This window comes from Scyliorhinus torazame, chromosome 20 (assembly GCF_047496885.1).
Source record: "Scyliorhinus torazame isolate Kashiwa2021f chromosome 20, sScyTor2.1, whole genome shotgun sequence".
Lineage (NCBI taxonomy): Eukaryota > Metazoa > Chordata > Chondrichthyes > Carcharhiniformes > Scyliorhinidae > Scyliorhinus > Scyliorhinus torazame.
In genome coordinates this window covers 117,326,339-117,398,158 of record NC_092726.1, presented here as the reverse complement: position 1 = coordinate 117,398,158, position 71,820 = coordinate 117,326,339, and positions in this window count along the sequence as shown.

Here is a 71,820-nt window from a genome sequence, read left to right as displayed (position 1 = left end):
TTTCATGGTTTCTGAGGATTGACTCCACTAGACGAAGTTCAACTTCACTTGAAAGGCACTGAATAAACATACATCGCCTGTGTTCATAAGACTCAAGGACGACGAGTACTTTGAGCGATTTTGATTCTCCACGATTTAACCATCTTGTTGTTTTAATTATACGCATAATCTACTTGATTCAAAAATACAAATTATTCACACTCCGTTAATTCAAATACGACAGAGGCACTGGTGCTAGAACAACACATTGGACGTCAAAGAGGTTAATTTTGAATATTATACGCGGAAAACTAGCATTCTACAGCAATACCCTGTGTGCAGAATAAAATGTCAAGACCGCCAGGAGATCAAGGCAATTTATACCTACATAAGGAAGTCAGCAACAAAAATACAGCATCGTTCACATTGATTGTGGAGTGTGGACGAAGGCGCAGGGACACGGAGGCTTTTTGATGGACAGTCAAGGATAGTCCAGTTACTTGATGGAAGGTGGGTCCCTTTCAATCTGTGCGATGGGCCTCGTTAAATGAAAGATAAAACGCCCAACTCGAGGGTCCTGATGCAGGTACAGGGAAGGCTCCGTGTCCAATCAGTAGATGTGCGTTTGGTTTGGCAAATGTGAGAGCTGTGAAGCCAGTGGCTGTGTGATTCCTGGCCCAATCGGTGTGACTCAGGGAGATGATGAAGTTTGCAACTGCCAATGTCAGGCAGTAAGAATCGGTGAACAAGAAAATGCTGATTATCACATATGTTATACACAGCATGGATACATCACAAAATAGTCGGTGACCGCGCAGCTCGCATGGTCGCAGCCCCTTTGCTATCTTACCTGCCCATGCATATCTCTCCTCCCGCATTTCCATAACGACAGAAGCAGCCCTCTGAATTGTTACTATTGTAATATTGGGGCACACCGTGGTACGGTGGTTAGCTTCACAACACCTGTGACCCGGGTTCGATTCCCAGCTTGGGTGACTGTCTGTGTGGAATCTGCACGTTCTACCTGTGTCTGTGTGTGTTTCCACCAGGTGACCCGGTTTCCTTTCGCAAGTCCCGAAAGACGTGCTGTTAGGAAAATCGGACATTGTGAATTCTCCCTCTGTCCACCCGAACAGGCGCCGGAATATGGCGACTGGAGGCTTTGCACAGTAACGTCATTGCAGTGTTAATAATAAAGATTAGTATTAACACATATCTCTTTCACTGTTGTTAATGGACCGGCCTGCAGGCTTTTACCATCATGACACCCGAAATTGACTCTGTAACAACAGTTATAAAATCAGCCTTGCTTAGTTACCAAGTTGATAGCTCTCACAGTCTCTTGCCGTGGCGGCAACTGATTCTCCATATTATATCTGGTCTGCTGCCAAAGTGATTTGGACGTCCATATTATATTTAATAGAATCAGAGAATGTACAGTGCAGAAGGAGGACACTTGGCCCATCGAGCCTGCACCGGCTCTTGGAAAGAGCACCCTAGTCAAGCCCACACTTCCACCCATTCCCCGTAACCCGTAACCGAGCAGCCCTACTTAACTTAAGGGTAATTTTTGCATGGCCGATTCACCTAACCTGCACATCTTTGGACTGTGGGAGGGAACCGGTGCACCTGGAGGAAACCACGCACTAACGGAGAGAACGTTCAAACTCCGCACAGACAGTATCCCAAGCCGTGCATCGTACCTGAGACCCTGGATCTGTGAAACAACTGTGCTAACCACTGTGCTACCGTGCTGCCATTTGAGATACCCATAAATTTCCCAATGCGACATGTGACAATTAGCGCGGTCTTGATCATGATGCTGCACTTTATATCACAAGACGGAATAGAAAAGAGGGGGGAAAAAAGCAACGTGCTGGAGTCTCTCAGTGAATCAGTTCTGCTCACCATTTAACGCATTGTAGAATATGAGTAACGGGATATTGAAGCACATTGTTCAACTGCTCTCTGAACTTAGTCTGGGTTACAGCATAAATACAAGTGTTCGTGCAGCAACTCAAGAGCTGCAGCATGAAGCCCAATTCCATCACATATACATTGAAATATATAGCACAATACCCCAATGCCCACATCCTGTTCCATACAGCATAAACCATTAACGTTACCCATAGTAAGGCGAAATTGGCCGAAATAAAGAACAGTAACATTATTGATTTCTTTCGATTCTCTATTTCTGGGTCACTGGCAGCCTCCCCACGGTTGTGAGCGCGAAGTCTTCTGCGAGCCCTGCTGCTCAGCAAAATCTGTCTGACCGTGAAAACATTGAACAGCAGAATCAAGAGAAATGGCAAACATGGATTGAGAATATAATGGAGGAACTCAATTGCTGACCATACCGGTGAGAACATAACCGTCATTGGCACGAAACAAAACCGAGGCGAGTTCTTCAGGCTATACTTACCTGTTAACATAAAATACCAGAAGATGTTCTTTAAGCAGCTCAGCGCAGTCACTGTTCCCAGAACCGCAGAAGCCATTTTCCCTGTACAATATTTGCTTTTCAGTTTTTGGCAAGAAATTGCCACAAATCGGTCAAAGGTGAAGGTGACTGTAAACCAGACAGAACAGTCAGTAACTCCGTAAAGCAGGACGGCATGGATATTACAGACGGGAGTGAACACGAGGAAAGTAAACTGGTCCTTGTAAACGATCGGAATATGTCTCAATATGGCATCTAGGGTAACGACCAGTAGATCAGCCGCTGTCATAGCCAGAAGGTAACGAGTGACACATTTGGCGAGACCACATTTTCCATAATAGAGTATCGCAATCGTTAGTATATTAACTGTGGGAAGGGAAACACGCAACTCAGATTATACGTTAGGCCAGTAAAAGCTGTCAGTTTGATTGAGGTATTATCTTAAACTTCAACAGGTGTGAATTAGTCCAGTGACCAATTCAAATGAAACTTCATGAAATGCGAATGGCGATTGTTACAACAATGGGCAAGATATACAAAAGGAGACAAAAGGAGATACCTGGGAGCGGTATTTATGTTCACAACTGAATATCCAATATCATTCTCCCTTTTTCTTTCCATATGTAAATGGAAACGAGAGAGAATATTCTATAGGGTTTTTCTTTCATTCATGTGATGTTTGTGCCGCTGGCAGGGAAGAACTGGGTGGAGATCCAACGATATTTAAGAGGCAAGCACATTGCAGTGAATAAGTAGGCCAGACTCGGATGTGAAAATGTGATCAATTGATTGGGTTGGGTTGTTTTCAGATCATTACAAGTCTTTCAATTCCTAGACTTTTTTAAATAATTAACTTTTACAATTTGGTGGGATTTGAAGCCTGATTAACATGCATTCATGTCTCAGGAACATCTTTCAAAAATTCCAGAGCATGACCGTGGGTTTCTGGATTACTTCTCATTACCCTGCCTCCTCCCGACGACAGGTACTAATTCTGGGAATCCTTACGAATATCCACAGACAGACTAATTGCATAAAGTAACTCATATAGTTACTTTAGAGCGATTTGCAGAGCTCACAGCAGAAAAGAGTAACTCAAAATAACAGCTGTGATGGTTGCGAATGGAGAGGGACGAATACGTGACAAATGGACAAACCAATTAGGTAAAGAAGTCTGTCAGTCGTCTCGGCAAGTCTCCTCCGTAATTTAGTTAGACCTGATTTTCATCTCACTTTCCTGTTTGCCCCATGTTGCCCCTGGCAGTCTTGTGCCGCGGTTTCAGTCTAACACATTCGGAGAAATATCGTATCAGCATCAGTCCTGTCAATTTAGGTCAATTTTGTAAAATGATTCAATAAAATCAGCTCTCAGTCATCCAAACGTCAATGAATGGAAATATTTTTTCACGAGCTTTCTGATAAAAGTAACCCCTTCATATTAGGGAACGATCGAGTGAGCCTTCCCTGAGCTGATTCTAAAATTAACATATATTGCTTACTTAATTTGCCTTACATTATGCACATTACTCCGAATAATGTAGTACCAATACTATTCAAATATACTTTTGTAATCAATGGCCTGTACAATAAACAGCAACATTCTCTTTGTATTACTGTTCATGTCTTGTTCCAGCATGTTCAGACTTTACTGTGATTCACTTCTAAGGGCACCATGTCACTGAGTAACTCAGATATTTGCAATTTCTCTCCCGTTAATTCGTTCACAGAATCACAGAATAATAAAGTTCAGAAGAGGCCTATTGAATCTGCACCGAAGCATGACAAAACCCTCCGTCCCGACCTAATCCCATTCCACCACGCTATTCCCTCTGTCTTGATTGCTTTATGTGTGATTGTATGTTCCTATTCTGCCAAAAGCATGCCAAAGCCCTCCCTGATGACTTATTTTAAACTCCTTCCAACAGTACCAGAAAATCCCGAAAGGATGTTAGTCCCGCTCTGGTTCAGATGTAGACAATGCCACTTGTACAGGTCCCACGCTCCCCAGAAACTGTCTCAGTGGTCCAGGAAACTAAAACCCTCTCTCCTGCACCAACTCTTAAGCCCCGCTTTCATCCACCTATTATTCTATTTCTGTAATCCTACCATCTGGTACTGGGAGTAATCCAGAGATTACGACCCGAGAGATGCTGCTTTTTAGTCTGCAGTTTAACTCTCTGAATTCTTCATGCAAGACCTCATCCCTCCTTCTGCCTATGTCAATGGTACCAACGTGTTCTATTAAATGAATCCTTTTGTTCTATATAGGCTGATGTTTCACAGCGCATCCGAACTGCCTTTTTCCCTTCCAAACTCTAGTTTCAACTGAAGCTTAACTCGCTGCGCATGTGGCGAAGTGGTTAGCACTGAGACTGCAGCGCTGAGGACATGGGTTCGCATCCCGGCCCTGTCTCACTGTCCGTGTGGAGTTTGCACATTCTCCCGATGTCTGCGTGGGTTTCACCCCCACAACCCAAAGATGTACAGTTTAGGTGGGTTGTTCACCCTAAGTTGCCCCGTAATTGTGAAAGAAAATAGTTGGGTACTCTAAATTTATAATTTAAAAAAATCCCGTCATATCTTGTGGCATCAACAAAATTTTATTTGACATAACCGGTTATTTCGACCAAGTCAACATGCTGAATTTGATTCATAGTCACACAAAGCAACTTACCTGGGACGCCAATAATAGCGAGGAGAGGATAGTAAATGTGTTGAATAATATATAGTGCATACTCCATATAATATTTCCATGGTGAATAACTATTAAAACTAGCAGAATTAATTTGACCCACCCAATACGATATATCCCTGTCAATTCTTGAAACATTCCAATCCATTGTTGTCAGATTCTGATCCATTGATTTCATTTATCTCAGATCCCGATTTCTCCACCCGCTTTCCGTGATGCTGTTGAACAATACAAGTCCAGGAGGTGATGCCTACGCTGAATAGAAGAGATAGCACATTGACGTGAATGCCGTATTAATGCAAGACTGAAAATCTCCAATGACACATTTAAGATCCGTGGAGGCTGACATTAATTACAGCTACTTAACAAACAGACTCTGTTAACCCGTTCCAACCAAATACATCGAATGGAAAAGACACATGGAACATTTCGCCGTTCAGGTTTGAATGGATGAGGATCGCTGGGTGAGTGAGTCGTGTATATTGAGGAGCTACTGGCCAAAAGCGTTCAATTACATTTTGGAGATTGGTATGGTTCCTCGGGAAAGTGGAATTTTAACGATTGCCACCTTTATCTAACATGAGACTGCCCTGGAAACAACATAATACCTTTGGAATATTACCGATTGATTGTTACGACCCTAGTAACGTGTGCAGTCAATTTCACCCACTCGGCCCACAAGCACAAAACAAGTGAATTAACCACTAACTCTTGTAACAATTCTCGAATCGTTAACCCTTGCCTGGCCAATAATTAAAGTCACCAGGTTTGTAAGTTTAAACAAAATTAATGTTTATTTATAGCAAGAGTGAATATGAAACAGGGAGTAAATAAATAGCAATAATCTAAAATACAACAAACTTTAACTGTCCCACACTCTACCCACGCACAAAAAAACATGCAAACACCGAGGGTGGGAAGTGGTAAAGAAAAAAGATCAAAAGATGAGTATTGGCATTAGCACACGGGTTGATCAAAGTCTCTATTGCCATATAGTAATGGTCTTCTTTGCATAGTCATTCATTCAGGATCCCTGCGGGATAGAGAATATCGTTCTGACTGGCAGCAGGTTCCGGGAAAGCCCGGTTACTTCTTATCAGGCTGGGCGTTCAGCTCGAAGTTCAGATTCAGGCCTATACCTTTCTGGGAAGACATTTTATTTCACATCAATCCTCGTTTTCAGTTCCAGTGAAGCATATCCAGTCTTTCTGGAGAGAGAGAGAGTCAACACTCACAGTGGCCTTATGGATCGGATGAGTGAGATCGTTTTGGAGAGAGTTAATTAAAACCCTCCATCCAAGCTGCAGAATCAAAAGTGAAACCAAACTGGAACCTCGCGATTCTGAGAACATTCATTGAATCATAGCATAGCATCATAGAATCCCTATGGTGCAGAAGGAGACCATTAGACCCAATTGTGTCTGCACCGGCCCCCTGAAAGAGTACTCCACCAAGCTCTGTCCCCTGTCGTGGTGTATATAGGCGCGACAGAGCTAGGAAAAGGGGTGAGTACCGAAAAAGTGATTTTAGGTAGTTAGGTTGGAAGCTAAAGGGCAGGACAAGCAGCGTAGAAATCTCAGGATTGCTACCGGTGCCACGTGCAATCGAGGCAAAGAAAAGAGAGCGAGTGCAGCTGAGCACGTGTTTACAGGGCTGGTGCAGGAGGGATGGCTTCAAATATGTGGATAATTGGGATAATGTCAGGGGAATACGGGACCTGTACATTAAGAACGGGTTGCACCTAAACTGGAGGGGCACCAATATCATCGGTGGGTGGTTTGATAGTGCTCTTTGGTAGGGTATAATCTGGTTTGGCAGGGGGATGGGAACTATAGCTATGGATCAGAGGATAAGGTAGCTGTTGAACAGGCAGAAATGGTATGCAGCGAGTCTGTGAGGGAGGATGGACAGTTGATAGGGCATAGATGCACTCAGTGGAATGGGTTAAAATGTGTCTGTTTCAATAGAATGATTCTCAGAAATAAGGGCGATAAACATAGAGCATGTATCAGTACTTGGAATCACGATGTTGTGGACATTACGGAGACATGGATTCACAGGGGCAGGCATGATTGTTAGATGATCCGGGTTTAGATGTTTTAAGAAGAATAGGGATGGAGGTAAACGAGGAGTGGGAGTGGCACTGTTATTTAGTGGGTGGATCACAGCTGCAGAAACGGAGGTAATCGAGGAGGGGTTGCCTATTCAATCAGTATGGGTGGAAGTCAGAAACAAAAAAGGAGCAGTCCGTCTATTGGGAGTTTTCTGGTGACTTCAACTTCCCTAATACTGACTGGAACCTCCAAAGTGCAAATGGTTTGGATGGAGCAGATTTAGTCAGGTGTGTACAGGAAGGATTCCTTACTCAATACGTAGGTAGATCGATTTGGGTGGAGGCTATATTGGATTTGTTGCTTGGCAACGAACGAGGCCAGGTGTCTGATATCTCTGTGGGAGGGCATTTCGGTGACATAGACCACAACTCCTTGACCTTTACCATAGTCATGGAGAGGGATAGGAACAGACAGTATGGGGAGGTTTTTAATTGGGGCAAGGAAAATATTAGACAGGAGCTGAGGAGCATAAGGAGGGAACAGTTGTGTTTTGGGAAATTCACAACAGTAATGTGTGGGTTATTTAATGAACACTTGCTGCGAGTGCTAGTTAGTTTTGTCCCACTGAGACGAGGAAGGAATGGTAAGGTGAAGGAGCCTTGAATGACAAGAGAAGGTGGAAAGCTTATGTAAGGTTGAGGGTTCAAGGATCTGGCACGACTCTGGAGGGTTACAACGTAGCCAGGAAGGAGCTCAAAAATGGACTTAGGAGATCTAGAAGGGGGCATGAAAAAACCCTGGCGGGAACGATTAGGGAAAACCCGAAGGCGTTCCGCACATACGTAAGAAATAAGAGGATGATCAGAGTGAGAGTAGGGTCGATCAGGGATGGTGGAGGGAACTTGTGCCTAGAGTCTGAGGAGATGGAGGAGGCCTTAAATGAATATGTTGCTTCAGTATTCACTAGTGAGAGGGACCTTGTTGCTCATATGAACAGCGTGAACCAGGTTAATAGACTCGAAAAGGTTGATATTAAGAAGAATGATGTGTTGGAAATTTTGAAAAGCGTAAGAATAGATAAGTCGCATGGGCCTGACGGGATATCTAAGGTTACTACGGGAAGCGAGGGAAGAGATTACTGCGCCGCTCGCGGTGATCTTTGCGTCCTCACTCTCCACTGGTGTGGTATCGGATGATTGGAGGGAGGTGAATGCTGTTCAATAAAGGGAATTTGGAAATCCCTGGGAATTACAGACTCACCAGTCTTACGTCTGTGGTGAGCAAAATATTGGAAAGGATTCTGAGAGATTAGATTCATGATTATTTAGACAAACATAGTTTGATTTAAGATAGTCAGCATGGCTTTGTGAGGGGAAGGTCATGCCTCATATTCCTCATTGAATTCTTTGAGGATGTGACGAAACACATTGACGAAGGTCGGGCAGTGGATGTGGTGTTTAGGGATTTCAGTCAGGCATCTGATAATGTTCCCCATGGTTCTGAATGTTAGTTGGCATGGGATACAGGGAAATCTGGCTGTTTGGGTACAGAATTGGCTGGCCGAAAAAAGACAGCGAGTTGTAGTGGATGGAAAGTATTCCGCCTGGAGGTCGGTGACCAGTGGTCTGCAGGGATCTGTTCTGGTATCTCTGATCTTTGTGGTTTTTACAGATGACTTTGATGAGGAAGTGGAAAGGCCGGTTAGTGAGGGAGTTGTAGATAGTGTTGAGGGCTGTTGCAGGTTACAACAGTACATTGACAGGATGTGAGAGAAGTGGGAGATGGAGTTCAACCTAGATACACGTGAAGTGATTCATTTTGGAAGATCGAATTTGAATGCTGAATACAGGGTTAAAGGCAGGATTCTTGGAAGTGTGTTGGAAAAGGAGGATCTTGGTATCTTGGGATCCACGTATATAGATCCCTCAGAGTTGCCACCCAGGTTGATAGGGTTGTTAAGAGGGCGTATGGTTTGTTGGCTTTCAATGACAGGGGGATTGATTTTATGAGCCGCGAGGTTTTGCTGCAGCTTTATAAAACCCTAGTTAGACCACACTTGGAATATTGTGTCCAGTTCTGGTCGCCTCATTATAGGACGGATGTGGATGATTTGGAGAGGGTGCAGCGGAGATTTACCGGAATGCTGCCTGAGCTGGTCTTATGAAGAAAGGTTGAGGGATCTAGGGCATTTCTCACTGGAGCTAAGATGGAAGAGAGGTGACTTGATACAGGTTTACAAGGTGGTGAGAGACATGAATAGGGTGGATAGCCAGAGACTTTTCTCCAGTTCGGAAATGTCTGTCACGAGGTGACATAATTTTAAGGTGATTGGAGGAAGGTGTAGGGAAGATGTCAGATGTAGGTTCTTTACGTGGAACGTAGTAAGTGGAATGCACTTCCAGCACAGGTGGTGGGGTCAGAGCCATCAGGTACTTTTAAGCGACTCTCAGACAGGCACATGAACAGCAGTAAATTGAAGGGGTGTAGGTTAGGTTGACGTTAGATTAGGATAAATATTCGACACGATATCGTGAGCCGAAGGGACTGTACTGTGCTGTACTATTCTATGTTCTATGTTCTTAACACACGATCCGGGTTTTGCCGCGCTCATACGTGGAGACATGGCTGCCAGCTCCTGCTCAGCAAATTTCTGTTGTTGTTTTTCTTTAAAGTCCACGTGAAGATCGGAGGCTGAATGTTCATGACTGCTGAGATGTTCCCCGATTGGAAGGGACCACTCCTGCCTGCCGATCATTGAGCGGTGTCCATTCACCTTTTTTTGAAGCGTCTGCATGTCCTCGCCAGTGTACATTATCACACCTTTCTTGAAGCGTATGACGTAGACCACGTTGGCCGAGTAGCACGAGTATCCTAGTAGCCACAGTCAGGTGGAAAGATACAAGTTACTTCAGAGCATGGCTGGAGGTAGCATGAATACAACTCAAATTACTTGCGTGCCAAACAGCAGAAGCAGGAAGTAATAGACAGCTGAGTGAATTGCACAATGAAAGCATCAGATCTAAGCACTGTTCTCCTGCCACATAATGCCGTGAATGGAGATGGATAATTAAACAACTCATTGAAGGAGGTCGCTCGACAAATATCTCCATCCTCATTGATGGAGGAGCCCAGCACATATGTACAAAAGACACGGCTGAAGCATACCGAACCATCTTCTGCCAAAAGTGCCGAGTGGGTAATCCATTTCCTTCTCCTCTGGAGCGCCGCAGCTTCACAGGTGTCAGTCTTCTGCCAATACGATTCACTCCACGTTTTATGAAGAAACGGCTGAAGGCACTGGATATTTCAAATGCGATCGGCCGTACAATATCCAGGGAATAGTACTGAAGACTTATGCTCCAGAACTGGCCTCACCCATAGCCAAGTAGTTCCGGTACCGCTAAAGCACTGGCATCTACCGTGCAATGTGGAATATTGTCACCAGTTGTGACTTTGCCCCAAGAAACAGCGCACATCCAATCCAGCTAATGACAGCACTCTCCATTTATTCTCTTTCATCAGCGAAGAGATGGAAAGAGTAATCAACAGTGCTATCAGGCGGAACTTACTCAGCAGGAAGTGCTCACGGACGTTCAGTTTGTGTTACGCCAGCGTCCCTCAGCTACTGATCTGTTTAAAATCTTGCTTCAAACAGGGACAAAATAGCTGAATGCAAGTGGTGATGTGAGAGTGATTGCCCTTGACATCAAGGCATTTGACAGAGTATGGCATTAACACGTCCGAACTAAACTGGAGTCAATGGGGAACGGGGAGGGGGGGGAGCATCTCCATTGGTTGCAGTCATAGCTGCACAAAGGCTAGGAATCCTATGGCGAGTAACTCACCTCCGGGCCCCCAAAACATATCCACCATTTACAAGGTACAAGTCAGAAATGGAATGGAATATTCTCCACTTGCCTGGACGAGTGCAGCTCAATAAACTCGACACCAGCAAGGACAAAGCAGCCCGCTTGTTTGCTCCTCTTCCAGAAATATGCAAAACCTCCAGCACCGACGTACAGTGGCAGCTGTGTGTACTGTCTCCAAAAGGCATTAACTCACCAACGTTCCTCAGACCGCACCTTCCAAATCCACGATCATGTCCATCTCGAAGGACAAGAGCTGCCGGTACCTGGGAACCCCAACACCTGGATGTTCCCCTCCAAGTCACTCACCATTCTGAGAGAAGCCGTTCAAGAAAGACAACTCACCACCAACTTCTGAAGGGCAACTAGGGATGAGCATTGAATGCTTGTCTAAGCAGCGACGCCTACATCCCGTCAATTAGTTTTTAAAAGTGTATTCGAGGAAGGAGTGCCGAATCGCTGTTCCAAAGACATGCGCAAAGCTCTGTCGGGAGAAAGAAGGCTATAAGAGCTGATGGGTGTGCATTTGGATTTTAGTGAACCCCCAACACCATCGGACCGGAGACAACAGTTATGTATGGAGGGGTCTCAGCAGTATGCTGTTATGATGAAGGGGAGGCACCAGCGCTGTAATTATATGTATCCCCCCTATATTCCTCCTATAACACCGCACCCCGTAATACTGCTCATTCCACCGGAGGACCTGTTGCACGAATAATTTTATTTTTAAAATTTGGAGTACCCACTTCATTTTTTCCAATTAAGGGGCAATTTAGCGTGGCCAATCCACGTAAACGGCACATATATTTGGGCTGTGTGGGCGAATACCACCCAAACACGGTGAGAATGTGCAAACTCCACAAGGACCCAAAACTGGGATCGAACCTGGGACATCGGCGACGTGTGGCAGCCGACATAACCCACTGCGCCACCTTGCTGCCCCTGCTGTACCAATGATAAAATGGGATCCCTAATTGGATTGTGGTGCTAACCGAGGAATATGTTTAAGTCGTTAAGCAAAGTTGTGAAACAGCAGGCTGCTGATGCCGTTGACGCCACCTGATTAAAATGGACATATTGTATTCCATGAGATGCCGAGGGAAATAATTAACGGTGTTGTCACCGGATTTAATGCAGGAACCTCCTTAGTAAACTCGTTGGACCTACAAGAGGTAAAGTAGAAAGGAGAACAGCTAACAGTGGTGATGAAGGAACTCCTGGAAAGAACCGAGAGAAACCAAGCGGGGTAAGCCGACCTGGGAGGGGAACCGTGGTCGAGCATTCTAATGCATTCTAATCTGCACATTCAGTGAACACCATTTGCATATTGTTAGCGGGCCTCACCCAGTATTCTCCGGAGCCTCTGCGATGCTCCGCCTCCCCGCATGGAATTACCGATGGCGAGTTTCACTTTCGGTTTAAAGATCTGGAAAGAGGTGTCGTTGCGATGAGGGATTGAGTCAAGATAGGACATGCAGAGGCGCGGCCGCTGTCAGTGCTAGTTGGGGAGTGAAGGATGTCGGCGGGGTGCGAGAGGCAACGGGGGTAACGACGGGATAGTCTATAGGGCCGGGGTGACTCCCACGGTACTCGGGCGTCAGGCACAGACTGACATTGTCATGGCCTGCAAGGTAGCCATCTTACTATGCACGGCAATGACTCCACACAGTGGACACTTGCTGTGGAGAGTGAATCCAGCCGCATGGGTGGTCACATCCATCAACTGGACACTCGACCCCCACCCCATCCCCATCGCTCAACCCCCAACACATAAACTCCCCCGCAAAACTGCCCGCCATCCACGGGAGTGCAAAAAAAGCCACCCCAAGTGCAACGCCCCCGGTTGTCCCTGCAGGAGGACGGCGAGCCGGTGCCGGCGGCACACTGGTGGCATGAGAACAGTAAGCCAATGATAACAGTAAGCAGCAGGGATGGGCGCAATGGCCCGAGGCCCTCACGTTGTCAGGCACAGAATTGAACAGGGATTTGGTCGGCAGAGGACAAGAGGGAACGGCTGTGGATGGGTGTAGGTTTGGGTGACGGAAGGGGGGGGGGCATCCGGGGGCACGGTCTTCAGTGCAGGCGGGGGCCATTGTTCATCTCGGTTATCTGTCTGGGCATGGGCCAACGCACCATGTTAACATATCTGCCCTTCACCCCGTAAGGCAGTGGAGTTTGCAATTTAAACACGTGTGGCGGCCTTCATCTAAGGCTTCGCAGTCCTGGGAGAGGCCGTGCGGCTCTACGAACTGGAGTTGGTCAGGGAGGGCCATGCAACAGCGTGGCTCCTTGCCCTTGAGGAACAGGTTGCAGCCAGCCCCTCAGGCAACAGGCCGAGGAGGCGAAGATGGGAAGAAGGCGTCAAATGGCGCCTCGTGTGTACAGGCAGCGGCTATAATTCGAGGACCTGCCGGAATAGTGACGTCGCTGAAGTCTCCACCTGAGCGTGGAGACCCGTGCAGCATATAATGGCACACGCGGGGTATGGTGGAGGACATCCGCTCCCGCTAGGAATCATGTTTATGTTAGTGTAGGAGCGGTTTCAAGACAAGTGTATTGAGTCAACTTCGACGTTGGGTTGTTCCCTGTGGCACAACGCAGTACAGAGAGCAACAGACACATCAACATTCTGGAAACTACGGTTATTTAATATCTCAAACGTGGTTTCGTGTACACCGAGACAGACCTGGATAATGCCGAGATCAATCAACTAAACACTGATAAATACACAATTTCGAAAAAAGAATAGACCACCCAGTTGCACTCAATCCAAAGCCTGAAGCTGTCATGTTTATTTTATTTTATTTTTCATAAATTTAGATTACTCAATTAATGTTTTCCAAGTAAGGGGCAATTTAGTGTGGCCTACCCAGCACATCTCTGGGTTGTGGGGGCAAAATCCACGCAAACGGGGAGAATGTGTAAACTCCACACGGACAGTGACCCAGAGCCGGGATCGAACCTGGGACCTTGGATGCAGTGAGGCTGCAGGGCTAACCCACTGCGCCTGAAGCTGTCATGTTAACCTTTATCCAGTAATATTGCAATCAACCCATGATTGAGCCTCATCCTGTTAGTTGTGTTTTCAAAATGCTTGACGTCAATTGTAAGTTTTTTTTCCCTCATCCTAGCATCCTACTATCTTTGTGAGGGACAGGATGGCAGAACTGGCACCCTCTTTACTCCATGGATCATTTCAGAAGGACAGAATACCAGAAGTGACTTCCTTTTCGCTTCATAGATTGTTCCAGAGAATATTGGGGCCACTGATAAACAGTTGCTAACTATGTAATTTGCTGAACATGCATCTCGTGTGTCTCAAAAACATGGGCAAGTTAGATGGCCGAAGTCCCATCATACATTGTGGCCACTGCCATGTCATATAATACAGGTTTAATGGTTAATAATGATTACCCTGTACACTTTCCATGATTATTATCAATTCTTAAACAACTAATATATGTTAAACTAATCTAGTGGCATCCTAGCTATTAAGTTTTAAGAGGTCTCACCGCCTGACCCCCTTTCAATCCCCCTTTTTGACCCTTGGCTAGCCCAAGAATAGGCCATTGAATAGATATACTGAACTTGTTGGAGTCTGGCCTGGGTGTGTAATGATCAACAGGTAAGAGCTGTAACAGATCCTTTTCATCTAGGGGCGACTGCCTTTCTGTCAATCCTGTATGCGGCGTCCGATACAACATAGCGTAATAAAAAAAGACAATCAATATAAACAGCTGCAGAAATACAACGATGTGCAAAATAATGCGTATCCATGGATTCATATTGGCATTCAGTCCCCAAGTCCATATTTTAGAGCAAAAGTTCTGTGATTTAAATAGTTCCTCTGTCTTCTCGGCGTGAGAGTCTTGATGAGCTCCCGCTCCTTGTTCCAGAGGTGGCCAATCTGTGTTGCTTCTGTCTTAAGTCCTTCCCAGTCAGCCGCAAATTCGGGAGGCATGGAAGTCCCTTTTGGACGTATCGGTGAATCCTTTGGTCATCGTCAGTTCTCTCGAGGTCACCTGCTTCCACGATGGACACATCCCTGTATGGAGTCAGTTCATGACGGCCAATGGCAATAGACCCAGATAAATGGGTTAGAACAACATTATGCCCAGTCAATTCACACACAATGTCACGCTTGGTATGGTTGTTGTACGATGTCAGTAATTGACCAAATACTGAGCACTATTAAACACTGTCTGGTTGTTTACTTCGACCGATAACGCACAGTTCTCATATGTCGTGCACCCACAGTAATCTTCCGTAATAATGGCTTTCTCTGGGCACAACCAGTTATTGCCCCCTCCTTTGCATACCCGGAGGTCGATAGAGGACATCCTATCTGCCCTTTGGATCGCATGTTTAGGGGCATCCTTCACTTTCACTAACACACATCCCCATAGTGTCCCAAGTTGTTCCCCTGAAGAGGTTCATGAGTACTGTTCTCTGCTGCCCTAGGGATATGCAACATCATTCTCACGAGGAGGGTGTAGATATCATTGGCAAAGGGAACGCGACTAGCCAATGTCAACTTCCTCAGGTGTTTAGGAGTTTGGTGGGCCGTTTTTATCCAAGCCTTCAACTGATCTTTATTCATCCAATTAGAACATAGAACATAGAAAAGCACAGCACAGTACAGACCCTTTAGCTCACGATGTTGTGCTGACAATTTATCCTAATCTAAGATCAACCTAACCTACACCCCTGCAATTTACTTCGGTCCATGTGCCTGTCTAAGTGTCGCTTATATGTACCTGATGACTCAGACTCCACCACCTCTGCTGGCAGTGCATTCCACACACCCACCACTCTCTGTGTAAAGAACCGACCTCTGACATCTCCCCTATACCTTCCTCCAATCGCCTTAAATTTATGCCTCCTCGTGACAGACAGTTCCACCCTGGAGAAATGTCTCTGGCTATACACTCTATCCATGCCTTTCCTCACATTGTACAACTTTATCAAGTCAACTGTCTGCCTTCTTCGCTCCAGTGAGAAAAGCCCTAGCTCGCTCAACATTTCTTCAAAGATTTACCCTGGTTAATCTGCTCTGTAACCTCCCCAAAGCATCCACGTCCTTCCTATAATGAGGCCACCAGAACTGGGCACATTATTCCGAATGTTGGCTAACTTGAGTTTTATAAAGCTACAGAAGAGCCTACCATGGAGAACCTTATCAAACACCTTACTGAAATGCATATACACCAAATCCAATGCCCGACCTTCATGAATGTGTCTCGTCACATCCTCAAAGAATTCAATGAGGCTTATGAGGAATGACCTTCCCCTCACAAAGCCATGCTGACTATCTTTAATCAAACTATGTTTTTAAAAATAATTCTAAGTCCTCACTCTCAGAGTACATTCCAATATTCTGCTCACCACAGACGTAAGGCTGATGGGTCTGTAATTCCCAGGGATTTCCCTATTCCCTTTCTTGAAAAGGGTAACAACATTCGCCTCTCTCCAATCATCCGGTACTACTCCAATGGAGAGGGAGGACGCAAAGATCATCGTTAACGGCGCAGCAATCTCCTCCCCCGCTTCAAATAGTAACCTTGGGTATACCCCGTCAGGTCCAGTGTACTTATCTATCCTGATGCTTCTCAAAATTTCTAGCTCTCCTCAAGTCCATTTTTGAGTTCCTTTCTGGCTACCTCAAATTACGTAAGATTCCGTCTTCCTCTTGACTAGAAGCTGCACTTCTCTTGTCATCCAAGGCTCCATCACCTTACCGTCCCTTCCTCGTCTCACTGGGACAAAATATTCAGCTCTCGCAGCAAGTGCTCCTTCAACAATCCCCACATTACTGTTGTGCATTTCCCAAGAACAATTGTTCCCACTTTATGCTCCTTAGCTCATGTCTAATAGCAGTGTAATTTCCCCTCCCCCAATTAAATACCTTCTCATGCTGTGTGGTTCTGTCCGTCTCCATTACTACGGTAAAGGTCAAGGACTTGTGGTCACTGTCATCTAAATGCTCTCCCACGGGGACATCTGCACCTGGCCTGGTTCGTTGCCGAGCACCAAGTCCAACATGGCCTCCCCCCTAGTCGACCCACCTACATATTGAGTCAGGAATGCTTCCTGTACACACATGACAAAATCTGCCCCATCCAAACCATTTGCACTTTGGAGGTTCCAGTCAATATTAGCGAAGTTGAAGTCACCCATGACAACAACTCTGTTACTTCTGCACTTTTCCAAGATGTGCCACCCAATCTGTCCCTCTATCTCTCTGCTGCTATTGGGGGTCTATAGAAAACTCCTAATAAAGTGACTGCTCCTTTCTTGTTTCTATCTTCCAACCATGCTGACTCAGTAGACAACCCCTCCTCAACTACCTCCTTTTCTGTAGCTCTGATGTACTCCCTAATTAACAGTACCACTCTCTCTCCTCTTTTACCTCCCTCTCTCTTCTTCTGAAACCACCTAAACCCCGGAATATCTAACAACCATTCCTGCCCCTGTGAAATCCCAGCCTCCGTCATGGCCACAACATCGTAGTCCCAAGTACTGATCCATGCTCTAAGTACATCCCCCTTATTCCTGACACTCCTTGCATTGAAACAGACACACTGTAACCCATTCCACTGAGTGCAAATTTGCCCTATGAACTGTCCATCCTTCCCCACAGACTTGTTGCATACTATTTCTGCCTGTTCAACGGCTAACCTGTGCTCTGATCCATAGCTCTGATTTCCATCCCCCTGCCAAACTAGTTTAAATCCTCCCGAAGAGCTCTAGCAAACCTCCCACCCAGGATTTTGGTGCCCCTCCAGTCTCGGTGCAATCCGTCCTTAACGTACAGGTCCCACCTTCCCCAGAATGTATCCCAATGATCTACATATCTGAAGCCTTCCCTCCTGCACCAGCCCTGTAGCCACGTGTTCAGCTGCACTCGCTCACTGTTCCTTGCCTCACTTGCACGTGGCACCGATAGCAATCCTGAGATCACAACTCTGCTTGTCATAAAATCACCTTTTAGATCCGAAACCCTTTTGTTAGCTACGTCGTTGGTGCCTATGTGCACCACGCCTTCTGGTTGCTCACCCTCCTCCTTTTGAATCCTGTAGACTCGATCCGAGACATCCCTGGCCCTTGCACACAGGAGGCAACATTCTTTCCGGTAGTGTCGCTCGCGACCACGGAAAGTCCTATCCATTCTCCTAACCATTGAGGCTCGTATCGCTTTTGTTGTTCTATTCTCCCCCTTCCCCTCTGAGCCGCGGAGCCAGACTCAGTGCAAGACAGCTGGCCGCTACGGCCTTCCACCGGTAATTCACCCCCCCCAAAAGGCATCCAAAACGGTATACTTGTTTTGAAGGGGAACGGCCATGAGGGATCCCTGCACTGTCTGCCAGTTCGTTTTCCTTCCCCTAACTGTAACCCAGGTACTCTTGGTCTGTACCTTGGGCATGGCTACCTCCCTGAAACTCTGCTCTATCACCCCCTCTGCCTCCCGGATGATCCGACGTTCATCCAGCTCCAGCTCCAATTCCCTAACGCGGTCTCCGAGGATCTGGAGTTGGGTGCACTTCTCGCAGGTGTAGTCAGCGGGTCAACAGTGGTCCCTCACCACCCACATCCTACAGGAGAAGCATGTAACTGCTCTAGCCTCCATCACCTATGATCTTACAGAATGTAGCTGCCCTGTGGACCAACTAGAACTCCACCCTCCGACTGCTCCCAGTCAGCTGCACTCTGAGTAAACTCCCGGCTCCCTTCGCGTTCTTTGATGAAATGAAATGAAAAGAGCACCTTGCTCCCTCCTCACCTAACCCTCAGTCGCCAAACCCTCACTATAGCACTTAAATGCACCCAAATTCATCACTCAGTACAAAAAATGTCTGCACTGTAAGCTGGCTCACCTTTGTACTGTGACGCTAGCCTCTGAAAACTGGCCTAATCCAAACAACTAATTAACAAGCTCCAACTGCACGTAGCTGCAAGTAGAACTTATTTTTAAAGCTGATTAAAAACTCACCTTCTTCTAAACCCAAACATCAACATTTAAGTTAATTGACTAAATAAACGAAAGACTAGGCTTCAGAAAAAATGAAGCTTTAATATCCCTCAGTCACCAAATTTTCACTATAGCACTCACATGCACCCAAATTCAGCACTCAGTGCAAACAATGTCTACACTGTAAGCTGGCTCACCTTTCTATTGCGACTCTAGCCTCTGAAAACTGGCCTAATCCGACCACAAATTATGTACTCGGTGTGCACCCTGCTGGAGGTGATTAGCCTGAAGGCTTTATAATACGTGTGTTGCATACATATTACATGCCTGCACTCTGTACACTTCCTTCGAGATAGCAGTCTGCCTATCAATTAATTCATTTATTGTGGTCTGATATGGCAACAACTGATTAAGTTATTTCCACACGAGATGATTGATTCGCTGGATGGTGTCTGTAGCCGTTTCGGCATCCTGGTATATGTCCTTAACTGCAACTCTCATTTGCCCTTTCTATACGTCAATCTCTTCACTTATGGCTGCAAAGTCAAGGGCGTTGACAGTCGAATCTCCTGCCCCATATCCTCCAATCACCAGTTCCACTATGTCTCTCTGTTGTCGCTTACATGTTTTCAACCCACTCCCATCTCCCTCTGCAAATAACCCTTGCCCACAACTATAGGCTGGTAAGCGTAGGTTGGCGAGATTACTCATCTCTTTCACATGTTCATATCCAGGTACTCTCGTCACTGATTCATCAATGGGGGTCAGAACTAACCCGTGTCCCACAGTGTGGCTATTGATATGCTCATCACATTCGGGCGTGGGGGTTGTCCTTGGGCTCGTGGTTGTAACCGAGCCGGAGCTCGCCGGTGTCACAGTGGTGGGGGGTAGGTTTCTGCCTGGTCCTCACCCTTATCCGGTGGGGTCTTTGCTTCCTCCAATATCACACCGGACTATCGGGCTCCTGTGCTGACTGTCATTAACTCAAAAGGGGCTAGACCCGTTCCCCGGGCGGGCCTGGCTTTTGGTCGCAACAGTATTGATGGCAGGGCCCGTACCCAATGATTCCCTTCCTGCAATGTAGCTTTGGCGAGGCTCTTTTTAAAGCTTCGGTTTATCCGCTCTACCATTCGTTAACTTTGCGGTTGGTATGGGTGTGGAATCGTCGCTGGCTCCGAAAACGTTACAATCCTCCTTCATAGCTTTTCCTATGAAATGGGCCCCTTGGTCAGAATCCAATTGCAACCTCCCACCCCCACCTTGGTATTATTTCATTAGCCAATATCAAAGCCACGGTACCAGTGGTGGCGTCCTTACCGGGAATGCTTCCACCCACCGGTTGAATGGGTCTATAACGTTCAAACAGTATGTTCTACCCTGTACCCGGCGCAAAGGCGCAGTGAAATCTAGTTGCAATTTTCCCCAAGGTCCCTCGGGCCCGGTCCGACTTCCCATTTGTTTTCTTGCAGAAACGGTCTGGTTCCAACAGGGCGCACTGTCTGCATCGCTGGCAGAATATAGCCAAATCCGTACCGATTCCCTTCCACCACCAACATTCCTTTAATAGCTTGATCATCTTGTCTCTCCCTGTGTGCGCTTGCCCATGGTATATGTCTCACAGGGATTGATGCACGGCCTTGATGGCTATTATCTTCTCCTCTCTCCTCTACGTTCAATTATGGCCTATCCACCCCCCTTATTTCGCCACCCCTCCTTTTGCTCCGCTAGCTCTCGTTCTTGCACCTGCCTTACATCAGCATCAGAATTTCCTGCGGCCTTACTGTTGCTATTCCTGGAGTCTGCATCCCCACCCATTCCTGCTCCAATAGGTCTTTCGCTGCCTGATCGGCCCAACTATTACTTGCTGCGCATAATTATCAAGTTTCCGATGGGCCTGTACCTTGATCATGCCTACGTCTAAGAGCTGTCGGGTGGCCAGGATAAAGTCCTTGATTAAATTCTCATGCTTTATCTGTCCTCCACCAGAGGTCATAAACCCTCGATTACTCCAAGTTGTCATACGGTAGCCTTGTGGATAGCACAATTGCTTCACAGCTCCAGGGTCCCAGGTTCGATTCTGCCTTGGGTCACTGTCTGGGCGGAGTCTGCAGATCCTCCCCGTGTGTGCGTGGGTTTCCTCCGGGTGCTCCGGTTTCCTCCCACAGTCCAAAGATGTGCAGGTTAGGTGGATTGGCCATGATAAATTGCCCTTAGTGTCCAAAATTGCCCTTAGTGTTGGGTGGGGTTACTGGGTTATGGGGATAGGGTGGCGGTGTTGACCTTGGGTAGGGTGCTCTTTCCAAGAGCCGGTGCAGACTCGATGGGCTGAATGGCCTCCTTCTGCTCTGTAAATTCTGTGATAATCATGAACTGCGCCAAAATTGTACGTACGGCCAGTGTACACATTGATTCGCTTTCCCTTGTCCCATTCCAGGGCCTTCTTTAAAATTCTTAATTCAGCAACTTGTGCTGAGTGGTTCCCGGGGCTCTGTTTTCCTGCAATCAACTCACCTTCACGATCCACTAAAGCCCATGCCGTATGGGGTTTTCTTCCTATATACTTCCTTGCTCCATCCACATTTAAGTCGCTCACTCCCTTTCCCACGAGTAGCTCGTCTGCCAAGCCTCCACTAGTGTCCTCCTCCATCTGCACAATGCATGAATGCTCCGTTCCTTGTACTGTTAACCCTATCGTGGTATTTTCCGTCATATCTTTACAGATTCCCACATGCCTGCCCTCAGGTAAGATATTAGCTTCCCACTTTGAGCGTCTACTATCCGAGACACCCTTCAGCCACCCAGCCTCTTCGAGTTGAACAATAGTATGAGGGCTATGGAGTATAATCTTACCCATCCGTGTGATGGGCTCTGATGCATTCATTGCCCACAGAAGTGCACGCCAATGGCCCACACACACCGGTGCATGCCTGTGGCTACTGCATCCATTTGGGCGGAGTAATATCCTACTGGTCGTAATATATGCCCATGCCTCTGGGCAACTACAGCGGCTTGCATTCAACTATCCCCAGGTAGAAAATGTGCAATGGCCCAAAGAGTTGCGGCAAGCCCAGGGCTGCTGCCTTCATCATCGCTTGTTTTAGATTGGAAAAAGCCTGCATCTCCTACTCACCCTGGTCTATATTTTCTTTGCTAGCTCTTCCCCCCTTTGCTACAGCTTGTAGGGGTTTAGCGAGGGTTGCTTGCCCTTCCATTAGATTTTAAATCATGCCGACTATTGCTGCATTATTAAGAGTTACTTATAAATTAGTCGGCACATATCTGAAAATACAATGTTAAAATTCTCAATTCCTTTGAAAAAAACATATTCAGCTCAAAATTCAAAGTTAAAATTCGCAATTCCTGTAAAAAGAAGCATCTTCAGCTGTTAAAAGGCAACGGTTAATTAACAGGCAAGAGGTTATTCTCTGCTGTATGAAGAGACGTCAGGTAAAAGTTTTCACATCTCCGTCATTATGGCACCTCCCTCCTTTCTCTGACTTAACCAGAAAAACAATGAGGGATTGTCATTAATCTCTACTTCCACCCATATTTTGTTCCCATTAAAATGTGTTTCCGTTCTTTCTAGTTGTATCAGTTGTGTCAGGAATAATTATTTCTCAACCTGGCCGAAAGTTTTAACACAAAATCAGTCGAACACAGGACAGCCATAATCATTTTCGAGATTCCCAACTCCAATCAATCCTATTAAATTGAAATAGTCTCATTCTTACATATGTGAATTTGTATCCGGATTAAAATTCCCACATGTTGTTCAAAACTATCCTGAAATCTGCCTCTGGCCAGAAAACTTGACCGCAGGTTTTTGTCAACTATTTGGACTGAAATCACTCAAATGATTCAACTTCAAAAATCGCAACTTCAGACAATAGGTGTTCTGAAAGGTAAATAACCAACATGAATTAGAGAAATGTCTCTGTGTTTTGTTCTCAACGCTTCGGGCATCTGCAATTTAAAAAAAACCTCAAGGTTAATTCCCCAGAAATATGAACGTGAATAATAACATTACTCTACAAATCTCCCCAAAATAAAGGAAGCACGATACTTTTTGCTCGTAAAGTTCACAGACAATCATCTGCCTTCTCTTGCTGCACTGCAAGCTGACACTCTTTTGGCTAAAATAATAAACTGCCCTTTTTCATTGTAAGACTTAAACTATTTATTTTATGGATTTATCTTTTCCTTTTCATTTAAGACACTCCTCAACATTTGATTTCATTGGCATCACCTATCCTTTAGTAGATTTAAATCTTAAAGGCATTTCACTCAAACACATAATGATCTCCCAAACCTGTGTTCCCTCAAATTTTTACTGTTCACTGGTGTTATTGCATTTCCATGAATCCACAATTTAATCTTGTATCAAGTAATTCACACACGTGTTTCGGGGCAATTAATAAACAATCAATAGCATGCTGAAAAAGTTAACTTTCGTGCTCCAATTTATTTTCCTTTGTCTTTTTTTCTCTCTAAAGCAATTCAAATTCTGTTACTTCACCAAGTTTGAAGAAATCTAATCAATTCACTTTTCTCCACAGCTGCCCGAAGGAGTGGGGTTTTAAATCGTGCTGCGCTGACAGACTCAGAATAATTACCCCAGCTTTGTCTGACTTGTAACTTACTTGGCGGCTCTCTGGGGGTACGCTGTTTTGGCCTCCATCGAATCGTCACGGAGTCCAACCCTTATTAGTCTTTTTAACGCACGTGGATTTATCCTGCGCTGCTCATCGACGTGACACAAAAGTCCGTCTTTGCCCACCCAACATTAGCGACTTCTCAGTGTTGCTGGTGTCTGCCACTACCTGCTCACAACTTTCACCCCTTGTTCGGGTTACACAACCTATGGATCCGGCCGTCTGATAGACTATTCATCTATGTACTGGGTGGTAAATTAAAATGTACTCATGTAATTAAATGTAAATTAAAATCTTCGCTGCGCCAAAAATTGTAGGAGAGTTTCCAAGACTTGAGTATTGAGGCAGCCTTCACGTGGGGTTCCCCCTCATTGATAGGCCTTAGCTTAATAAACAGAGCAGGCACAGAACAACCATGAATTAGACGACAATTTATTACCTAAGCTTAGTTTCATGTACACGGAGATGGACCTGGATAATGCCAAGATCGATCTACCAAACACTGATTGAAAAGGCATCAATTATACAATTTCCAAAAATCAATAGCCCACCCCAGTTGGACTCGATCCAACCCCTGAAGCTGTCATGTTCAAACTTGATCAAATAAAATTGTGATCAACCTATGAATGAGCCTTATCCTGTCACCTGTTGTTTAACAAAAGTTTTATATCAATCTTAAGTTGTTTTCCCCATCGCAGCATTCTGAGCACCGACTGTACATGAGGGACAGGATGGCTGAACTGGCATCCTATTTACTCCATGGATTGTTTCAGAGGGACGGGATATCAGAAGTGGCTTCCTTTTCACTTCGTAGATTTTTCCAGAGGATATTGGTGGCCACTGATAAAACTTGTTCACCTCCAGTATGTAATCTACAGATCACACATCTCCTCTTTCTCAAAAACATGGACATGTTAGATAGTCAAAATCCCATTATGCAATGTGGCCACTGCTTGTAGCTAGCGTTTACATGATTATTACTGCTATGTCCTTAAATATAGGTTTAACGGTTGATAATGATTATGCAGTACACATTCTATAATTAATCTCAATCCTTAATAAACTAACGTATGTAAAATTACTCTAGTGGCATCCTAGCTATTCAGTTTTAAGTGGTCTCATCGCTGGACACCCCCTTCAAGCCTCTCAAATTATAGCTGTGACATCTTGTTCTAGATTGCACCACAAGGGGAACGTACACATTAACATCCCCTTTTATTGTTTTATATACCAGGATCATATCACCTCTCATCCTTCTAAATGCCAGTGACTATACACCCAAACTGTTTAATCTCTCCTCATACGTCAACACTTTCATCCCGGAGTCAACCTGGTGAACCTCCTCTGAACTGCCTCGACCGCCACTACGTCATCCTCAAATAATGAGACTAAAACTGGACACAATACTCCTGATGTGGTCTCACCAACAACACGCTACACAATTGGAACAATACTTCTCTTTATTTACACTCCAGTCCTTTTGCAATAACCAAGAGCATTCCATTTGTCTTTATGAATACATGTTGTACTTCCATGCAGGCATTCTGCATGATTCATGAACAAAGACACCAGGTCCATCTGCCCAGACACATTTCCAATCTGCTGTCCACTTTTTAAAACAAATTTAGAGTTCCCAATTCATATATTCCAATTAAGGGGCAATTTAGTGTGACCAATCCACCTACCCTGTACATCGTCGGGTTGTGGGGGCGGAAATCACGCAAACACGGGAAGAATGTGCAAACTGCTCACGGACAGTGACCCAGACACTGGATCGAACCTGGGGCCTCGGCGCTGTGAGGCAGCAGTGCAAACCACTGCACCACCGTGCTGCCTGAATTTCCTTTCCATATAACTAATAATTTGTCTGACTGTTATTTTTCGGTCAAAATGGATAACCTCACACTTATCCACATTAAGCTCCATATGCCAAACTTTGCCCCTATCTCCAAGCCAACGTGTATCTCTTTCGAAAATCTGCATATTCTTCTCGCTGCCTGCTTTCCCATTTATATAAAAACCACCACAAGTTTTGCTGTGTTGCACTCCGTCCCTACTTGCAGATCATTGATATTGATTGTAAGCAGTTGAAGTCCGAGGACTGACCTGGGCAGCGCTCCACAAGTTCCAGGTCGACAGTCAGAGAAGAAGCCATTGAATCTGACCCTCTGCTTTCTGCCAGCCAGTTAATCCTCAATCCAGTCTAGTAATGTGCCCCCAATCCCCTGCGATCTCACCGTCGGATTAATCTTTTTTATGTGGCACCTTGTCAAACGCCTTCTGGAAGACCAGACATTACACAGCCACAGGTCCCTCATTGTCTATATGGCGGGGTTCGTCCTCAAAGAACTCAAACAAGATTCTGAAGCAGGACGTAGCCTTCATAAAACCTTGCCGGCAATGATGGACTGAGCTTTGTCTTTGCAAATGTTCAGTCGTCTCCTCCATAATGATTGTCTCCAGCAACTTCCCCACCCCAGCGGTCATGCTAACCGGTCTACAGTTCCCTCATATTTGTCTCTCCCATTTTTGGAATAAGGGAGTCACATTAGCGTGCTTGCAATCCACCGGGACCTATCAAGGTTCCAGGGAATTCAGAAAGATCATAAACAATACATTCAGTGTCTCTGCTGCCAGCTTCTTAATACCCTAGAGTGATGGCCATCAGCTCCCGGATATCTATCTGCCGTTAGAGGTGGCGGAGGAGCTTTGAGGTGGCGGAAATGTAGACAGCATTTATATAAATGTGGTCACACCCAAGGTGCAGGCAGAGAAGAAGCACGGTAGCATTGTGGGCAGCACAATTGCTTCAAAGCTCCAGGGTCCCAGGTTCGATTCCGGCTTGGGTCACTGTCTGTGCGGAATCTGCACATCCTCCCCCTGTGTGCGTGCGTTTCCTCCGGGTGCTCCGGTTTCCTCCCACAGTCCAAAGATGTGCAGGTTCGGTGGGTTGGCTATGATAAATTGCCCTGAGTGTCCAAAATTGCCCTTAGTGTAGGGTGGGGTTACTGGGTTATGGGGGTAGGGTGGAGGTGTTGACCTTGGGTAGGATGCTCTTTCCAAGAGCCGGTGCAGACTCGATGGGCCGAATGGCCTCCTTCTGCACCGTAAATTCTATGATAATCCTATGATAATGGGTGACCACCAGAAAGGGCAGGCAGTCAGTGCAGGAATCCCCTGTGGTTGTCTCCCTCTCGAACAGTATATCCCTTTGGTTACTGTTGCGGGGGGGGGGGGGGTGATATCAGGGGAAAACAGCAGCAGCCAGAGCAGTGGCACCACGGCTGACTCTGATGTTTAGCAGAGAGGGCCAAAGCGCAGAAGAGCAATAGGCATAGGGGACTCCATAGTCAAGGGCACAGATAGGTGCTTCTGTGGACGGGAAAGACACTTCAGGATGGTATGTTGCCTCCCTGGTGCCAGGGTCCAGGGTGTCTCCGAACGGGTAGCGGGCATCCTGAAGGGGGAGGGCAATCAGGCAGAGATCGCTGTACATATAGGTACTGACGACATAGGCAGGAAGAGGCACGAGATCCTGCAGCAGGAGTTCAGGGAGCTAGGCAGAAAGTTAAAAGATCGGACCTCTAGGGTTGTTATCTCTGGAATACTGGCTGTGCCACGTGCCAGTGAGGCTAGAATTAGGAAGATAGAGCAGCTAAACACGTGGCTGAACATTTGGTGCAGGAGGGAGGCTTTCCGTTTTCTGGACCACTGGGGCCTCTTCCGATGCAGGTATGACCTATATAAGAAGGACGGTTTGCATCTAAACAGGAGAGGCATGAATATCCTGGCCGCGAGGTTTGCTAGTGTCACACGGGAGGGTTTAGACTACTATGGCAGGGGGGTGGGTACCGGAGCAATAGGTCAGAATGTGAAAGCGTTGAGGGACAACAAGGGAATAGGGCCAGTATGGCTCTGAGGAAGAGCAGACAGGGAGATGTTGCTGAAAACAGCGGCTCTGGTGGCCTGAAGTGCATATGTTTTAATGGAAGCAGTATTACGGGTAGGGCAGGTGAACTCAGAGCTTGGAGTACTGCTTGGAACTATGATATTGTGGCCATTACAGAGAACTGGTTGAGGGAAGGACAGGATTGGCAGCTAAACGTTCCAGGATTTAGATATTTCAGGCGGGATAGAGGGAGATGGAAAAGGATGGCGGAGTTGCGCTACTGGTTAGGGAGAATAGCACAGCTGTATTACGGGAAGACACCTCAGAGGGCAGCGAGGCTATATGGGCAGAGAAATTGAATAATGAGCTAAAATGAAAATAGCTTATTGTCACAAGTAGGCTTCAAATGAAGTTACTGTGAAAAACTAGTCGCCACATTCCGGCGCCTGTTCGGGGAGACTGGTACGGGAATTGAACTGTGCTGCTGGTCTCCCTTGGTCTGCTTTCAAAGCCATCGATTTAGCCCTGTACTACACATAAAAAGAAGGGTGCAGTCACAATGTTGGGACTTTACTAAAGGCCTCCCAACAGCCTGTTTATTTGGGAGATAGAAGAGCAGATAGGTGGATAGATTTTGGAAACAAGTAAAAACAACAGGATTGTTGTGATGGGAGACTTCAACTTCCCCAATATTGACTGGACTCACTTAGTGCTAGGAGCTTGGACGGGCAGAGCTTGTAAGGAGCACCCAGGAAGGCTTTTTAAAACAATGTGTAGCCTGTCCAAAGAGGGAAGGGGCTGTACTGGACATAGCATTGGGGAATGAGCCCGGCCAGATGGTAGAAGTTTCAGTAGGGGAGCACTTCGGGTATAGTGACCACAATTCAGAAAGAATTAAAGTGCTGGTGGACAAGGATAAGTGTGGCCCGAGGATGAATGTGCTAAATTGGGGGAAGGCTAATTACAACAATATTCGGCGGGAACTGAAGAACCTAAATTGGGGGAGGATGTTTGAGGGTAGATCAACATCTGACATGTGGAAGGCTTCCAAATGTCAGTTGAAAGGAATTCAGGACAGACATGTTCCAGTGAGTAAGCAGGATAAATACGGCAAACTTCGTGAACCTTGGATAACGAGAGATATTGTAGGCCACGTGAAAAAGAAAAATGAGGCATTTGTCAGGGCTAGAAGGCTGGGAACAGACGAAGCCTGTGTGGAATATAAGGAAAGTAGGAATGAACTTAAGCAAGGAGTCAGGAGGGCTAGAAGGGGTCACGAAAAGTCATTAGCAAATAGGGTTAAGGAAAATCCCAAGGCTTTTTACACGTACATAAAAAGCAAGAGGGTAGCCAGGGAAAAGGGTGACCCACTGAAGGAGCGGCAAGGGAATCTATGTGTGGAGCCAAAGGCAATGGTCAAGGCACTAAATGAATGCTTTGCATCAGTATTCACCGAAGAAGAGGCTGTTTAGCACAGGGCTAAATCGCTGACTTTGAAAGCAGACCAAGGCAGATCAGCAGCACGGTTCAATTCCCGTACCAGCCTCCCCGAACAGACGCCGGAATGTGGCGACTAGGAGCTTTACGCAGTAGCTTGATTTGAAGTCTACTTGTGACAATGAGCGATTTTCATTTCATTTCAAAAGTAATTCGTGGATGTTGAGTCTGGAGAAGGGTGTGGACATAGCTTGGGTCACATTGAGATCCAAAAAGACGAGGTGTTGGACGTCTTGAAAAATATTAAGGTATATAACTCCCCAGGGCCGGATGGGATCTACCCCAGAATACTGAAGGAGGCTAGAGGAAATTCCTGAGGCCTTGACAGCAAACGTTGGAACCTCACTGTCTTCAGGTGATGTCCCGGAGGACTGCAGAATAGCCAATTTTGTTCCTTTGTTTAAGAAGGTTATCAAGGATAATCCAGGGAACTACAGATCGGTGAGCCTTACGTCAGTGGTAGGGAAAATACTGGAGAGATTTCTTCGAGACAGGATCTTCTCCCATTTGGAAGCAAATGGTCCTATATGTGAGAGGCAGCATGGTTTTGTGACCGGTAGGTCGTGTCTCACAAACTTGATAGAGTTTTTTGAGGAGGTCACAAAGATGATTGATGCAGGTAGGGTAGTGGATGTCGTCTATATGGACTTCAGTAAGGCGTTTGACAAGGTTTCTCATGGTAACCTGGGAATCAAGGTGAAGTCACACGGGATCTGGGGTGAGCTGGCAAGCTGGATACAGAACTGGCTGGGTCATAGAAGGCAGAGAATAGCAATGGAAGGGTGCTTTTCTAATTGGAGGGCTGTGACTAGTGGTGTTCCTCAGGGATAAGTGTGGGGATCTTTGCTGTTCGTAATATTTCTAAAAAAATTGAGGAAAATGTAACTGGTCTGGTTAGTAAGATTGCAGACGACACAAAGGTTGGTGGAATTGTGGCTAGCGGTGAGGACTGTCAGAGGATACAGCAGGATTTAGATTGTTTGGAGACTTGGGCGGAGATATGGCAGGTGGAGTTTATTCCGGACAAATGTGAGGTCATGCATTTTGGAAGGTCTAATGCAGATAGGGAATATACAGTGAATGGTAGAACCCTCAAGAGTATTACAAGTCAGAGAGATCTAGGTGTACAGGTCCAGCGGTCACTGAAAGGGGCAACACAGGTAGTGAAGGTAGTCAAGAAGGCAGACGGCATGCTTGCCGTCATTGGCCGGGGCATTGCGTATAAGAATTGGCAAGTCATGTTGCAGCTATATAGAATCTTATTTAGGCCACACTTGGAGTATAGTGTTCAATTCTGTTCGCCACACTCCCAGGTGGATGTGGAGGCTTTGGAGAGGGTGCAGAAGAGATTTACCTGGTTATGAAGGGCATTGGCTATGAGGAGCGGTGGAATTATTTTATTAATTCCTTATTTTATTCAAAACCTTCTCCCAATTGATTGTTATTTCATTAAGTTGCTCTGCATTAACTACGGCACTTGGAAAAAATATTATTCTCTCCCGTGAAGACAGAGGCAAAATATTGGTTAAGTGCCTCCGCCATCTCTGTTATTATTTCCTCACTGTATACTCCACTGAAGGGCCAACAGTTGGCTGTTCAGTTCCTCTGTCTATAGTTACAGAAGCACTTGGTATCAGAGTTAATGTTTTCTGCTAGTTTCCGTTCGTAGTTCATCTTAGCTTTTTTGATTCCACTTTTATTCCCATTTTGCTGACCGCTAACGTGCTCCCAATCCTCCAGCATATCATGAGCTTTTGCATCATGGTATGCCCGAAATTTGTGAACAAACGTTTTTACCTAGATACCATATTTACCAACTGGCCATGCTTCGCGACGCACGTCAACTGACCTTTGCAACCCTGCCAACCGACAATCGTGACTTACCATTTCCATTTGTCATTAATATGACAGGTGAGCTTCATGTGGCAATCTGCTTTCTGAGTCAATGACACATTTCTGATAGTGGCGTCTTCTAATGATTTAACTTCTCACTGCTTCCGTAGAAAAAAGTAAAGAGGTTCGCCTTCGAACTCACACATGCTCCACACAGGCTATCGCCACACTCTGGCACTCCATCTCTCACACACATTCTCACACTCCGACACGCAAACAAGCTCCCGCACATACCATTCCTCACACTGTCACTGGCACTATCACACACACTCTGACACTCAGGTTCTCGCACACACTCTGACAATCTGGCTCGCAGTTACAGAGACAGCTACAACCCAGAGTGCAGTGGGCCACCCAGAAAAACACACTGACAATTAGAACTGAATCACTGAATGGTCCCAGTTACAGAGGCAGCTACACCCCAGAGTGCAGTGGAACCACCCAGAGAAACACACTGACAATTGGAACTGAATCACTGAATGGTCACAGTTAAAGAGGCAGCTGCACCACAGAGTGCAGTGGAGCCATCCAGAGAAACACACTTACAATTGGAACTGAATCACTGAATGGTCACAGTTACAGAGACAGCTACACCCCAGAGTGCAGTGGAACCACCCAGATAAACACACTGACAATTGGAACTGAATCAATGAATGGTCACAGTTACAGAGACAGCTACACCCCAGAGTGCAGTGTACCCACCCAGAGAAACACACTGACAATTCGAACTGAATCACTGGATGGTCGCAGTTACAGAGGCAGCTACACCCCAGAGTGCAGTGGACCCACCCAGAAAAACACAATGACAATTGGAACTGTATCAGTGAATGGTCAGAGTTACAGAGGCAGCTACATCCCAGAGTGCAGTGGAACCACCCAGAGAAACACACTGAAAATTGGAACTGAATCACTGAATGTTCACAGTTACAGAGACAGCTACACCCCAGAGTGCAGTGGATCCACCCAGAGAAACACACTTACAATTGGAACTGAATTCCTGAATGGTCACAGTTACAGAGGCAGCTACACCCCAGAGTGCAGTGGAACCACCCAGAGAAACACACTGACAATTGGAACTGAATCACTGAATGGTCACAGTTACAGAGACAGCTACACCCCAGAGTGCAGTGGACCCACACAGATAAACACACTGACAATTGGAACTGAATCACTGAATGGTCACAGTTACAGAGACAGCTACACCCCAGAGTGCAGTGGAATCACCCAGAGAAACACACTGACAATTGGAACTGAAGCACAGAATGGTCAGAGTTACAGAGGCAGCTACATCCCAGAGTGCAGGGGAACCACCCAGAGAAACACGCTGACAATTGGAACTGAATCACTGAATCGTCACAGTTACAGAGACAGCTACATCCAAGAGTGCAGTGGAACCACCCAGAAAAACACACTGACAATTGGAACTGGATCACTGAATGGCCAGAGTTACAGAGGCACCTACATCCGAGATTGCAGTGGAACCACCCAGAGAAACACACTGACAATTGGAACTGAATCACTGAATGTTCACAGTTACAGAGGCAGCTACACCCCATATTGCAGTGGGCCACCCAGAGAAAAACACTGACAATTAGAAATGAATCACTCAATGGTCACAGTTACAGAGACAGCTGCACCGCAGAGTGCAGTGGACCAACCAGAGAAACACACTGACAATGGGAACTGAATCACTGAATGGTCTCAGTTACAGAGGCAGCTACACCCCAGAGTGCAGTGGACCCACCCAGAGAAACACACTGACTATTGGAACAGAATCACTTAATGGTCACAGTTACAGAAGCAGCTACACCCCAGAGTGCAGTGGACCCACCCAGAGAAACACACTGACTATTGGAACTGAATCACTGAATGGTCACAGTTACAGAGACAGCTACAACCCAGAGTGCAGTGGGCCACCCAGAGAAAAACACTGACAATTAGAAATGAATCACTCAATGGTCACAGTTACAGAGGCAGCTGCACCGCAGAGTGCAGTGGACCAACCAGAGAAACACACTGACAATGGGAACTGAATCACTGAATGGTCTCAGTTACAGTAAGGCAGCTAAACCCCAGAGTGAAGTGGGCCCACCCAGAGAAACACGCTGACTATTGGAACTGAATCATTGAATGGTCCCAGTTACAGAGACAGCTACATCCGAGAGGACAGTGGAACCACCCAGAGAAACACACTGACAATTGGAACTGAATCACTGAATGGTCGCAGTTACAGAGGCAACTACTCCCCAGAGTGCAGTGGACCCACCCAGAGAAACGCACTGACAATTGGAACTGAATCACTGGATGGTCACAGTTTCAAAGGCAGCTACATCCGAGAGTGCAGTGGACCCACCCAGAGAAACACACTGACAATTGGAATTGAATCACTGAATGGCCACTGTTGCAGAGGCAGCTACATCCGAGAGTGCAGTGGAACCTGCCAGAGAAAGACACTGACAATTGGAACATAATCACTGAATGGTCACAGTTACAGAGGCAGCTACATGCCAGAGTGCAGTGTAACCATCCAGAAAAACACACTGACAATTTGAACCGAATCACTGAATGGTCACAGTTACAGAGACAGCTACACCCCAGAGTTCAGAGGAACCACCCAGAGAAACACACTGACAATTGGAACTGAATCACTGAATGGTCACAGTTACAGAGGCAGCTACAACCCAGAGTGCAGTGGGCCACCCAGAGAAACACACTGACAATTGTAACTGAATCACTGAATGGTCACAGTTACAGAGGCAGCTACATCCCACAGTGCAGTCGAACCACCCAGAGAAACACACTGAGAATTGGGACTGAATCACTGAATGGTCACAGTTACAGCGGCAGCTACACCCCAGAGTGCCGTGGACCCACCCAGAGAACCACACTGGCAATTGGAACTGAATCACTTAATGGTCACAGTTACAGAGGCAGCCACACGCCAGGGTATAGTGGGACCACCCAGAGAAACGCACTGGCAGTCGGAACTGAATCACTGAATGTTCACAGTTACAGAGGCAGCAACACCCCAGAGTGCAGTGGAACCACCCAGAGAAACACACTGACAATTGGAACTGAATCACTGAATGGTCACAGTTACAGAGACAGCTACATCCCAGAGTGCAGTGGACGCACCCAGAGAAACACACAGACAATTGCAACTGAAACACTGAATGGTCACAATTACTGAGCCAGCTACACGCCATGGTGCAGTGGAACCACCCAGAGAAACACACTGACAATAGGAACTGAATCACTGAATGGTCACAGTTACAGAGGCAGCTGCACCCCAGAGTGCAGTACACCCACCCAGCGAAACACACTGACAATTGCAACTGAATCACTGAATGGTCACAGTTACAGAGGCAGCTACATCCCACAGTGCAGTGGAACCACCCAGAGAAACACACTGAGAATTGGGACTGAATCACTGAATGGTCACAGTTACAGTGGCAGCTACACCCCAGAGTGCAGTGGAAATACCCAGAGAAACACACTGACAATTGGAACTGAATCACTGAATGGTCACAGTTACAGTGGCAGCTACACCCCAGAGTGCAGTGGAACTACCCAGAGAAACACAATGACAATTGGAACTGAATCACTGAATGGTCACAGTTACAGAGACAGCTACACCCCAGAGTGCAGTGGAACCACCCAGAGAAACACACTGAGAATTGGAACTGAATCACTGAATGGGCTCAGTTACAGAGGCAGCTACACCCCAGAGTGCAGTGGACCCACCCAGAAAAATACACTGACAACTGGAACTGAATCAGTGAATGGTCACAGTGGAGTTAGGGATATCACTGAAACAATGTGAGATGTGGAGATGGGACTGATGGTGTCTGAGTGGACAGCATGCTCTCTGTTAATATTGGTTGAATAATGTAATCAACACAGTCGAGTGCTTGCAAATAGGTCACTCACTCAAAAAAATAATATTTTCTTTCCCTGAACCAAATATCGGAATCTGTTTGTTCGCATCTTTGCAAAATAAGTTGAACGATGTCACAACCTCAGGATCCATGAGGTGGTTCCACAGGGTATTAATTAAAAGCTTGGAGAATATATAACCTCAGAGTTTCAGACAGAGAGATTGCCAATCGCAGGAAGGGACACATCACTTCACACTGAAAATGATTTATGCAATTGAAATTGCTGAGAAAATATTCTACCCAATCGTTGCAATTGTTGGTGTTCCTGGTAAGTGACTATCACCATTGAAGTTGTGTAAATCTGTGTGTGAGCGGCTCTCTGATTTTAAACTGTGACTGAAAATGTTTAACGCTGATCTCGTGCTCACTGTTACACAGACGCCTGGTCAACGATATAATTCACTTCATTCAAATCTCGTTCATAATGTCTATGTTTTGAATCAATTTCATCATCTAACAACACACCTGTTTGTAACTCACGGGATCTCTGATCAATAAAGTTGTTATATTGAGTGGAATCTTGTATAATGTTAGATTGGATCTCAGTGAAAGCAATCTCTCTGACGGAAGGTGTAGTGGGAGTTAGAATGAAATCACACTGAGGGTGGATCACTAATCAGATTGAAATATCTGACAGCGGCGAACAAGAATTACTGGGAGTATCTGTCAGTTTAGAATTGTACTGAATGTGGGTATCTCGTCAGAGTGGAATATCTGATCCAATTATCTATCTATTACTGGGACTACCTGTCCGTGTGGAATTGTATTGTGTGTGGGTCAGTAACTGGACTGAAATTAGTTGGTTCTGTTTTGAAATGCTGTATTTTATTGGTGAGAGGTCGCTCCATTCTGTGGAGTTCTCTCTGCGTGTTTTAACTTTGGAATAGGTTGAAAACAGGAAAAGATTTTAAGATGTTTGATATTTATCGTATGAAGTGAAATGTCTCTATTTCTGTTTTCTATTGACCTACTCCAACAGGAACATATATCACCCACACTCTAATATTTCATAAAACCCACAGCAGTGCAGCATTCCAATAGGTTTTGTGATATTTTCTCATTTCTATTCACCCTGAAATGAACATACATGTTTGATCAATTTTGATGGGTATTTTTAAATTGTGTTTCTGCTTCACACGATTTGTGAATCTATTCTCCTGAACCCAGAAACCCCTCCAGTCCATTCACACACTTGTTTTCCAAGGAGTGATTGGGGGACTTATTGTTCTGATCAAAATGCAGCAGCGGACACTGATCTGTCGGACCATTAATTTCCCATTGAAATACCCACTTTGCAAATTCATAATTAATGATGCATGTGTGCCTGTAATTAGTTGTATTCTTCCTCTGTATTCACTATCACTCTCAATGTGATTCTGTCTGTAAATTGTGTAATTATCATTCTGCTTCCCGATCCCATACTGTTGATGGAATGGTGAAGGAGAGTGATCCCAGTGCTGATCCTTGTGGAACACCACTTCCCGCATTCCACCAATCAGCCTAAATCCCTTTAACTCCTCTCCCTGTTTTCTGTGTGTGTCGCCAGCATGTGTCCATTCTGCTGCTATGTCCCCTAACTGCACTGGCTCTGAGATTACTCATCAGTCTGTTATGTCGGATCTTACTGACGGCCTTTAGAAAATCAAATTGTTTATCATCCATCATACTACTCAGATCTATTGTTTCTTTTTAGAAAAATATTTTTATTCTCCTCCTTTTTCACATTTTCTCCCGAATGTACACCCACCAACAATAAACAATAAACAGCAACAGAAAATTCAATCCCCATAACAGTAACAACGATCCCACCCGCCCACCAACCCCCAAACATCAGACCGCATGTTTACATAATCAAATGACAAAAAGGAATCACGGATTACCCATTCTTAACATACACAGCCCCCCCCCCCCCACCCCGCCCAACCCTCCCCCTCCCAACTAATGTTCGATGTTATCCAGTTCTTGAAAGTGCATGATGAATAACGCCCATGAATTGTAGAATCCCTCCATCCTTCCCCTCAGTTCAAACTTAACCTTCTCAAGAGTGAAGTATTCCAACAGGTCCCCCCGCTACGCCATGGCAAACGGTGGAGAGGCTGCTCTCCATCCCAACAGGATCCGCCTCCGGGCGATCAACGAGGCGAAGGCTACAACATCTGCCTCTGCATCCGTTTCCAACCCTGGCTGGTCCGACACACCGAATATGGCCTCCCGGGGGCCTGGGTCCAGTTTTACGTGCACCGCCTTGGAAATTACCCGGAAACTTCCTTCCAGTAACCCTCAAGCTTTGGACAGGACTAAAACAACTCCTTCAAAGAATTGGCTCATCCTCGCCCTCGTGAGGTGTGCTCTTCACCTTCAGCTGTATCAGCCCCACCCTCGCACATGAGGTGGAGGCATTTACTCTCCGGACACCTCACACCACAACCCCTCCTCCATATCCTTTCCCAACTCTTCCTCCCACTTTGCTTTGATCCCTTCCAGTGGTGCCTTATCATCTTCCAAAATAGCTCCGTACATCCCTGACACTGCGTTCTCCAGTCCGCTTGTCATCAGCAGTTCCTCCAGCAATGTGGGGGCCGGTTCCTCTGGGAAGCTCTGTGTCTCCTTCCTGGCAAAATCCCAAACCTGCATGTATCTAAACATCCCACCCTGCTCCAGCCCATACTTCGCTTCCAGCTTCCTCAATCCTGCAAACCGACCCCGAGGAAACAAATCTTTTCGCGTCTTAATCCCCTTCTCTTCCCATTTCCGGAACTTTCCATTCCACCTTCCCGGCTCAAATCTGTGGTTCCCCGAATCGACATTCTCCTTGACCCTGCCCCCAACTCAAGCGTTGGCGAAACTGCCTCCAAATTCTCAATGAAGCTATTGTTACCGGATTCCTTGAGTACTTCCCCGGAGCTATCGGGAGCGATGCTGTTGCTAGTGCTTTCAGTCCCGACTCCCTGCACAACCTCTCCTCCATCCTGACCCACTGGGAATCAACCCCTCTGACCCAGCTCAGCACCTTCTCCACATTCGCCGCCCAGTAGTAGTACGTCAGGTTCGGGAGACCCAAACCCCCTGCCTGCCTTCCCCTCTGTAGCAGCACCTTTCTCACTCTGGCCACCTTCCCTCCCCATATGAACGAGGTAATCCTTACCTCAATCTCTCTGAAAAAAGCCTTTGGCAGGAAAATCGGTAGGCATTGAAAAATAAACAGAAATCGCGGCAACACGTTCATTTTAACCGCCTGTACCCAACCTGCCAGTGACAGAGGGAGACCATCCCACCTTGCCAGATCCGCTTTCACTCTCCCCACCAAACTAGTGATGTTGTACCTGCGAAGCTTCCCCCACTCCCGGGCAACCTGCACCCCAGATACCTAAAGTGAGTCCCTATCCTACAGATTGGCAGCCCACCCCACCCCTGCCCCCGCCCCTGTCCCCACCCCCGGCCGAGACACCACAAAATACTCACTCTTGTCCAGGTTCCGCTTGTACTCCGAGGAAGACCTAAATACTCGCAGTAGCTCCAATATTCCTCCTATCGACGCACTCGGTTCCGACACATACAGAAGCAAGCCGTCGGCATATCAGGACACCCTATGCTCTACACCTCCCCCCCCCCGCCCCCCCCACCGCACTATTCCTTTCCATGCTCCCGAACATCTGAATGCGATGGCCAACGGACCACTCGCAAGTGCAAACAGCAGGGGGGGCATAGGACATCCCTGCCTCGTCCCACGGCGGACAGACAAGTATCTGGAGCAGATGTTGTTTGTGCAGCTCCTTATATAATAGCTTAACCCAGTTCACAAACCTTGGTCCAATCCCAAACCGCTCCAGAACTGCCATCAGGTACCCCCATTCTACCCGATCAAACGCCTTCTCGGCGTCCAATGCCACAACCACCTATGTTTCCTTCCATTCCGCCGGTGCCATAACGACATTCAATATCCCCCTAATGTTCGAAAACAGCTGCCTCTCTTTCACGAACCCCGTCTGATCCTCCCCTATCACCTTCGGGGGGCACTCCTCCAGCCTACCCGCCAGTACCTTCGCCAACACTTTTGCGTCCACATTCAGAAGTGATATGGGCCGATACGACCCACTCCGTCGGATCCTTATCTTTTTTTAGCAACAGTGAAATCGACGCCTGCCCCAAGGTTTGCAGCAGCACCCCCTTCCCTATCGCCTCCTCAAACATCCCCACCATCAAGGGTGCCAACTTATCCTTGAATTTTTTATAATGTTCCCCCGGAAACCCAACCGGCCTTCCCCGCCTGCATCCTCCCAAATGCATCCTTTATCTGCTGCTCCACTATTGCTCCCTCTAATGATGCCCTGTCCCCCTCCCCTAGCCTCGGGTACTCCAACCCATCTAGAAATTCCTGCATCTCACGGTCTCCCCCGGGTGGCTCTGACTTGTCCAATCTCTCATAAAACGCCTCAAAAACCTTGTTAATCCGCTCCGGAGCCAACGCCAACTTCCCTGCCCTCTCCCTCAGCTGAAGAATTTCCCTTGCCACTGCCTCCCTCCGGAGCTGACCTGCTAACATACCTCCATGTTTATAAACTTCACCCCTTGATCGTCTCAGCCTTCTTGGTGGACAGTCGGTCGAAGCTCGCGTGTAGTTCCTTCCTCTTTTCCAGCTTCGCTGGGTCCCCATCTTCTGCATAACTCCTATCTACCTCCAACATCTCATCTATTACCCTCTGCCGCTCCAACCTCTCCTCTTTGTTCACCCTGGTCTTAAACGAAATTACCTCACCCCTCACCACCGCCTTTAGAGCCTCCCAGCAACTGCCTTCGACACCTCATCCGTACAGTTGAAATCTACATATTCCTTAATTACCTCATCAATTTTCTCACAGAACACTTGGTTCCCCAAAAGCCCCACATCCAGTTTCCACCCCGGCCTCTGCGCTGCCCCCTTCTCCAGCACCTTATCCACCCAATGTGGAGCGTGATCTGAAACTGCAATGGCAGAGTATTCCGACCCCTTTACTCCAGCCAGCAAAACCTTTCCCACCACAAAAAAATCGATCCGCGAGTGTACCTTATGGACTGCTGCGAAAAACGAGTACTCCCGTTCCCTTTGATGCAGAAACCTCCAAGGGTCCACCCCTCCCTGTTCCACCATTAGATGAATTGGATGAACTTCGGAACATTCGGGAGGCAGAGATGGTCATAGATAGTAGCTTCAGGGATGTAGTTACTCCGAAGAATCAAGATAGATTGGTGACGGTGAGAGGGGTTGGGAGGAAGCAGTCAGTACAGGGATCCCCTGTGGTCGTTCACCTCAGTAACAAGTGTACCGCTTTGGATACTGTTGATGGGGACGACCTACCAGTGGTCAGCCACGGTGACCGGATCTCCAGCACTGAGTCCGTCCCTGTGGCTCAGACGGGAAGGAGGGAGAGCAGGAGGGCAATAGTTATTGGGGACTCGATAGTTAGAGGGACAGATAGACGGTTCTGTGGCAGCGAAAGAGACTCACGGATGGTATGTTGCCTCCCGGGTGCCAGGGTCCGTGACGTCTCGGACCGTGTTTTCTGAATCCTTAAGGGGGAGGGGGTACATTCACAAGTCGTGGTACACATCGGTACCAACGACATAGGTAAGAGAAGGGACGGGGTTTTAAAACAGGAATTTAGGAAGCTAGGGTGGAAGCTGAGACCCAAGACAAACCATGTCGTCATCTCTGGTTTGTTGCCGGTGCCACGTGCGAGTGAGGTGAGGAACAGGGAGAGAGTGTAGATAAACACGGGGCTGCAGGGATGGTGTAGGAGGGAGATTTTCAGTTACCTGGATAATTGGAGCACATTCTGGGGTATGTGGGACCTGTACAGACAGGACGGATTGCACCTGAACCAGAGGGGCACCAATACCCTGAGAGGGAAATTTGCTACGGCTCTTCGGGGGTTTGAAACTAATTGGTCAGAGGGATCGGAAAACGAGCTGTGTTCCAGAAGCCAGTGTCGAGAGTAGTGAGGTACTGAGGAGGGTATCAAGGTCGCAGGAGTGTACCGGCAGACAGAAAGGTGGGTTGAAGTGTGTCTACTTCAATGCAAGGAGCGTCCGGAATGAGATAGGTGAACTTGGAGCGTGGATTGGTACTCGGGACTACGATGTTGTGGCCATTACAGAGACATGGTGAGAACAGGGATAGGAATGGTTGTTGGAACTTCCGGGATATAGATGTTTCAGTAAGAGTAGGGAAGGTGGTAAACAAAGTTAATCAAGATAGTTTAACGGCTGCAGAAAGGCAGTTTGAAGGGGATCTGCCGACTGAGGTAATATGTGCCGAAGTTAGAAATAGGAAAGGAGCGGTCACATTGCTAGGAGTTTTCTATAGGCCCCCAAATAATAATAGAGACGTGGAGGAAGAAATTTCAAAACAGATTATGGATAGGTGTGGAGGTCTCAGGGTAGTTGTCATGGGTGACTTTAACTTTCCAAATAATGATTGGAACCTCTATAGGTCGAACAGTTCGGATGGGGCATTTTTTGTACAGTGTGTGCAGGGGGGTGTCCTGGCACAATATGTGGATTGGTCTACACGAGCGGGGGGCACATTGGATTTGGTACTGGGTAATGATCCGGGCCAGGAGTTAGATTTGTTTGTGGGAGAGCACTTTGGAGATAGTGACCACAATTCGGTGTCTTTCGCTATTGCAATGGCGAGGGATAGGGCCATACGGCAGAGCAAGGTTTATAATTGGGGGAGGGGTAATTAAGATGCGATTAGGCAAGGATTGGGAGCATAAGGTGGGAACAGAAATGTCAGGGAGAGGCACAAATGAAAAGTGGTGCTTGTTCAAGGAACAAACACTGCGTGTCCTTGATAGGTATGTCCCTGTCAGGCAGGGAGCAAATGGCCCTGTGAGGGAACCATGGTTCACAAAAGAGGTTGAATGTCTTGTCAAGAGGAAAAAGGAAGTGTATGCAAGTATGTGAAAACAAGGTTCAGTTGGGTCGCTTGAGGGTTTCAACGTAGCAAGGAATCAGCTTAAAAAAAGGGCTCAGAAGAACTTGGCGGGTCGGATCAAGGAAAACCCAAAGGCCTTTTACTCTTATGGGCGAAATGAAAGAATGACCAGGGTGAGGTTAGGGCCTGTCAAGGATAGTAGTGGGAACTTGTGCCTGGAGTCAGAAGAAATAGGAGAGATGTTGAATGAATACTTTTCTTCAGTGTTCACCAAGGGGAGGGGCCATGTATTTCAGGATGAGTGTGATACAGGCGGGTAGGCTGGAGGAGGTAGATGTTCTGAGGAAGGATGTATTAGCAATTTTGAATAACCTGAGGGTCGACAAGTCCCCTGGGCTAGATGGGATATATCCAAGGATTCGTTGGGAGGCAAGAGATGCGATTGCAGAGACTTTGGCTTTGTCCTTTGGGTTCTCATAGTACACGGGGATAGTGCCAGAGGATGAAACGAAATGAATGAAATGAAAATCGCTTAGTGTCACAAGTAGGCTTCAAATGAAGTTACTGTGAAAAGCCCCTAGTCGCCACATTTCGGCGTCTGTTCGGGGAGGCTGTTACAAGATTGGAGAGTGGCGAATATTGTTCCTCTGTTCAAGCAAGGGAATAGGAATTACCCTGGTAATTATAGGCCTGCAAGCTTTATTTCGGTGGTCGATAAGTTAATGGAAAAGGTCCTGAAGGATATGATATATGACCATTTGGAAAGATGCAGCTTAATCCGCGATAGTTAACACGGATTTGTGAAGGGTAAGTCTTGCCTCACCAATTTGTTTGAATTATTTGAGGAGGTAACTGTGTGTGTCGATGAAGGTAAAGCAGTTCATGTTGTATACATGGATATCAGTAAGGCGTTTGATAAGGTTCCCCATGGTCGGCTTATGAAGAAAGTAAGGAGGCGTGGGTTCGAGGGAAATTTGGCCAATTGGATAAGTAACTGGCTATCACATAGAAGACAGAGGGTGGTGGTGGATGGAAAAATTTCAGACTGCAGACCAGGTACCAGCGGTGTACCACAGGGATCAGTGCTGGGCCCTCTGCTATTTGTGATTTTTATCAATGACTTGAGTAGGGGGCTGAAGGGTGGGTCAGCAAATTTGTCATGACACCAAGATTGGTGGAGCAGTGGATGAAGTGGAGGCCTGTTGTAGGCTGCAAAGAGACATTGATAGGATGCAGAGCTGGGACGAAAAATATCACTTGGAGTTTAACCCTGATAAGTGCGAGTTGATTCATTTTGGTAGAAAAAATGTGATTGCGGATTAATGGGTCAACTACAGGGTTATGAGGAATGTGGAGGAACCGAGAGATCTTGGGGTTCATGTCCACAGATTTCTGAAGGTTGCCACTCAAGTGGATGGAGCCGTGGCGAAGGCTTATAGTGTGTTAGCGTTTATTAACAGGGGGCTTGAGTTTAAGAGCCGCAGGGTTATGCTGCAACTATGCTGCAACCTGATGAGACCACATCTGGAGTATTGTGGGCAGTTCTGGTCCCCTCATTATAGGAAGGATGTGGAAGCATTGGAAAGGGTGCAAAGGAGATTTAACAGGATGTTGCCTGGTTTTCAGGATAGGTCTTATGAGGAAAGGTTGAGGGAGCTCGGGCTTTTCTCTTTGGAGCGGAGGATGATGAGAGGCGACTTAATAGAGGTTTATAAGATGATGAGGGGGATAGATAGAGTGAATGTTCAGAGACTATTTCCTCGGGCGGATGTAGCTGTTATAAGGGGGCATAACTATAAGATTCAGGGTGGGAGATGTAGGAGAGATATCCGAGGTAGATTCTGTACTCAGAGAGTGGCTAGGGTGTGAAATGGACTGCCTGCTGTGATAGTGGAGTCGGACACTTTCAAGCGGTTATTGGATAGGCACATGGAGCACACCGGAATGACAGGGAGTGGGATAGCTTGATCTTGGTTTCAGACAATGCTCGGCACAACATCGCGGGCTGAAGGGCCTGTTCGGTGCTGTACTGTTCTATGTTCTATATTCTGTGTTCTAGCCTAGCCAGCGCCTTCGCCCCCCCTCCCCCTGATGGGACCAGCGAGCGCGGCCGTGATCTGTCCAACCTTGGCCCCTGCACCAAGTTCCAGTCCCCACAATCAGCTCATGTGTGTCTAAATCGGGAATAGCCTCAAACACCTTCTTCGCGAATCCCACATCGTCCTGATTGGGACCGTATACACTTAACAGCGCCACTAACCTCCCCTCCAGCGCCCCTGTCACAATTACATATCTTCCGCCCTGATCTGCCGCCACCTTCTCCATCTGGAAGCGTACTCTTTTTGCTGACCAGCACCGCTACCCCTCGAGCCCTTCCATCAAATCCAGAGTGAAACACTTGCCTAACCCAGCCATTTTTAAGTCTCACCTGGTCCTTCACCCTCAAGTGAGTCTCCTGCAGCATTGCCACATCGGCTTTCAAACTTTTAAGATGGGCAAGCACCCTTGACCTGTTGACCGGACCACCGAGCCCTCTCTCAGTCCATGTGACTATACTTACTGGGTGTTTCTCACCCCCACCCCCCACCTTTCTTATCCACCATCACCATACCACCGGGCCCTGCCCCATAAGCCTGACCCGTCCTTGTCCATTGTTAACATCTAACCCCTTCCCCCCTCCCATGAATCCCCCTACATTTCCCCTTGAAACAACATCTCCGAACATCCATCCCTTCCGCCCCTCGCGCTCACCTTGTTGGCCCATTGAAACCTGCTACCCAGGCTCCAGCGTCCGCAGCCCTCCTCTCTACTCACCCCCGTTCACTAGCTGACTTTAGTTAGCTCGCGTGGGCGCCTCCCCCCGCCAAGGTATACCTGCCGCACCCACCCAGTCCCAGAGAAAGAAAAAACAAAAACAACAATCCAACCCCAACAAATCACTAACATAACATTTAACCATCGCAACACAGAACGCCAATCAACCCACGATGAACTTGAGCTCTGGAACAATGCAAAGAGAAGTAAATTACAATACACATCAGTACAGATAAAGTTGTAGCATTTATACGTTTTCTAGCTGCTCAAACACAGTCCAAAGTCTCTCTTCCAGTTCCGCTCCGCACGTCTGTCCCAAGCCTTCTGCCCTGACGAACGCCTCAGCCGCCTCCTGTCGCAAAATAAAAGTATTTGACGTTACCCTCAACTTCGCCGGGTACACCATACCAAATCGCACCCCTTCTTGTACAGTGCCGCATTCACTCGCCCAAACGCCGCTCGTCTTTTTGCCAACTCCACTGTCAAGTCCTGGTAGATCCGAACCGCAGCACCATCCCACTGCGCCTCGCGCGTCTGCTTCTCCCAGATTAACACCGGCTCTTTCATGCAGAACTTATGGAAGCAGATAATTACTGCCCCTGGCGGCTCGTTTACTTTGGGCTTCGGCCTGAATGGCCGATGAGCTCGGTCTAGTTCAAACCGGGAGAGGTTCTCACCCTCCCCATCAGCGCCGCCAACTTCTTAACAAAGGACTCTGTTGGCCTTGGGCCCTCTGTCCCTTCGGGCAAGCCCACAATTCTCAGATTGTGCCGCCTCGAGCGGTTCTCCAAGTCCTCGAGCTTTGCTCGGAGTCCTCTGTTGACGTCCACCACCCTCCGCAGCTCGTCCCCCATCGAGCTGAGCTGGTCGCTGTGCTGCGGCACGGCCTCCTCCACTTCCATCATCTTCTCGCCCAGCTCTCTCACCTCGGCCGATGTTTTTGCCACAGTTACCCTCACCGGGCCGATTGCCTCCTCCACCAATTACTTCAGTGCGATCGCCATCTCCTTCCTCAAAGCCTCCATGTGCCTCGCAAACTGTTTTTCCAGCACCACCGCCACCACCTCGGTCATCCTCTCCACCGCAAGTAGCGCGGCCCCGCCTTGCAGTTCGGCTTCCGCCACCTTGTCAGCACTTTTGCTCATTCTCTCATTCAGCGGCGAACCCGCGTTTCCTCCCTTCTTCACCGCTGCTCTTCGCATCCTTTAGCGGCTTATTGGTTTTTCTTTCTTTTCTCGTCTCCCCCCCTTTCACCCTCCTGTCCTTCATTAATCTGAATTATTCTTTTTTTTTTAAAGGGGAGAAAACAAAAACTTTCACCCAACTCCTTTAAATCTTATTTCTTTCTCCTCTACATTCCCCCTGAGCGTCCCTGGGCCCGGGCTTCAGCCTTCTTTCTTTCTCCCCTACATCCCCCCGAGCGTCCCTGGGCCCGGGCTTCAGCCTTCTTTCTTTCTCTTCTACATCCCCCTGAGCGTCCCTGGGCCCGGGCTTCAGCATTCTTTCTTTCTCCTCTACATCCCCCCGAGCGTCCCTGGGCCCGGGCTTCCGCCTTCTTTCTTTCTCCTCTACATCCCCCCGACCTCCCCTGGGCCCGGACTTCAGCCTTCTTTCTTTCTCCTATACATCCCCCTGAGCGTCCCTGGGCCCGGGCTCCAGCCTTCTTTCTTTCTCCTCTACATCCCCCCGAGCGTCCCTGGGCCCGGGCTTCAGCCTTCTTTCTTTCTCCTCTACATCCCCCCGACCTCCCCAGGGCCCGGACTTCAGCCTTCTTTCTTTCTCCTCTACATCCCCCCGACCTCCCCTGGGCCCGGACTTCAGCCTTCTTTCTTTCTCCTCTACATTCCCCCCGACCTCCCCTGGGCCCGGACTTCAGCCTTCTTTCTTTCTCCTCTACATCCCCCCGACCTCCCCTGGGCCCGGACTTCAGCCTTCTTTCATTCTCCTCTACATCCCCCCCGAGCGTCCCTGGGCCCGGGCTTCAGCCTTCTTTCTTTCTCCTCTACATCCCCCCGAGCGTCCCTGGGCCCAGGCTTCAGCCTTCTTTCTTTCTCCTCTACATCCCCCCGACCTCCCCTGGGCCCGGACTTCAGCCTTCTTTCTTTCTCCTCTACATCCCCCCGACCTCCCCTGGGCCCGGACTTCAGCATTCTTTCTTTCTCCTCTACATCCCCCCGAGCGTCCCTGGGTCCGGGCTTCAGCCTTCTTTCTTTCTCCTATACATTCCCCCCGACCTCCCCTGGGCCCGGACTTCAGCCTTCTTTCTTTCTCCTCTACATCCCCCCGAGCGTCCCTGGGCCCGGGCTTCAGCCTTCTTTCTTTCTCCTCTACATCACCCCGAGCGTCCCTGGGCCCGGGCTTCAGCCTTCTTTCTTTCTCCTCTACATCCCCCCGAGCGTCCCTGGGCCCGGGCTTCAGCCTTCTTTCTTTCTCCTCTACATCCCCCCGAGCGTCCCTGGGCCCGGGCTTCAGCCTTCTTTCTTTCTCCTCTACATCCCCCCGAGCGTCCCTGGGCCCGGGCTTCAGCCTTCTTTCTTTCTCCTCTACATTCCCCCCCGACCTTCCCTGGGCCCGGGCTTCAGCCTTCTTTCTTTCTCCTCTACATTCCCCCCCGAGCGTCCCTGGGCCCGGGCTTCAGCCTTCTTTCTTTCTCCTCTACATCCCCCCCGAGCGTCCCTGGGCCCGAACTTCAGCCTTCTTTCTTTCTCCTCTACATCCCCCCGACCTCCCCTGGGCCCGGACTTCAGCCTTCTTTCTTTCTCCTCTACATTCCCCCCGACCTCCCCTGGGCTCGGACTTCAGCCTTCTTTCTTTCTCCTCTACATTCCCCCGAGTGTCCCTGGGCTCGGGCTTCAGCCTTCTTTCTTTCTCCTCTACATCCCCCCCCGAGCGTCACTGGGCCCGGGCTTCAGCCTTCTTTCTTTCTCCTCTACATCCCCCCCGAGCGTCCCTGGGCCCGGGCTTCAGCCTTCTTTCTTTCTCCTCTACATCCCCCCGAGCGTCCCTGGGCCCGGGCTTCAGCCTTCTTTCTTTCTCCTCTGCATCCCTCCGAGCATCCCTGGGCCCGGGCTTCAGCCTTCTTTCTTTCTGTTCTACATCCCCCTGAGCGTCCCTGGGCCCGGGCTTCAGCCTTCTTTCTTTCTCCTCTACATCCCCCCGACCGTCCCTGGGCCCGGGCTTCAGCCTTCTTTCTTTCTCCTCTACATCCCCCCGACCTCCCCTGGGCCCGGACTTCAGCCTTCTTTCTTTCTCCTCTACATCCCCCCGAGCGTCCCTGGGCCCGGGCTCCAGCCTTCTTTCTTTCTCCTCTACATTCCCCCGAGCGTCCCTGGGCCCGGGCTTCAGCCTTCTTTCTTTCTCCTCTACATCCCCCCGAGCGTCCCTGGGCCCGGACTTCAGCCTTCTTTCTTTCTCCTCTACATCCCCCCGACCTCCCCAGGGCCCGGACTTCAGCCTTCTTTCTTTCTCCTCTACAACCCCCCGACCTCCCCTGGGCCCGGACTTCAGCCTTCTTTCTTTCTCCTCTACATTCCCCCCGACCTCCCCTGGGCCCGGACTTCAGCCTTCTTTCTTTCTCCTCTACATCCCCCCGACCTCCCCTGGGCCCGGGCTTCAGCCTTCTTTCTTTCTCCTCTACATCCCCCCGAGCGTCCCTGGGCTCGGGCTTCAGCATTCTTTCTTTCTCCTCTACATCCCCCCGAGCGTCCCTGGGCCCGTACTTCAGCCTTCTTTCATTCTCCTCTACATCCCCCCCGAGCGTCCCTGGGACCGGGCTTCAGCCTTCTTTCTTTCTCCTCTACATCCCGCCGAGCGTCCCTGGGCCCAGGCTTCAGCCTTCTTTCTTTCTCCTCTACATCCCCCCGACCTCCCCTGGGCCCGGACTTCAGCCTTCTTTCTTTCTCCTCTACATCCCCCCGACCTCCCCTGGGCCCGGACTTCAGCCTTCTTTCTTTCTCCTCTACATCCCCCCGAGCGTCCCTGGGCCCGGGCTTCAGCCTTCTTTCTTTCTCCTCTACATCACCCCGAGCGTCCCTGGGCCCGGGCTTCAGCCTTCTTTCTTTCTCCTCTACATCCCCCCGAGCGTCCCTGGGCCCGGGCTTCAGCCTTCTTTCTTTCTCCTCTACATCCCCCCGAGCGTCCCTGGGCCCGGGCTTCAGCCTTCTTTCTTTCTCCTCTACATCCCCCTGAGCGTCCCTGGGCCCGGGCTTCAGCCTTCTTTCTTTCTCCTCTACATTCCCCCCGACCTCCCCTGGGCCCGGGCTTCAGCCTTCTTTCTTTCTCCTCTACATTCCCACCCGAGCGTCCCTGGGCCCGGGCTTCAGCCTTCTTTCTTTCTCCTCTACATCCCCCCCGAGCGTCCCTGGGCCCGAACTTCAGCCTTCTTTCTTTCTCCTCTACATCCCCCCGACCTCCCCTGGGCCCGGACTTCAGCCTTCTTTCTTTCTCCTCTACATTCCCCCCGACCTCCCCTGGGCTCGGACTTCAGCCTTCTTTCTTTCTCCTCTACATTCCCCCGAGTGTCCCTGGGCCCGGGCTTCAGCCTTCTTTCTTTCTCCTCTACATCCCCCCCGAGCGTCACTGGGCCCGGGCTTCAGCCTTCTTTCTTTCTCCTCTACATCCCCCCGAACGTCCCTGGACTCGGACTTCAGCCTTCTTTCTTTCTCCTCTACATCCCCCCGAGCGTCACTGGGCCCGGACTTCAGCCTTCTTTCTTTCTCCTCTACATCCCTCCGAGCATCCCTGGGCCCGGGCTTCAGCCTACTTTCTTTCTCCTCTACATCCTCCCGACCTCCCCTGGGCCCGGACTTCAGCCTTCCTTCTTTCTCCTCTACATTCCCCCCGACCTCCCCTGGGCCCGGGCTTCAGCCTTCTTTCTTTCTCCTCTACATCCCCCCGAGCGTCCCTGGGGTCGGGCTTCAGCCTTCTTTCTTTCTCCTCAACATCCCCCCGAGCGTCCCTGGGCCCGGGCTTCAGCCTTCTTTCTTTCTCCTCTACATCCCCCCGAGCGTCCCTGGGCCCGGGCTTCAGCCTTCTTTCTTTCTCCTCTACATCCCCCCGAGCGTCCCTGGGCCCAGGCTTCAGCCTTCTTTCTTTCTCCTCTACATCCCCCCGACCTCCCCTGGGCCCGGACTTCAGCCTTCTTTCTTTCTCCTCTACATCCCCCCGACCTCCCTTGGGCCCGGACTTCAGCCTTCTTTCTTTCTCCTCTACATCCCCCCGAGCGTCCCTGGGCCCGGGCTTCAGCCTTCTTTCTTTCTCCTCTACATCCCCCCGAGCGTCCCTGGGCCCGGACTTCAGCCTTCTTTCTTTCTCCTCTACATCCCCCCGAGCGTCCCTGGGCCCGAACTTCAGCCTTCTTTCTTTCTCCTCTACATCCCCCCGAGCGTCCCTGGGCTCGGGCTTCAGCCTTCTTTCTTTCTCCTCTACATACCCCCGAGCGTCCCTGGGCCCGGGCTTCAGACTTCTTTCTTTCTCCTCTACATTCCCCCCGACCGACCCTGGGCCCGGGCTTCAGCCTTCTTTCTTTCTCCTCTACATTCCCCCGGGCGTCCCTGGGCCCGGGCTTCAGCCTTCTTTCTTTCTCCTCTACATCCCCCCGAGCGTCCCTGGGCCCGGACCTCAGCCTTCTTTCTTTCTCCTCTACATTCCCCCCGATCTCCCCTGGGCTCGGACTTCAGCCTTCTTTCTTTCTCCTCTACATCCCCCCGAGCGTCCCTGGGCCCAGGCTTCAGCCTTCTTTCTTTCTCCTCTACATCCCCCCCGAGAGTCCTTGGGCCCGGGCCCCAGCCTTCTTTCTTTCTCCTCTACATCCCCCCGAGCGTCCCTGGGCCCGGGCTTCAGCCTTCTTTCTTTCTCCTCTCCATCCCCCCGACCTCCCCTGGGCCCGGGCTTCAGCCTTCTTTCTTTCTCCACTACATCCCCCCGAGCGTCCATGGGCCCGGGCTTCAGCCTTCTTTCTTTCTCCTCTCCATCCCCCCGACCTCCCCTGGGCCCGGACTTCAGCCTTCTTTCTTTCTCCTCTACATTCCCCCCGACCTCCCCTGGGCCCGGACTTCAGCCTTCTTTCTTTCTCCTCTACATCCCCCCGAGCGTCCCTGGGCCCGGACTTCAGCCTTCTTTCTTTCTCCTCTACATCCCCCCGAGCGTCCCTGGGCCCGGGCTTCAGCCTTCTTTCTTTCTCCTCTACATTCCCCCCGACCTCCCCTGGGCCCGGACTTCAGCCTTCTTTCTTTCTCCTCTACATCCCCCCGAGCGTCCCTGGGCCCGGGCTTCAGCCTTCTTTCTTTCTCCTCTACATCACCCCGAGCGTCCCTGGGCCCGGGCTTCAGCCTTCTTTCTTTCTCCTCTACATCCCCCCGAGCATCCCTGGGCCCGGGCTTCAGCCTTCTTTCTTTCTCCTCTACATCCCCCCGAGCGTCCCTGGGCTCGGTCTTCAGCCTTCTTTCTTTCTCCTCTACATCCCCCCGAGCATCCCTGGGCCCGGACTTCAGCCTTCTTTCTTTCTCCTCTACATTCCCCCCGACCTCCCCTGGGCCCGGGCTTCAGCCTTCTTTCTTTCTCCTCTACATTCCCCCGAGCGTCCCTGGGCCCGGGCTTCAGCCTTCTTTCTTTCTCCTCTACATCCCCCCGAGCGTCCCTGGGCCCGGACTTCAGCCTTCTTTCATTCTCCTCTACATCCCCCCGAGCGTCCCTGGGCCCGGGCTTCAGCCTTCTTTTTTTCTCCTCTACATCCCCCCGAGCGTCCCTGGGCCCATGCTTCAGCCTTCTTTCTTTCTCCTCTACATCCCCCCCGACCTCCCCTGGGCCCGGGCTTCAGCCTTTTTTCTTTCTCCTCTACATATCCCCGAGCGTCCCTGGGCCCGGACTTCAGCCTTCTTTCTTTCTCCTCTACATCCCCCCGAGCGTCCCTGGGCCCGGACTTCAGCCTTCTTTCTTTCTCCTCTACATTCCCCCCCGAGCGTCCCTGGGCCCGGGCTTCAGCCTTCTTTCTTTCTCCTCTACATCCCCCCGAGCGTCCCTGGGCCCAGGCTTCAGCCTTCTTTCTTTCTCCTCTACATCCCCCCGAGCGTCCCTGGGCCCCGGCTCCAGCCTTCTTTCTTTCTCCTCTACATTCCCCCCGAGCGTCCCTGGGCCCGGGCTTCAGCCTTCTTTCTTTCTCCTCTACATACCCCCGAGCGTCCCTGGGCCCGGGCTTCAGCCTTCTTTCTTTCTCCTCTACATACCCCCGAGCGTCCCTGGGCGCGGGCTTCAGCCTTCTTTCATTCTCCTCTACATTCCCCCCGACCTCCCCTGGGCCCGGGCTTCAGCCTTCTTTCTTTCTCCTCTACATACCCCCGAGCGTCCCTGGGCCCGGGCTTCAGCCTTCTTTCTTTCTCCTCTACATTCCCCCCGACATCCCCTGGGCCCGGGCTTCAGCCTTCTTTCTTTCTCCTCTACATACCCCCGAGCGTTCCTGGGCGCGGGCTTCAGCCTTCTTTCTTTCTCCTCTACATCCCCCCGACCACCCATGGGCCCGGACTTCAGCCTTCTTTCTTTCTCCTCTACATCCCCCCGAGCGTCCCTGGGCCCGGACTTCAGCCTTCTTTCTTTCTCCTCTACATCCCCCCGACCTCCCCTGGGCCCGGACTTCAGCCTTCTTTCTTTCTCCTCTACATTCCCCCCGACCTCCCCTGGGCCCGGACATCAGCCTTCTTTCTTTCTCCTCGACATCCCCCCGACCTCCCCTGGGCCCGGGCTTCAGCCTTCTTTCTTTCTCCTCTACATCCCCCCGAGCGTCCCTGGGCCCGGGCTTCAGCCTTCTTTCTTTCTCCTCTACATTCCCCCCGACCTCCCCTGGGCCCGGACTTCAGCCTTCTTTCTTTCTCCTCTACATCCACCTGAGCGTCCCTGGGCCCGAACTTCAGCCTTCTTTCTTTCTCCTCTACATCCCCCCGAGCGTCCCTGGGCCCGGGCTTCAGCCTTCTTTCTTTCTCCTCTACATACCCCCGAGCGTCCCTGGGCGCGGGCTTCAGCCTTCTTTCATTCTCCTCTACATTCCCCCCGACCTCCCCTGGGCCCGGGCTTCAGCCTTCTTTCTTTCTCCTCTACATACCCCCGAGCGTCCCTGGGCCCGGGCTTCAGCCTTGTTTCTTTCTCCTCTACATTCCCCCCGACCTACCCTGGGCCAGGGCTTCAGCCTTCTTTCTTTCTCCTCTACATACCCCCGAGCGTTCCTGGGCGCGGGCTTCAGCCTTCTTTCTTTCTCCTCTATATCCCCCCGACCTCCCCTGGGCCCGGACTTCAGCCTTCTTTCTTTCTCCTCTACATTCCCCCCCACCTCCCCTGGGCCCGGACATCAGCCTTCTTTCTTTCTCCTCTACATCCCCCCCCCCCCCCCCGAGCATCCCTGGGCCCGGGCTTCAGCCTTCTTTCTTTCTCCTCTACATCCTCCCGAGAGTCCCTGGGCCGGGACTTCAGCCTTCTTTCTTTCTCCTCTACATCCCCCCGAGCGTCCCTGGGCCCGGACTTCAGCCTTCTTTCTTTCTCCTCTACATCCCCCCGACCTCCCCTGGGCCCGGACTTCAGCCTTCTTTCTTTCTGCTCTACATTCCCCCCGACCTCCCCTGGGCCCGGACATCAGCCTTCTTTCTTTCTCCTCGACATCCCCCCGAGCGTCCCTGGGCCCGGGCTTCAGCCTTCTTTCTTTCTCCTCTACATTCCCCCGACCTCCCCTGGGCCCGGACTTCAGCCTTCTTTCTTTCTCCTCTACATCCCCCCGAGCGTCCCTTGTCCCGGGCTTCAGACTTCTTTCTTTCTCCTCTATATTCCCCCCGACCTCCCCTGGGCCTGGGCTTCAGCCTTCTTTCTTTCTCCTCTACATTCCCCCGAGCGTCCCTGGGCCCGGGCTTCAGCCTTCTTTCTTTCTCCTCTACATCCCCCCGAGCGTCCCTGGGCTCGGACTTCAGCCTTCTTTCTTTCTCATCTACATCCCCCCGAGCGTCCCTGGGCCCGGGCTTCAGCCTTCTTTCTTTCTCCTCTACATTCCCCCCGACCTCCCCTGGGCCCGGACTTCAGCCTTCTTTCTTTCTACTCTACATCCACCAGAGCGACCCTGGGCCCGAACTTCAGCCTTCTTTCTTTCTCCTCTACATCCCCCCCGAGCGTCCCTGGGCCCGGGCTTCAGACTTCTTTCTTTCTCCTCTACATTCCCTCCGACCTCCCCTGGGCCTGGGCTTCAGCCTTCTTTCTTTCTCCTCTACATTCCCCCGAGCGTCCCTGGGCCCGGGCTTCAGCCTTCTTTCTTTCTCCTCTACATCCCCCCGAGCGCCCCTGGGCCCGGACTTCAGCCTTCTTTCTTTCTCCTCTACATTCCCCCGAGCGTCCCTGGGCCCGGGCTTCAGCCTTCTTTCTTTCTCCTCTACATCCCCCCCGAGCGTCACTGGGCCCGGGCTTCAGCCTTCTTTCTTTCTCCTCTACATCCTCCCGAGCGTCCCTGGGCCCGGGCTTCAGCCTTCTTTCTTTCTCCTCTACATCCGCCCGACCTCCCCTGGGCCCGGACTTCAGGCTTCTTTCTTTCTCCTCTACATTCCCCCCGACTTCCCCTGGGCCCGGACTTCAGCCTTCTTTCTGTCTCCTCTACATTCCCCCGAGCGTCCCTGGGCCCGGGCTTCAGCCTTCTTTCTTTCTCCTCTACATTCCCCCCGACCTTCCCTGGGCCTGGGCTTCAGCCTTCTTTCTTTCTCCTCTACATTCCCCCGAGCGTCCCTGGGCCCGGGCTTCAGCCTTCTTTCTTTCTCCTCTACATCCCCCCGAGCGTCCCTGGGCTCGGACTTCAGCCTTCTTTCTTTCTCCTCTACATCCCCCCGAGCGTCCCTGGGCCCGGGCTTCAGCCTTCTTTCTTTCTCCTCTACATTCCCCCCGACCTCCCCTGGGCCCGGACTTCAGCCTTCTTTCTTTCTCCTCTACATCCACCTGAGCGTCCCTGGGCCCGAACTTCAGCCTTCTTTCTCTCTCCTCTACATCCCCCCGAGCGTCCCTGGGCCCGTGCTTCAGACTTCTTTCTTTCTCCTCTACATTCCCCCCGACCTCCCCTGGGCCTGGGCTTCAGCCTTCTTTCTTTCTCCTCTACATTCCCCCGAGCGTCCCTGGGCCCGGGCTTCAGCCTTCTTTCTTTCTCCTCTACATCCCCCCGAGCGTCCCTGGGCCCGGACTTCAGCCTTCTTTCTTTCTCCTCTACATTCCCCCGAGCGTCCCTGGGCCCGGACTTCAGCCTTCTTTCTTTCTCCTCTACATCCCCCCCCGAGCGTCACTGGGCCCGGGCTGCAGCCTTCTTTCTTTCTCCTCGACATCCCCCCGAGCGTCCCTGGGCCCGGGCTTCAGCCTTCTTTCTTTCTCCTCTACATTCCCCCCGACCTCCCCTGGGCCCGGACTTCAGCCTTCTTTCTTTCTCCTCTACATCCACCTGAGCGTCCCTGGGCCCGAACTTCAGCCTTCTTTCTTTCTCCTCTACATCCCCCCCGAGCGTCCCTGGGCCCGGGCTTCAGACTTCTTTCTTTCTCCTCTATATTCCCCCCGACCTCCCCTGGGCCTGGGCTTCAGCCTTCTTTCTTTCTCCTCTACATTCCCCCGAGCGTCCCTGGGCCCGGGCTTCAGCCTTCTTTCTTTCTCCTCTACATCCCCCCGAGCGTCCCTGGGCCCGGGCTTCAGCCTTCTTTCTTTCTCCTCTACATCCCCCCGACCTCCCCTGGGCCCGGACTTCAGCCTTCTTTCTTTCTCCTCTACATTCCCCCCGACCTCCCCTGGGCCCGGACTTCAGCCTTCTTTCTTTCTCCTCTACATCCCCCCGACCTCCCCTGGGCCCGGGCTTCAGCCTTCTTTCTTTCTCCTCTACATCCCCCCGAGCGTCCCTGGGCCCGGACTTCAGCCTTCTTTCATTCTCCTCTACATCCCCCCCGAGCGTCCCTGGGACCGGGCTTCAGCCTTCTTTCTTTCTCCTCTACATCCCCCCGAGCGTCCCTGGGCCCAGGCTTCAGCCTTCTTTCTTTCTCCTCTACATCCCCCCGACCTCCCCTGGGCCCGGACTTCAGCCTTCTTTCTTTCTCCTCTACATCCCCCCGACCTCCCCTGGGCCCGGACTTCAGCCTTCTTTCTTTCTCCTCTACATCCCCCGAGCGTCCCTGGGTCCGGGCTTCAGCCTTCTTTCTCTACATTCCCCCCGACCTCCCCTGGGCCCGGACTTCAGCCTTCTTTCTTTCTCCTCTACATCCCCCCGAGCGTCCCTGGGCCCGGGCTTCAGCCTTCTTTCTTTCTCCTCTACATCACCCCGAGCGTCCCTGGGCCCGGGCTTCAGCCTTCTTTCTTTCTCCTCTACATCCCCCCGAGCGTCCCTGGGCCCGGGCTTCAGCCTTCTTTCTTTCTCCTCTACATCCCCCCGAGCGTCCCTGGGCCCGGGCTTCAGCCTTCTTTCTTTCTCCTCTACATCCCCCTGAGCGTCCCTGGGCCCGGGCTTCAGCCTTCTTTCTTTCTCCTCTACATTCCCCCCGACCTCCCCTGGGCCCGGGCTTCAGCCTTCTTTCTTTCTCCTCTACATTCCCACCCGAGCGTCCCTGGGCCCGGGCTTCAGCCTTCTTTCTTTCTCCTCTACATCCCCCCCGAGCGTCCCTGGGCCCGAACTTCAGCCTTCTTTCTTTCTCCTCTACATCCCCCCGACCTCCCCTGGGCCCGGACTTCAGCCTTCTTTCTTTCTCCTCTACATTCCCCCCGACCTCCCCTGGGCTCGGACTTCAGCCTTCTTTCTTTCTCCTCTACATTCCCCCGAGTGTCCCTGGGCCCGGGCTTCAGCCTTCTTTCTTTCTCCTCTACATCCCCCCCGAGCGTCACTGGGCCCGGGCTTCAGCCTTTTTTCTTTCTCCTCTACATCCCCCCGAACGTCCCTGGACTCGGACTTCAGCCATCTTTCTTTCTCCTCTACATCCCCCCGAGCGTCACTGGGCCCGGACTTCAGCCTTCTTTCTTTCTCCTCTACATCCCTCCGAGCATCCCTGGGCCCGGGCTTCAGCCTTCTTTCTTTCTCCTCTACATCCTCCCGACCTCCCCTGGGTCCGGACTTCAGCCTTCCTTCTTTCTCCTCTACATTCCCCCCGACCTCCCCTGGGCCCGGGCTTCAGCCTTCTTTCTTTCTCCTCTACATCCCCCCGAGCGTCCCTGGGGTCGGGCTTCAGCCTTCTTTCTTTCTCCTCAACATCCCCCCGAGCGTCCCTGGGCCCGGGCTTCAGCCTTCTTTCTTTCTCCTCTACATCCCCCCGACCTCCCCTGGGCCCGGACTTCAGCCTTCTTTCTTTCTCCTCTACATCCCCCCGACCTCCCCTGGGCCCGGACTTCAGCCTTCTTTCTTTCTCCTCTACATCCCCACGAGCGTCCCTGGGCCTGGGCTTCAGCCTTCTTTCTTTCTCCTCTACATTCCCCCCGAGCGTCCATGGGGTCGGGCTTCAGCCTTCTTTCTTTCTTCTCTACATCCCCCCCAGGCGTCCCTGGGCCCGGGCTTCAGCCTTCTTTCTTTCTCCTCTACATTCCCCCCGACCTCCCCTGGGCCCGGGCTTCAGCCTTCTTTCTTTCTCCTCTACATCCCCCCGAGCGTCCCTGGGCCCGGGCTTCAGCCTTCTTTCTTTCTCCTCTACATCCCCCCCGAGCGTCCCTGGGCCCGGACTTCAGCCTTCTTTCTTTCTCCTCTACATCCCCCCGAGCGTCCCTGGGCCCGAACTTCAGCCTTCTTTCTTTCTCCTCTACATCCCCCCGAGCGTCCCTGGGCTCGGGCTTCAGCCTTCTTTCTTTCTCCTCTACATACCCCCGAGCGTCCCTGGGCCCGGGCTTCAGACTTCTTTCTTTCTCCTCTACATTCCCCCCGACCTACCCTGGGCCCGGGCTTCAGCCTTCTTTCTTTCTCCTCTACATACCCCCTGAGCGTCCCTGCGCCCGGGCTTCAGCCTTCTTTCTTTCTCCTCTACATCCCCCCGAGCGTCCCTGGGCTCGGACTTCAGCCTTCTTACTTTCTCCTCTACATCCCCCCGAGCGTCCCTGGGCCCGGACTTCAGCCTTCTTTCTTTCTCCTCTACATTCCCCCCGATCTCCCCTGGGCTCGGACTTCAGCCTTCTTTCTTTCTCCTCTACATCCCCCCGAGCGTCCCTGGGCCCAGGCTTCAGCCTTCTTACTTTCTCCTCTACATCCCCCCGAGCGTCCCTGGGCCCGGACTTCAGCCTTCTTTCTTTCTCCTCTACATTCCCCCCGATCTCCCCTGGGCTCGGACTTCAGCCTTCTTTCTTTCTCCTCTACATCCCCCCGAGCGTCCCTGGGCCCAGGCTTCAGCCTTCTTTCTTTCTCCTCTACATTCCCCCCGATCTCCCCTGGGCTCGGACTTCAGCCTTCTTTCTTTCTCCTCTACATCCCCCCGAGCGTCCCTGGGCCCCGGCTCCAGCCTTCTTTCTTTCTCCTCTACATTCCCCCCGAGCGTCCCTGGGCCCGGGCTTCAGCCTTCTTTCTTTCTCCACTACATCCCCCCGAGCGTCCTTGGGCCCGGGCTTCAGCCTTCTTTCTTTCTCCTCTACATCCCCCCGAGCGTCCCTGGGGTCGGGCTTCAGCCTTCTTTCTATCTCCTCTCCATCCCCCCGACCTCCCCTGGGCCCGGACTTCAGCCTTCTTTCTTTCTCCTCTACATTCCCCCCGACCTCCCCTGGGCCCGGACTTCAGCCTTCTTTCTTTCTCCTCTACATCCCCCCGAGCGTCCCTGGGCCCGGACTTCAGCCTTCTTTCTTTCTCCTCTACATCCCCCCGAGCGTCCCTGGGCCCGGGCTTCAGCCTTCTTTCTTTCTCCTCTACATTCCCCCCGACCTCCCTTGGGCCCGGACTTCAGCCTTCTTTCTTTCTCCTCTACATCCCCCCGAGCGTCCCTGGGCCCGGGCTTCAGCCTTCTTTCTTTCTCCTCTACATCACCCCGAGCGTCCCTGGGCCCGGGCTTCAGCCTTCTTTCTTTCTCCTCTACATCCCCCCGAGCATCCCTGGGCCCGGGCTTCAGCCTTCTTTCTTTCTCCTCTACATCCCCCCGAGCGTCCCTGGGCTCGGACTTCAGCCTTCTTTCTTTCTCCTCTACATCCCCCCGAGCATCCCTGGGCCCGGACTTCAGCCTTCTTTCTTTCTCCTCTACATTCCCCCGAGCGTCCCTGGGCGCGGGCTTCAGCCTTCTTTCTTTCTCCTCTACATTCCCCCGAGCGTCCCTGGGCCCGGGCTTCAGCCTTCTTTCTTTCTCCTCTACATCCCCCCGAGCGTCCCTGGGCTCGGACTTCAGCCTTCTTTCTTTCTCCTCTACATCCCCCCGAGCGTCCCTGGGCCCGGACTTCAGCCTTCTTTCATTCTCCTCTACATCCCCCCGAGCGTCCCTGGGCCCGGGCTTCAGCCTTCTTTTTTTCTCCTCTACATCCCCCCGAGCGTCCCTGGGCCCAGGCTTCAGCCTTCTTTCTTTCTCCTCTACATCCCCCCCGACCTCCCCTGGGCCCGGGCTTCAGCCTTTTTTCTGTCTCCTCTACATCCCCCCGAGCGTCCCTGGGCCCCAGCTCCAGCCTTCTTTCTTTCTCCTCTACATTCCCCCCGAGCGTCCCTGGGCCCGGACTTCAGCCTTCTTTCTTTCTCCTCTACATCCCCCCGAGCGTCCCTGGGCTCGGACTTCAGCCTTCTTTCTTTCTCCTCTACATCCCCCCGAGCGTCCCTGGGCCCGGGCTTCAGCCTTCTTTCATTCTCCTCTACATCCCCCCGAGCGTCCCTGAGCCCGGGCTCCAGCCTTCTTTCATTCTCCTCTACATCCCCCCGAGCGTCCCTGGGCCCGGGCTTCAGCCTTCTTTCTTTCTCCTCTACATTCCCCCCGACCTCCCCTTGGCCCGGGCTTCAGCCTTCTTTCTTTCTCCTCTACATACCCCCGAGCGTCCCTGGGCCCGGGCTTCAGCCTTCTTTCTTTCTCCTCTACATTCCCCCCGACCTCCCCTGGGCCCGGGCTTCAGCCTTCTTTCTTTCTCCTCTACATCCCCCCGACCTCCCCTGGGCCCGGACATCAGCCTTCTTTCTTTCTCCTCGACATCCCCCCGACCTCCCCTGGGCCCGGGCTTCAGCCTTCTTTCTTTCTCCTCTACATTCCCCCCGACCTCCCCTGGGCTCGGACTTCAGCCTTCTTTCTTTCTCCTCTACATCCACCTGAGCGTCCCTGGGCCCGAACTTCAGCCTTCTTTCTTTCTCCTCTACATCCCCCCGAGCGTCACTGGGCCCGGGCTTCAGCCTTCTTTCTTTCTCCTCTACATCCCCCCGAACGTCCCTGGACTCGGACTTCAGCCTTCTTTCTTTCTCCTCTACATCCCCCCGAGCGTCACTGGGCCCGGACTTCAGCCTTCTTTCTTTCTCCTCTACATCCCTCCGAGCATCCCTGGGCCCGGGCTTCAGCCTACTTTCTTTCTCCTCTACATCCTCCCGACCTCCCCTGGGCCCGGACTTCAGCCTTCTTTCTTTCTCCTCTACATTCCCCCCGACCTCCCCTGGGCCCGGACTTCAGCCTTCTTTCTTTCTCCTCTACATCCCCCCGAGCGTCCCTGGGCCCGGACTTCAGCCTTCTTTCTTTCTCCTCTACATCCCCCCGAGCGTCCCTGGGCCCGGGCTTCAGCCTTCTTTCTTTCTCCTCTACATTCCCCCCGACCTCCCTTGGGCCCGGACTTCAGCCTTCTTTCTTTCTCCTCTACATCCCCCCGAGCGTCCCTGGGCCCGGGCTTCAGCCTTCTTTCTTTCTCCTCTACATCACCCCGAGCGTCCCTGGGCCCGGGCTTCAGCCTTCTTTCTTTCTCCTCTACATCCCCCCGAGCATCCCTGGGCCCGGGCTTCAGCCTTCTTTCTTTCTCCTCTACATCCCCCCGAGCGTCCCTGGGCTCGGACTTCAGCCTTCTTTCTTTCTCCTCTACATCCCCCCGAGCATCCCTGGGCCCGGACTTCAGCCTTCTTTCTTTCTCCTCTACATTCCCCCCGACCTCCCCTGGGCCCGGGCTTCAGCCTTCTTTCTTTCTCCTCTACATTCCCCCGAGCGTCCCTGGGCCCGGGCTTCAGCCTTCTTTCTTTCTCCTCTACATCCCCCCGAGCGTCCCTGGGCTCGGACTTCAGCATTCTTTCTTTCTCCTCTACATCCCCCCGAGCGTCCCTGGGCCCGGGCTTCAGCCTTCTTTCATTCTCCTCTACATCCCCCCGAGCGTCCCTGGGCCCAGGCTTCAGCCTTCTTTCTTTCTCCTCTACATCCCCCCCGACCTCCCCTGGGCCCGGGCTTCAGCCTTTTTTCTGTCTCCTCTACATCCCCCCGAGCGTCCCTGGGCCCGGACTTCAGCCTTCTTTCTTTCTCCTCTACATCCCCCCGAGCGTCCCTGGGCCCGGGCTTCAGCCTTCTTTCTTTCTCCTCTACATACCCCCGAGCGTCCCTGGGCCCGGGCTTCAGCCTTCTTTCTTTCTCCTCTACATACCCCCGAGCGTCCCTGGGCGCGGGCTTCAGCCTTCTTTCATTCTCCTCTACATCCCCCCGAGCGTCCCTGAGCCCGGGCTCCAGCCTTCTTTCATTCTCCTCTACATCCCCCCGAGCGTCCCTGGGCCCGGGCTTCAGCCTTCTTTCTTTCTCCTCTACATTCCCCCCGACCTCCCCTTGGCCCGGGCTTCAGCCTTCTTTCTTTCTCCTCTACATACCCCCGAGCGTCCCTGGGCCCGGGCTTCAGCCTTCTTTCTTTCTCCTCTACATTCCCCCCGACCTCCCCTGGGCCCGGGCTTCAGCCTTCTTTCTTTCTCCTCTACATCCCCCCGACCTCCCCTGGGACCGGACATCAGCCTTCTTTCTTTCTCCTCGACATCCCCCCGACCTCCCCTGGGCCCGGGCTTCAGCCTTCTTTCTTTCTCCTCTACATTCCCCCCGACCTCCCCTGGGCTCGGACTTCAGCCTTCTTTCTTTCTCCTCTACATCCACCTGAGCGTCCCTGGGCCCGAACTTCAGCCTTCTTTCTTTCTCCTCTACATCCCCCCGAGCGTCCCTGGGCCCGGGCTTCAGCCTTCTTTCTTTCTCCTCTACATACCCCCGAGCGTCCCTGGGCGCGGGCTTCAGCCTTCTTTCATTCTCCTCTACATTCCCCCCGACCTCCCCTGGGCCCGGGCTTCAGCCTTCTTTCTTTCTCCTCTACATACCCCCGAGCGTCCCTGGGCCCGGGCTTAGGCCTTGTTTCTTTCTCCTCTACATTCCCCCCGACCTACCCTGGGCCCGGGCTTCAGCCTTCTTTCTTTCTCCTCTAAATACCCCCGAGCGTTCCTGGGCGCGGGCTTCAGCCTTCTTTCTTTCTCCTCTACATCCCCCCGACCTCCCCTGGGCCCGGACTTCAGCCTTCTTTCTTTCTCCTCTACATTCCCCCCCACCTCCCCTGGGCCCGGACATCAGCCTTCTTTCTTTCTCCTCTACATCCCCCCCCCCCCCCCCCCCGAGCATCCCTGGGCCCGGGCTTCAGCCTTCTTTCTTTCTCCTCTACATCCCCCCGAGAGTCCCTGGGCCGGGACTTCAGCCTTCTTTCTTTCTCCTCTACATCCCCCCGAGCGTCCCTGGGCCCGGACTTCAGCCTTCTTTCTTTCTCCTCTACATCCCCCCGACCTCCCCTGGGCCAGGACTTCAGCCTTCTTTCTTTCTGCTCTACATTCCCCCCGACCTCCCCTGGGCCCGGACATCAGCCTTCTTTCTTTCTCCTCGACATCCCCCCGAGCGTCCCTGGGCCCGGGCTTCAGCCTTCTTTCTTTCTCCTCTACATTCCCCCCGACCTCCCCTGGGCCCGGACTTCAGCCTTCTTTCTTTCTCCTCTACATCCACCTGAGCGTCCCTGGGCCCGAACTTCAGCCTTCTTTCTTTCTCCTCTACATCCCCCCCGAGCGTCCCTAGGCCCGGGCTTCAGACTTCTTTCTTTCTCCTCTATATTCCCCCCGACCTCCCCTGGGCCTGGGCTTCAACCTTCTTTCTTTCTCCTCTACATTCCCCCGAGCGTCCCTGGGCCCGGGCTTCAGCCTTCTTTCTTTCTCCTCTACATCCCCCCGAGCGTCCCTGGGCTCGGACTTCAGCCTTCTTTCTTTCTCCTCTACATCCCCCCGAGCGTCCCTGGGCCCGGGCTTCAGCCTTCTTTCTTTCTCCTCTACATTCCCCCCGACCTCCCCTGGGCCCGGACTTCAGCCTTCTTTCTTTCTCCTCTACATCCACCTGAGCGTCCCTGGGCCCGAACTTCAGCCTTCTTTCTTTCTCCTCTACATCCCCCCGAGCGTCCCTTTGCCCGGGCTTCAGACTTCTTTCTTTCTCCTCTACATTCCCTCCGACCTCCCCTGGGCCTGGGCTTCAGCCTTCTTTCTTTCTCCTCTACATTCCCCCGAGCGTCCCTGGGCCCGGGCTTCAGCCTTCTTTCTTTCTCCTCTACATCCCCCCGAGCGCCCCTGGGCCCGGACTTCAGCCTTCTTTCTTTCTCCTCTACATTCCCCCGAGCGTCCCTGGGCCCGGGCTTCAGCCTTCTTTCTTTCTCCTCTACACCCCCCCCCCCCGAGCGTCACTGGGCCCGGGCTTCAGCCTTCTTTCTTTCTCCTCTACATCCTCCCGAGCGTCCCTGGGCCCGGGCTTCAGCCTTCTTTCTTTCTCCTCTACATCCGCCCGACCTCCCCTGGGCCCGGATTTCAGGCTTCTTTCTTTCTCCTCTACATTCCCCCCGACTTCCCCTGGGCCCGGACTTCAGCCTTCTTTTTTTCTCCTCTACATTCCCCCGAGCGTCCCTGGGCCCGGGCTTCAGCCTTCTTTCTTTCTCCTCTACATTCCCCCCGACCTCCCCTGGGCCTGGGCTTCAGCCTTCTTTCTTTCTCCTCTACATTCCCCCGAGCGTCCCTGGGCCCGGGCTTCAGCCTTCTTTCTTTCTCCTCTACATCCCCCCGAGCGTCCCTGGGCTCGGACTTCAGCCTTCTTTCTTTCTCCTCTACATCCCCCCGAGCGTCCCTGGGCCCGGGCTTCAGCCTTCTTTCTTTCTCCTCTACATTCCCCCCGACCTCCCCTGGGCCCGGACTTCAGCCTTCTTTCTTTCTCCTCTACATCCACCTGAGCGTCCCTGGGCCCGAACTTCAGCCTTCTTTCTTTCTCCTCTACATCCCCCCGAGCGTCCCTGGGCCCGTGCTTCAGACTTCTTTCTTTCTCCTCTACATTCCCCCCGACCTCAACTGGGCCTGGGCTTCAGCCTTCTTTCTTTCTCCTCTACATTCCCCCGAGCGTCCCTGGGCCCGGGCTTCAGCCTTCTTTCTTTCTCCTCTACATCCCCCCGAGCGTCCCTGGGCCCGGACTTCAGCCTTCTTTCTTTCTCCTCTACATTCCCCCGAGCGTCCCTGGGCCCGGGCTTCAGCCTTCTTTCTTTCTCCTCTACATCCCCCCCGAGCGTCACTGGGCGCGGGCTGCAGCCTTCTTTCTTTCTCCTCGACATCCCCCCGAGCGTCCCTGGGCCCGGGCTTCAGCCTTCTTTCTTTCTCCTCTACATTCCCCCCGACCTCCCCTGGGCCCGGACTTCAGCCTTCTTTCTTTCTCCTCTACATCCACCTGAGCGTCCCTGGGCCCGAACTTCAGCCTTCTTTCTTTCTCCTCTACATCCCCCCCGAGCGTCCCTGGGCCCGGGCTTCAGACTTCTTTCTTTCTCCTCTATATTCCCCCCGACCTCCCCTGGGCCTGGGCTTCAGCCTTCTTTCTTTCTCCTCTACATTCCCCCGAGCGTCCCTGGGCCCGGGCTTCAGCCTTCTTTCTTTCTCCTCTACATCCCCCCGAGCGTCCCTGGGCCCGGGCTTCAGCCTTCTTTCTTTCTCCTCTACATTCCCCCCGACCTCCCCTGGGCCCGGACTTCAGCCTTCTTTCTTTCTCCTCTACATCCACCTGAGCGTCCCTGGGCCCGAACTTCAGCCTTCTTTCTTTCTCCTCTACATCCCCCCGAGCGTCCCTTTGCCCGGGCTTCAGACTTCTTTCTTTCTCCTCTACATTCCCTCCGACCTCCCCTGGGCCTGGGCTTCAGCCTTCTTTCTTTCTCCTCTACATTCCCCCGAGCGTCCCTGGGCCCGGGCTTCAGCCTTCTTTCTTTCTCCTCTACATCCCCCCGAGCGTCCCTGGGCCCGGACTTCAGCCTTCTTTCTTTCTCCTCTACATTCCCCCGAGCGTCCCTGGGCCCGGGCTTCAGCCTTCTTTCTTTCTCCTCTACATCCCCCCCGAGCGTCACTGGGCCCGGGCTTCAGCCTTCTTTCTTTCTCCTCTACATCCCCCCGAGCGTCCCTGGGCCCGGGCTTCAGCCTTCTTTCTTTCTCCACTACATCCGCCCGACCTCCCCTGGGCCCGGACTTCAGGCTTCTTTCTTTCTCCTCTACATTCCCCCCGACTTCCCCTGGGCCCGGACTTCAGCCTTCTTTCTTTCTCCTCTACATTCCCCCGAGCGTCCCTGGGCCCGGGCTTCAGCCTTCTTTCTTTCTCCTCTACATTCCCCCCGACCTCCCCTGGGCCTGGGCTTCAGCCTTCTTTCTTTCTCCTCTACATTCCCCCGAGCGTCCCTGGGCCCGGGCTTCAGCCTTCTTTCTTTCTCCTCTACATCCCCCCGAGCGTCCCTGGGCTCGGACTTCAGCCTTCTTTCTTTCTCCTCTACATCCCCCCGAGCGTCCCTGGGCCCGGGCTTCAGCCTTCTTTCTTTCTCCTCTACATTCCCCCCGACCTCCCCTGGGCCCGGACTTCAGCCTTCTTTCTTTCTCCTCTACATCCACCTGAGCGTCCCTGGGCCCGAACTTCAGCCTTCTTTCTTTCTCCTCTACATCCCCCCGAGCGTCCCTGGGCCCGTGCTTCAGACTTCTTTCTTTCTCCTCTACATTCCCCCCGACCTTCCCTGGGCCTGGGCTTCAGCCTTCTTTCTTTCTCCTCTACATTCCCCCGAGCGTCCCTGGGCCCGGGCTTCAGCCTTCTTTCTTTCTCCTCTACATCCCCCCGAGCGTCCCTGGGCCCGGGCTTCAGCCTTCTTTCTTTCTCCTCTACATCCCCCCCCGAGCGTCACTGGGCCCGGGCTTCAGCCTTCTTTCTTTCTCCTCTACATCCCCCCGAGCGTCCCTGGGCCCGGGCTTCAGCCTTCTTTCTTTCTCCTCTACATCCGCCCGACCTCCCCTGGGCCCGGACTTCAGGCTTCTTTCTTTCTCCTCTACATTCCCCCCGACTTCCCCTGGGCCCGGACTTCAGCCTTCTTTCTTTCTCCTCTACATACCCCCGAGCATCCCTGGGCCCGGGCTTCAGCCTTCTTTCTTTCTCCTCTACATCCCCCCGAGCGTCCCTGGGCCCGGGCTTCAGCCTTCTTTCTTTCTCCTCTACATCCCCCCCCCCCCCGAGCGTCCCTGGGCCCGGGCTTCAGCCTTCTTTCTTTCTCCTCTACATACCCCCGAGCGTCCCTGGGCCCGGGCTTCAGCCTTCTTTCTTTCTCCTCTACATACCCCCGAGCGTCCCTGGGCGCGGGCTTCAGCCTTCTTTCATTCTCCTCTACATTCCCCCCGACCTCCCCTTGGCCCGGGCTTCAGCCTTCTTTCTTTCTCCTCTACATACCCCCGAGCGTCCCTGGGCCCGGGCTTCAGCCTTCTTTCTTTCTCCTCTACATTCCCCCCGACCTCCCCTGGGCCCGGGCTTCAGCCTTCTTTCTTTCTCCTCTACATCCCCCCGACCTCCCCTGGGCCCGGACATCAGCCTTCTTTCTTTCTCCTCGACATCCCCCCGACCTCCCCTGGGCCCGGGCTTCAGCCTTCTTTCTTTCTCCTCTACATTCCCCCCGACCTCCCCTGGGCTCGGACTTCAGCCTTCTTTCTTTCTCCTCTACATCCACCTGAGCGTCCCTGGGCCCGAACTTCAGCCTTCTTTCTTTCTCCTCTACATCCCCCCGAGCGTCCCTGGGCCCGGGCTTCAGCCTTCTTTCTTTCTCCTCTACATACCCCCGAGCGTCCCTGGGCGCGGGCTTCAGCCTTCTTTCATTCTCCTCTACATTCCCCCCGACCTCCCCTGGGCCCGGGCTTCAGCCTTCTTTCTTTCTCCTCTACATACCCCCGAGCGTCCCTGGGCCCGGGCTTCAGCCTTGTTTCTTTCTCCTCTACATTCCCCCCGACCTACCCTGGGCCCGGGCTTCAGCCTTCTTTCTTTCTCCTCTACATACCCCCGAGCGTTCCTGGGCGCGGGCTTCAGCCTTCTTTCTTTCTCCTCTACATCCCCCCGACCTCCCCTGGGCCCGGACTTCAGCCTTCTTTCTTTCTCCTCTACATTCCCCCCCACCTCCCCTGGGCCCGGACATCAGCCTTCTTTCTTTCTCCTCTACATCCCCCCCCCCCCCCGAGCATCCCTGGGCCCGGGCTTCAGCCTTCTTTCTTTCTCCTCTACATCCCCCCGAGAGTCCCTGGGCCGGGACTTCAGCCTTCTTTCTTTCTCCTCTACATCCCCCCGAGCGTCCCTGGGCCCGGACTTCAGCCTTCTTTCTTTCTCCTCTACATCCCCCCGACCTCCCCTGGGCCAGGACTTCAGCCTTCTTTCTTTCTGCTCTACATTCCCCCCGACCTCCCCTGGGCCCGGACATCAGCCTTCTTTCTTTCTCCTCGACATCCCCCCGAGCGTCCCTGGGCCCGGGCTTCAGCCTTCTTTCTTTCTCCTCTACATTCCCCCCGACCTCCCCTGGGCCCGGACTTCAGCCTTCTTTCTTTCTCCTCTACATCCACCTGAGCGTCCCTGGGCCCGAACTTCAGCCTTCTTTCTTTCTCCTCTACATCCCCCCGAGCGTCCCTGGGCCCGGGCTTCAGACTTCTTTCTTTCTCCTCTATATTCCCCCCGACCTCCCCTGGGCCTGGGCTTCAGCCTTCTTTCTTTCTCCTCTACATTCCCCCGAGCGTCCCTGGGCCCGGGCTTCAGCCTTCTTTCTTTCTCCTCTACATCCCCCCGAGCGTCCCTGGGCTCGGACTTCAGCCTTCTTTCTTTCTCCTCTACATCCCCCCGAGCGTCCCTGGGCCCGGGCTTCAGCCTTCTTTCTTTCTCCTCTACATTCCCCCCGACCTCCCCTGGGCCCGGACTTCAGCCTTCTTTCTTTCTCCTCTACATCCACCTGAGCGTCCCTGGGCCCGTACTTCAGCCTTCTTTCTTTCTCCTCTACATCCCCCCGAGCGTCCCTTTGCCCGGGCTTCAGACTTCTTTCTTTCTCCTCTACATTCCCTCCGACCTCCCCTGGGCCTGGGCTTCAGCCTTCTTTCTTTCTCCTCTACATTCCCCCGAGCGTCCCTGGGCCCGGGCTTCAGCCTTCTTTCTTTCTCCTCTACATCCCCCCGAGCGCCCCTGGGCCCGGACTTCAGCCTTCTTTCTTTCTCCTCTACATTCCCCCGAGCGTCCCTGGGCCCGGGCTTCAGCCTTCTTTCTTTCTCCTCTACACCCCCCCCCGAGCGTCACTGGGCCCGGGCTTCAGCCTTCTTTCTTTCTCCTCTACATCCTCCCGAGCGTCCCTGGGCCCGGGCTTCAGCCTTCTTTCTTTCTCCTCTACATCCGCCCGACCTCCCCTGGGCCCGGACTTCAGGCTTCTTTCTTTCTCCTCTACATTCCCCCCGACTTCCCCTGGGCCCGGACTTCAGCCTTCTTTTTTTCTCCTCTACATTCCCCCGAGCGTCCCTGGGCCCGGGCTTCAGCCTTCTTTCTTTCTCCTCTACATCCCCCCGACCTCCCCTGGGCCTGGGCTTCAGCCTTCTTTCTTTCTCCTCTACATTCCCCCGAGCGTCCCTGGGCCCGGGCTTCAGCCTTCTTTCTTTCTCCTCTAAATCCCCCCGAGCGTCCCTGGGCTCGGACTTCAGCCTTCTTTCTTTCTCCTCTACATCCCCCCGAGCGTCCCTGGGCCCGGGCTTCAGCCTTCTTTCTTTCTCCTCTACATTCCCCCCGACCTCCCCTGGGCCCGGACTTCAGCCTTCTTTCTTTCTCCTCTACATCCACCTGAGCGTCCCTGGGCCCGAACTTCAGCCTTCTTTCTTTCTCCTCTACATCCCCCCGAGCGTCCCTGGGCCCGTGCTTCAGACTTCTTTCTTTCTCCTCTACATTCCCCCCGACCTCAACTGGGCCTGGGCTTCAGCCTTCTTTCTTTCTCCTCTACATTCCCCCGAGCGTCCCTGGGCCCGGGCTTCAGCCTTCTTTCTTTCTCCTCTACATCCCCCCGAGCGTCCCTGGGCCCGGACTTCAGCCTTCTTTCTTTCTCCTCTACATTCCCCCGAGCGTCCCTGGGCCCGGGCTTCAGCCTTCTTTCTTTCTCCTCTACATCCCCCCCGAGCGTCACTGGGCCCGGGCTGCAGCCTTCTTTCTTTCTCCTCGACATCCCCCCGAGCGTCCCTGGGCCCGGGCTTCAGCCTTCTTTCTTTCTCCTCTACATTCCCCCCGACCTCCCCTGGGCCCGGACTTCAGCCTTCTTTCTTTCTCCTCTACATCCACCTGAGCGTCCCTGGGCCCGAACTTCAGCCTTCTTTCTTTCTCCTCTACATCCCCCCCGAGCGTCCCTGGGCCCGGGCTTCAGACTTCTTTCTTTCTCCTCTATATTCCCCCCGACCTCCCCTGGGCCTGGGCTTCAGCCTTCTTTCTTTCTCCTCTACATTCCCCCGAGCGTCCCTGGGCCCGGGCTTCAGCCTTCTTTCTTTCTCCTCTACATCCCCCCGAGCGTCCCTGGGCCCGGGCTTCAGCCTTCTTTCTTTCTCCTCTACATTCCCCCCGACCTCCCCTGGGCCCGGACTTCAGCCTTCTTTCTTTCTCCTCTACATCCACCTGAGCGTCCCTGGGCCCGAACTTCAGCCTTCTTTCTTTCTCCTCTACATCCCCCCGAGCGTCCCTTTGCCCGGGCTTCAGACTTCTTTCTTTCTCCTCTACATTCCCTCCGACCTCCCCTGGGCCTGGGCTTCAGCCTTCTTTCTTTCTCCTCTACATTCCCCCGAGCGTCCCTGGGCCCGGGCTTCAGCCTTCTTTCTTTCTCCTCTACATCCCCCCGAGCGTCCCTGGGCCCGGACTTCAGCCTTCTTTCTTTCTCCTCTACATTCCCCCGAGCGTCCCTGGGCCCGGGCTTCAGCCTTCTTTCTTTCTCCTCTACATCCCCCCCGAGCGTCACTGGGCCCGGGCTTCAGCCTTCTTTCTTTCTCCTCTACATCCCCCCGAGCGTCCCTGGGCCCGGGCTTCAGCCTTCTTTCTTTCTCCACTACATCCGCCCGACCTCCCCTGGGCCCGGACTTCAGGCTTCTTTCTTTCTCCTCTACATTCCCCCCGACTTCCCCTGGGCCCGCACTTCAGCCTTCTTTCTTTCTCCTCTACATTCCCCCGAGCGTCCCTGGGCCCGGGCTTCAGCCTTCTTTCTTTCTCCTCTACATTCCCCCCGACCTCCCCTGGGCCTGGGCTTCAGCCTTCTTTCTTTCTCCTCTACATTCCCCCGAGCGTCCCTGGGCCCGGGCTTCAGCCTTCTTTCTTTCTCCTCTACATCCCCCCGAGCGTCCCTGGGCTCGGACTTCAGCCTTCTTTCTTTCTCCTCTACATCCCCCCGAGCGTCCCTGGGCCCGGGCTTCAGCCTTCTTTCTTTCTCCTCTACATTCCCCCCGACCTCCCCTGGGCCCGGACTTCAGCCTTCTTTCTTTCTCCTCTACATCCACCTGAGCGTCCCTGGGCCCGAACTTCAGCCTTCTTTCTTTCTCCTCTACATCCCCCCGAGCGTCGCTGGGCCCGTGCTTCAGACTTCTTTCTTTCTCCTCTACATTCCCCCCGACCTTCCCTGGGCCTGGGCTTCAGCCTTCTTTCTTTCTCCTCTACATTCCCCCGAGCGTCCCTGGGCCCGGGCTTCAGCCTTCTTTCTTTCTCCTCTACATCCCCCCGAGCGTCCCTGGGCCCGGACTTCAGCCTTCTTTCTTTCTCCTCTACATTCCCCCGAGCGTTCCTGGGCCCGGGCTTCAGCCTTCTTTCTTTCTCCTCTACATCCCCCCCCCCCCGAGCGTCACTGGGCCCGGGCTTCAGCCTTCTTTCTTTCTCCTCTACATCCCCCCGAGCGTCCCTGGGCCCGGGCTTCAGCCTTCTTTCTTTCTCCTCTACATCCGCCCGACCTCCCCTGGGCCCGGACTTCAGGCTTCTTTCTTTCTCCTCTACATTCCCCCCGACTTCCCCTGGGCCCGGACTTCAGCCTTCTTTCTTTCTCCTCTACATACCCCCGAGCATCCCTGGGCCCGGGCTTCAGCCTTCTTTCTTTCTCCTCTACATCCCCCCGAGCGTCCCTGGGCCCGGGCTTCAGCCTTCTTTCTTTCTCCTCTACATCCCCCCGAGCGTCCCTGGGCCCAGGCTTCAGCCTTCTTTCTTTCTCCTCTACATCCCCCCGACCTCCCCTGGGCCCGGGCTTCAGCCTTCTTTCTTTCTCCTCTACATACCCCCGACCTCCCCTGGGCCCGGACTTCAGCCTTCTTTCTTTCTCCTCTACATCCCCCCCCCCGAGCGTCCATGGGCCCGGGCTTCAGCCTTCTTTCTTTCTCCTCTACATTCCCCCCGACCTCCCCTGGGCCCGGACTTCAGCCTTCTTTCTTTCTCCTCTACATCCCCCCGAGCGTCCCTGGGCCTGGCTTCAGCCTTCTTTCTTTCTCCTCTACATCCCCCCCGAGCGTCCCTGGGCCCGGGTTTCAGCCTTCTTTCTTTCTCCTCTACATCCCCCCGAGCGTCCCTGGGCCCGGGCTTCAGCCTTCTTTCTTTCTCCTCTACATCCCCTCGAGCGTCCCTGGGGCCGGGCTTCAGCCTTCTTTCTTTCTCCTCTACATTCCACCCGACCTCCCCTGGGCCCGGGCTTCAGCCTTCTTTCTTTCTCCTCTACATTCCCCCCCGAGCGTCCCTGGGCCCGGGCTTCAGCCTTCTTTCTTTCTCCTCTACATCCCCCCGAGCGTCCCGGGGCCCGAACATCAGCCTTCTTTCTTTATCCTCTACATCCCCCCCCCCCCCCCCCCGAGCATCCCTGGGCCCGGGCTTCAGCCTTCTTTCTTTCTCCTCTACATCCTCCCGACCTCCCCGGGCCCGGACTTCAGCCTTCCTTCTTTCTCCTCTACATTCCCCCCGATCTCCCCTGGGCCCGAGCTTCAGCCTTCTTTCTTTCTCCTCTACATCACCCCGAAC